This window comes from Pteropus vampyrus, unplaced genomic scaffold (assembly GCF_000151845.1).
Source record: "Pteropus vampyrus isolate Shadow unplaced genomic scaffold, Pvam_2.0 Scaffold432, whole genome shotgun sequence".
NCBI lineage: Eukaryota > Metazoa > Chordata > Mammalia > Chiroptera > Pteropodidae > Pteropus > Pteropus vampyrus.
Window position 1 is genome coordinate 962,005 of NW_011889213.1, and position 61,434 is coordinate 1,023,438.

General features: G+C 53.9%; 3 protein-coding genes and 1 pseudogene across 6 annotated transcripts in view; 3 read left to right on the forward strand and 1 right to left on the reverse strand.

Moving 5' to 3' along the window:
• P3H4 (prolyl 3-hydroxylase family member 4 (non-enzymatic)) overlaps positions 1-6,310 on the forward strand; it is a 6,409-nt gene extending 99 nt beyond the window's left edge. Inside the window, exons 1-8 of the mRNA XM_011381254.2 lie at positions 1-853; positions 1,039-1,191; positions 1,315-1,486; positions 2,172-2,300; positions 3,214-3,359; positions 4,006-4,089; positions 5,406-5,550; positions 5,873-6,310. The exon at positions 1-853 is cut by the window's left edge and continues 99 nt beyond it. Coding sequence (XP_011379556.1) covers positions 380-853; positions 1,039-1,191; positions 1,315-1,486; positions 2,172-2,300; positions 3,214-3,359; positions 4,006-4,089; positions 5,406-5,550; positions 5,873-5,895 — 1,326 coding nt within the window. The 5' untranslated portion in view covers positions 1-379 and the 3' untranslated portion in view covers positions 5,896-6,310. The remainder of the gene's footprint in view (positions 854-1,038; positions 1,192-1,314; positions 1,487-2,171; positions 2,301-3,213; positions 3,360-4,005; positions 4,090-5,405; positions 5,551-5,872) is intronic.
• A 9,678-nt stretch (positions 6,311-15,988) lies between these two features.
• JUP (junction plakoglobin) lies at positions 15,989-37,269 on the forward strand. 4 transcript variants are annotated; one of them, XM_023523911.1, is made up of 14 exons: positions 15,989-16,178; positions 26,018-26,233; positions 27,746-27,996; positions 28,220-28,458; positions 29,161-29,362; positions 30,160-30,304; positions 30,431-30,534; positions 31,752-32,090; positions 33,597-33,752; positions 33,966-34,085; positions 34,565-34,715; positions 34,825-34,946; positions 35,665-35,704; positions 35,995-37,269. In XM_023523911.1, exons 1-14 carry the CDS (start codon positions 16,172-16,174, stop codon positions 36,144-36,146), a joined length of 2,244 nt encoding a protein of 747 aa, XP_023379679.1. In that variant the 5' UTR covers positions 15,989-16,171; the 3' UTR covers positions 36,147-37,269. The 4 variants fall into 4 exon arrangements, with proteins under 4 accessions (XP_023379679.1, XP_011379557.1, XP_011379558.1 ...); XM_011381255.2 differs by having other exon boundaries at positions 15,989-16,159; XM_011381256.2 differs by having other exon boundaries at positions 15,989-16,159; positions 26,021-26,233.
• A 4,102-nt stretch (positions 37,270-41,371) lies between these two features.
• Positions 41,372-41,490, reverse strand: LOC111732192 (annotated as a pseudogene).
• A 3,207-nt stretch (positions 41,491-44,697) lies between these two features.
• HAP1 (huntingtin associated protein 1) lies at positions 44,698-58,134 on the forward strand. The gene is given in 15 exon segments (XM_023523931.1): positions 44,698-44,810; positions 49,009-49,372; positions 49,374-49,527; positions 50,308-50,578; positions 50,645-50,705; positions 51,045-51,194; positions 51,304-51,471; positions 51,688-51,768; positions 51,843-51,909; positions 53,243-53,373; positions 53,763-53,776; positions 53,778-53,835; positions 54,093-54,293; positions 55,573-55,687; positions 55,690-58,134. Coding segments are annotated over 15 exon segments (2,319 nt in total). The 3' UTR covers positions 56,061-58,134.
• Positions 58,135-61,434: the final 3,300 nt, after the last annotated feature.

Genomic DNA, 61,434 nt, shown 5'->3' on the forward strand with positions numbered 1-61,434 from the left:
TTCCAGGGCTTGGACAGAGCAGAGGGAGGTGGCATTTCCCTTTATTTCTGAATCTTAAGGTTTGGGGAGGGGCTTTCTGGCCTCCCCATCCTTGAAGGAAGCGTCTCCCCTGTCACCATTTGTCGAGGGGAAGGCACCTGAGAACCGGGCCAGGACAACGTAGGGGATTCAAGACACCATTGTGCCCTCGGAAAACAGGGGAGACTCAGCCCTCTGGCCCTCCGGGGACCTGACCCCAGGCAACTACGCCCCCGGCTGGGCGCGGCGCTAAGACCCAGCGGGCACGCCGGCCCGGCCCCTGCCCCTGCCCCGCCCGCCCGCTAGCCAACCCGGCCCCGACGCTTGCTCCGCCGCGAGAGCCGGCCGGCGCCGTGGGGGTATGGGGCGGGAGGCTTGGGCGCTGTTGTGGCTGCTGCTGGGCAGCGCCGGGGCGCAGTACGAGAAGTACAGCTTCCGGGGCTTCCCGCCCGAGGACCTGATGCCGCTGGCGGCGGCCTACGGGCACGCGCTGGAGCAGTACGAGGGCGAGGGCTGGCGCGAGAGCGCGCGCTACCTGGAGGCGGCGCTGCGGCTGCACCGGCTGCTGCGGGACAGCGAGGCCTTCTGCCACGCCAACTGCAGCGGGCAGGCGCCGCCCGCCGCCGCTGCCCCGGGGCCTGTGCCCGGCCCCGACGGCGGCGACGAGTGGGCCCGCGAGCTGCGGCTCTTTGGCCACGTCCTGGAGCGTGCCGCCTGCCTGCGGCGATGCAAGCGGACGCTGCCAGCCTTCCAGGTGCCCTACCCGCCGCGCCAGCTGCTGCGCGACTTCCAGAACCGCCTGCCCTACCAGTACCTGCACTACGCGCAGTTCAAGGTGGGCGCCCTCCCTCGCGTCCTCCACCCGCCCCGGGGCCCCGCTCGGCCTCTTCGCTCCCAGCCGGCGTCGGGTTTCAGTCGCGTCCAGGGGAGCGCTGTTGTCATAGAGCCTCAAGCCCGCTTGTGTGCTCAGGGCCGCGAGTCAGTCTGGCCCTACTGACCCGCTCTGTCCCCACCCTATAGGCTAACCGGCTGGAGAAGGCGTTGGCTGCGGCCTACACCTTCCTCCAGAAGAACCCGAAGCACGAGCTAACCGCCAAGTATCTCAACTACTACCGGGGGATGCTGGACGCGGCCGAGGAGCCTCTCACGGACTTGGAGGCGCAGCCCTACGAGGTGTGTTGCAGGGGGAGGGCTGACCCTGACGCTCCTCTCTGACGCCCCCATAGGGCTTGAAGAGCGGGGGAGTGGAGGGGAGTATGTCGAGGGTCCGCTCCAGGCGGTGTTCCTCCCCTCCAGGCGGTGTTCCTCCGGGCAGTGAAGCTCTACAACAGCGGGGATTTCCGTAGCAGCACGGAAGACATGGAGCGGGCCCTGGCCGAGTACCTGGCCATCTTTGCCCGGTGTCTGGCTGGCTGCGAGGGGGCCCATGAACAGGTGGACTTCAAAGACTTCTACCCCTCCATAGCAGGTACCCCACCCAAACCCATGGGACATCCCTCCCAACTACCACCGCTCCCTGCTCCCCAGAACTCTTTCAGGCCCCTTAACACATTTATAGAGCACCTACTAAGTGGTTGGGGAGCGTGCAGTCCGCTAAGAGAGACAAACAGGGAAATAGATCCCCTGCCACTGAGAGTGTCCAAGGTGCTGGGTATCAGTGGAGAGGTGGCGACATCCCAAAAGGGTCTCGGGAGGTTTGAATTCACAGGCTTTCCAGGCAGAGGTCAATGCAGTTGCAAAGGTGCCCAGCTGAGGTGGGAAACAGCCCTACAGGTGTGTGCCCAAAGCAGTGTGTGGCCAGAAATCACATCTAGTCTGGGGCAGGCGGGGAGAGTCTGTAACTCCAGGGGTTCCTTAGTGGGGGGCAGAAAGGGCTGTCCTGAGCTTTTCTATCTGGGCATCAGTTCCACCTCCAAACTTCACCTGCCGCTCTCCCAGAGAGCCCTGGCTCCCTCTGGCTTTGGGGTGGGGAATGAGCTGTGGGTGATAAATTAGCCTCATCCACAGTGGTCTTCCTCAGCATTACTTACCCTACCCACATTATCTCCTGCGATCGCAAGAGGCTCTGCAGGCAGAGTTGGGACTGGAAGTCATTTTTTTTTGTCACCACCAGTTCCTCACCCACCCATCTGGGGGTGCTTCCCACCCCACAGATCTCTTTGCAGAATCCCTGCAGTGCAAGGTGGACTGTGAAGCCAACTTGACCCCCAACGTGGGAGGCTACTTTGTGGAGAAGTTCGTGGCCACCATGTATCACTACCTGCAGTTTGCCTACTACAAGTGTGAGCTTCCTGGTGGGCTTGGTGGTGGTGGTGGGGGGGGGGGCACAGAGAGCACTGCACTGGGAGCATCACAGTCTTGGGAAGTATCCCGCAGAATTGAAGCCCCTGGGTGATGGGAGGGAAAGCCAAAGGTGGTAGGGCAGGTGAGAGGCTTGTGGGAGGGAACAGAGAGCAGCCTCAGGGGAGGATTCAAGGGCCTCTTGGGTAAATGACTAGATTGCCAACAAGTGCACAGCATTTGACAGTTTACAAAGCCCTGCCACATCTATTTATCGCATTTGATCCTCTCACCAGCTGACATTACTGGACCTATTTTTTTAGATGAGGAAACTGAGGCTCAGAGGGCAAGGGGCTATTAGTCACATGGCTAATAAAAAGTAGTACCAGGAATGAAGTCTTTCTTCACTTGAAGGAGATCCTAGTGTCAGCTGGGGCTGGAATGGACAATTTCCAGGGTTCTTGCAATGCAGAGATGCCAAGATTCAGACAGGCTGAAGTTAGAGTGGAGGGGCTGAGGACCAAAGGGCCAGGAGACCCTTTCTGGGTCCCGTTGGCAAAGAGGCTGAGGTCTGGGCCACCAGCCTCTCATCCCCCCGTGCCAGTGTTCTCCAGCTGTGCGAGCTTGAACAGCTTACCTAATGTCTCTGTGCCTCGAATTTCTTGTCTGTAAAATGGGGATAGCAATAACAGTGAGCCTTAAATGAGTTACACAGGGCCTGGCACACAATAAGTGCCCAATATATCCTAGCTTTCATCATTAGTGGGTGAGTCGAAATACCTAACAGGTATTTTGGGAAGTGCCTGGGGAGACAGAGGCACTGGACTGAATGGGGAGATAGGGGTGAGTGAGGTGGGAGTCATCCCTGAAGGTGGGAAAGTGCCAGGGCTGTTCCTCACTCCTGTCTGTCTGCAGTGAATGATGTACGCCAGGCCGCCCGAAGTGCTGCCAGCTACATGCTCTTCGACCCTGAGGACAGTGTCATGCAGCAGAACCTGGTGTATTACCGCTTCCACCGGGCTCGCTGGGGCTTGGAGGAGGAGGACTTCCAGCCCCGGGAGGTGGGCATTGCCTTCTGAGGCATTCTCAAGACTACGTGGTTTGATAAAAAATCTTGGCTTCCTCGGAAGGGAGGATGGGAAGGGAAAAGAAAGCCTATGGGTTGTGGTTAGAATCTTGGGTTCAAACCCAGCCCCACCTGCTGTGTAGTCCTGGGAACACTGCTGACTCTGAATCTGTTGCCTCATCTGCAAAATGGGGGTGGTACTACCAACCTTGCCAGCACAGTGCCTGGGATGTGGGAGGTTCAAAAATACCTGTCCATGCCTGCCTGCTGCCCTCCCCACCCTTACCATCTTCACTACTGGCCTTTGTCCTTCTCCCCAGGGATCCCCAACCTGAACCAACTGAGAAACCCCTCGGTAGTCTAGGGCAAGACTGACAAATATGGGGCACATGGTAGCCCAATTCCCTTGTCAGTGGCAGACATTGCTAACCAACTGAGGCATTCTTTCTCTCTGAGCCCTCGGAATCCTTCTTAACCTAGCACTGCAAGCAGCTAGATTTTTCCATCAGCATGTGAGATGATACCTGCTCTAGGCTCCTTGAACTGGAAATGGCTCAGAGGACCCAGATCCTAGGAGCTCTGGCTTCTCCACCATCTGGCAGCAGGGTCCAGCTCACCTCACTTTCCTTCTTTCCTCCCAGGAGGCCTTGCTCTACCACAATCAGACAGCTGAGCTGCGGGAGCTGCTGGAGTTCACGCACATGTACCTGCAGTCAGATGATGAGGTAAGTGGCCCTTGCCCTCCAAGGCTGGGTGGTGATGGAGACCCCTTGGTCCTCTTCCTAGGGCCACTATGCCAAAATTCAGCCCAGCTTCTAGCAGTCAGCTCTTGTGAAGCAGGAGAGATTCGCCTGTCCCTTATCCATACCTGCCTTCTTTCCCTAATCAGCGCCCCGCTTCTCTCTCTCATGCCCCCTTCTCTATAAGTCTGAGTCTTGCTTCTCCCAGGCCCAGCTCAGGTGGTGCCTCCTCCAGGAAGCCCTTGCTGCATGCCCTGGCTCTGTCTTCTGGGCTTGCAGTGCCAACTCTGACCCTTTGTCCTCCCTGGACCTGGTCTTATTTACAGTCCTGGTCCATCTCATCCCTAGTCCCCTTCTCCAGCCAGTCTCCTAGAGGATTGTGCTCCAGGAAGGGAGACCAGGTTATTCCTAGCTCTCTCACAGTGCCCGGTTCAGCTCTGGTGCTCAGAAACTGAGTTAGAATGAATCCATCAATGAATGAATGAATGCAGGACACCGGGAAGGAAGGACCACAGTGTGTTACATTGATTCTGGATGAGGGTTTGACAGCCTGAATTCTCTGAGGTGTCACTGCCCTGTGCTCATTTACCCACTCCCTCCTTTGTTCGAGCTCATCGAACCTGGGAGCCAGGTCTTCACTCTTAGCACCCAGGTTGGTGCTAGCCAGACTTGGCTCTACAACTTCCTAATTGGGCAGCCTCCAGGAAGGTCTTAAGTAACCCTCAAACTTCCATCTCTTCATCCATTGATTGGGGAGAATAATGCTCATCTCATACCATGTGGTGAGAATTGTTTGCCAGACACCGTGTTTGGGGCTGGGGCAAATTGATGAGAGGCATAGTCCCTTTCCCAAGCAGCTCACGGGTAGCAGGGGAGGCACAAACCCCCTCTCTGTGGGAGAGGTCAGCACAGGGCATTAGAGGAGGACTCCAGACCCAGCCAGGGTTGTCAGCAAGGGCTGCATCCTGGAGGAATAAACAAGAGCTATCCAGGCGCGAGGGAATAAAGGCATTCAGGGCTGGGAATAGCATGAGCAGACAGCATGCATGGACTAGGAGTATTCTTGCAGGGTGGGCTGTGGAGAGGGTGATGCTTATGCTAACACTGAATCTCTGCTGGTGGAGCCCCATGCACTGGTTCGGGGAGTCCTACTGGGAATAGGACTTTGTGAGAGAAACCCTCACATCATTCCTGTGTGAGATCTTGAGACTGAGATGGCGTAGGAGGGCCCCTTGGCCAGGAAGGGAGTTGATTTTGGGTTTGTGCCTTCTGTGATGTGGTTTTTCCTGGGGTTGCTCTAGATGGAGCTGGAGGAGACAGAACCTCGCCTGGAGCCTGAGGACCGCCCATCAGATGCTGAGTTTGAGGGGGAGGGTGACTACGAGGAAGGCATCTATTCTGACTGGTGGCAGGAGCCAGACGCCAAGGGTGATGAGGCTGAGGCTGGTCAGTGACTTGAGTCCTGGAGGAGGGATGGGGATGCAGCCTGGGATGGAGGTTGTTGACAGAAAGAGCCAGGCACTGAGCTACAGAGACAGAGAGATATGCATGCTGGGTGCTAGGATTCCTCCTCTGGGGACTTCCAACCTGTTGGCAACCCCTGTCTCACTTGATGGAGGTGGCATCCTTTCTGGAAGCAGGGGCCAGCTGAGACCTGTTCCTGGAGAGTCTCACTCCAGCCTGCCCCACCTCCCTGCAGGACACCACCCAGACACCTGTTGAGAGTGGGTGAGGGGCTAACCCCAGTGCTCTCTCCTTCGCTTTGCAGAGCCAGAGCCTGAACTAGCATGAGAAAAGGCCTACCCCTGCACCTTTCAAGAGCTTGGGAAGCCTGGGTCCTATGGCACCAGCCTGGACATCAGCAAGAACTATTTATTAAAAATGTAAAATGGACATAGCTGACCAGGCCCCATCTCATCCTACCTGTGAGTGCTGCTCTCCAGACCTCTCCTGCCTCCTCGCTGGATCTCCGGACCAAAGGATGGTGGTGCTGCAGCTGCTGACAGCCTGTCCTTCTCCTAGTGCTCGCCCCACTAGGACAGTCTCCTGGAAGAGAAGATTCCAGCTCCTCGTAGTTGGGGTCTCAGCCTGAATTGCAGAGACAGAAGAGGGGCAGCTGGCGTTGTGAAGAGCCCTGGACCAGAAGTCCAGTGGTTCCTGGCACACTAGCCCTGGGTGCTCAATAAATGTTTCTCGTTGAATGAATCATAATGCCTGGGGTCTAGGCTGGAGTCCAGGCTGAGTGGTGAGGGTGCAGGTCCTTTTCTCCCTCCCTCTCTCTGTGCCCATCTCCCCTCATCTGTAAATTCAGGAGTGGTGGAAGGGGCACAGTCTGGCCTCTGAGCGAGGAGCAGCAGCATGTAATTGCAATCTGCCACCAGGGGGCGGAGGGATGCACTTCTTGACCGGAGTTCTGGAAATATGGTGGTTTCAGGTTTCCAAAATGAGATGTCCTGTATTTCCCTAGTTCAGCATCACTTCCCTTGGGGAATGTGGTGAGTGAGGGGAGAGGACCAAAGAAATTTACTTCCAGTTTTTCCTTTTCAGGCATTGACTGACCCAGGTTCCTTAGAGTCAGAGCAAACCTGTCTTGTCCTCCCTGCTCTGCACATTCTCCATCCCACAGCCAAGATTGGGGGCCCCATTTCAGTGGCCAGAGGAGCCCTAGGGAATACGGTTTGGTAGTGCGAGACTTCATAGTGGCAGTGGAACTGCCAGATCATCTTGCCCAAGCTTGCACTGGCTCCAGGTGCCAGAGAGTCCGGAGATGTGGGGGTGAATGGTGCCAGGCAGCTACCAGCCAGCCCTGTGACTCACCAGTGTCCCCCATGTGTTCCACAGCTGGGAGATGGGGACAGAGGGTCTCTCTGGGGAGGGACTCCAGGGTAGGGCCTGCCAGGTGGCAGTTCTGCCCCACTCCCCACCTTTGTGACCTCCCAGGGAGCAGGGTAGTGGAGGAGCCTTCTCTCCCATTGAAGGGTGGAGCTGAAGCTGGGAAGCCTAGTTCTCACCTTCCCCACACCTACCTACTCCCAGGTGTGCATGGTGATCTGGCCTAGGCCCCGCCCATCTCTGTGCCCAGAAGGACTCCCTGCCTGGCCCCAAAACTCTCCTGGGCCTTTGGTGATGAAGAGGGTTTGAAAGCCAGAGTCAGAGCTCAGATGGGCTGGGTTAAGGCTGGGGGTGCAGGTGACCTCACTCCTACTTCCTTCCCTCCCTCTCTCCCATAGGTGGGTCTGCAGTGGTAGCTTCTCCTGGGAGCTCCCAGGTGCCAGGGTGGCCCTGCCCCACCCTACCCCTTTCAAGCTGCTGTGTTGTCAGCTTCACTGAAGTCCTGCCCCCTGTTGCTGGGAGGGACTGCCCTCTGGGGCTGGCACTTCATAGGGTGGAGAGCAGGGATGTGCTCAAGCTTGCCTGTGTGAGTAGGAGTGTTGGAATCTGGATGGCTGGGTATGAGTCTGAAAGTGCCTGTGCCTGCGGGAGCGAGAAGGTCTGTGTGCTTGTCTGTTGTGTGGATGTGCGAGGCTGTGTGCATGTGTCAGAATGCCTGTCCGTGGTCGCATCATGGGTGACTGATCGTGTCTCTGCACATGGTCTCTGTGCACTCATGAATGCTGTACTAGAGGGATTCATTCACTCACTCAGAACATATTTATTGAGCACCTACTACATACCAGGCACATCGTAGGCGCTGGTTACACACCAGTGGGCCAAACAGGCCAACTACCGTGCCTTGGCGGAGCTTGCATTCCAGCAGGAAGACAGGCAGTGAACGATAAGTGTTATAATGCAGAAATTATCTGGTGGTGTTAAATAAGTGAGATGGAAAATAGAGCTGGGTAAGAGGACGAGGAGGGGTTGCAGTTTAGGAAACGTGTTGATATGTGATGTCTTGGAGTGTGTTGTGGTGAGTCGGGGTATGTGTGTGAGGAGGGCATCCCTGGGAGCAGAAGGCAGGCACCTCTCTAGGCACCAAACTCTCAAATAGGCCTTAGCCCCGGCCCTCCCAGCCAGAGTGCCTTACTCAGCTCCTCTTTCCCAGGCAGCGCCAGCCCCTCCTGCCTCTCCCTGATGCTGGCCTCTCCCCGCTGCTGGGCTAGCTCCCCAAACCAGTGAGACGGAATCCCAGCGAGTTCCAGCGTGGGCCCCAACCCCACCCAGCCCAGACGCCCTTGCCTCCTCCACATCTCTGTGTCACCTAGCCCCCTCCTTACCCCACCCCTAGCACCCCACCCAGCATCTCAGCAGTCATAGCATCTATAGTAAAATGGGTATAGAAGGTTAGGGAAGGTCAAAAGGGCACTGGGAATAGTGACCTCATATAATACGGCCAGACTCAGATGCCACAGAGGTGTCCTGGACCTAGAAAGACCCCATCCTAAGGAGAGCATCACTACTACAATGTATTGGGTAGCTACTATGTGCTGGGCACTTGGCAGGTTCTTTATAAGGCTCAAAACAGCCTTGCAGGGGAGATAGCGATTCCCTCTGCCACAGGTGAGGCTGAGGAATGAGAAGCAGCTTGTCCAAGGCTCCTCAAGGTGGGTGGTAGCTGAGCTGCATTTGAACTTTTTCTCCCTAAATCAATGCTGCTCGGAGAAGGGAGAGAAAGGTGACAAAGCCCTGGTCTCTGGTGTTGGCTTTGTCCCCTTAAGCTGTCAGCCGAGGCCAAAGGGGGGAAGGTGAGGGCCGGATGTGGAGACAAAACACCCACATTGCCACAGCTCATGATAGGGGCAAGGAGTTCTAGAAGGGAGGGACAGAGAGAGGTGGGGAGGGAGGAAGGGGAGGAAAAGCAGGGAGTCAATCCCCCTCTTTCAGGCCTGACCCCCTAACATTCAACCCCTATTGTCAGCTCCACGGGATTGGGCTGAGGACCGACTTGCTGGGGCCTCTTAGAGCAGCCTCTTCTTGAATCCTGAGAAGTGATGGCCAAGAGAGGTCGGGGGAGTCCCATGGGCTTTCCCAAAATTCCAGTAACTTTCAACGGAAGAAATTCCTCCCTTCGGTTTCAGAAATAGTTCTTGAAGTCTTAGCCCTGTATTCTTATCTCCTTCGGGAGAGTAGGGTCTCTCCTGGGGACAAAGAATAATGCCTTCCTGTGTCAGAAGGCTGTCCAGTTGGTACTGGGGCCAACTGCATGACCTGACTGGGGAAGTCCTGGCAGCTGAAGGGCCCAACCCTCCCCCGCCCCCACCCCCAGCTTTCCTACCTGAGGCCTTCATTCAGGCCTTCTCTTGCAACCTTTCTCCAAGGACAGTTTTGGCAGATGCCCCCAATTTCATAGATGGGGAAACTGAGCCCAGCGAGGCTGGATTGGGTGTCCAGGGTCGGAGCTCACTTTAAGTTAGGCTTGAGCAGCCCTGCTGAGCGGCCTTCCTATGATCAAGCTCCAAGATGTCTAGGGATTAGATGGGAGCATGCTGGGAGCTGGGGCCACCCACCCCATTCAGCCTCAGCCCAAAACTCAAGCCAACCTGTCAACACATCACCCCATAATCACCGCCTGTCTTATACTCACCTGGCGCCGGAGTGCCTGGATAGCATCTCTTCTGTCCCCCAAACAGCCCTTGGTGTGGGAGCACCTCTCATGCCCATGACTCAGGTGGGGAAACTGAGGTAAGGAGGAGGACATGCCCACTGGTTTACCCTCTGCCCCACACACATATATACTTGATCCTCTGAATCTGTGAAAGAACTCACTAAATTGCAAAGAAAAGGCCAAGAGAACTTGACGTTTTTCCATTTTGGGTCACCTTTTCCATCTTTCCTTTTAGAAAAACAGCACAATATTGTTTCCAGAGCAAAGTAAGAGGTGCCTCTTGCGAGTCCTTCCTTTTCCCTTTACTACTTGGCTAAATCTTCATGGCCTTCCTGGGGGAGGAGGCTGGGAAGGCAGTCAGCCAATCTAAGTGGGAGTCTGGCTTCTCTCCCTGGCCTGGGTAGGTGTGGGGAGCCTCATAGCCATGAAGGACTTCTCGTTAATATTTTTTGTTATCTCCAAATGAGGTTATGCACACAGTTACAGAGACACAGAGACAGGAATGAAGTCAGAAAATGCTTGTCATATGACTTTAACCTTTAGCACAATTATTTTGATAACCTTGTTTTGTTTTGTTTTGTTTTTTTGATAATACATTGGTATCCTCAAAAATGGAAATATCTCTGGCCTTCCTCTCAACCCCTTCACTTTGGATGGAGCTGACTTCTCTAGGCACCCTCATGAGAGTGGGGCCCAATCTTCACCCGCCCCCATACTCCACACCCCTCCCCCTCACTACTTCTAGGTTCTCTGCTGGGGCCATAAATTATCCATGAGCTGTAAGTTGGCTGCTTCTGGAACTGATGAAATATTCAAGGATCTCAACTCTCAAATTCCCTGGTGGCCATGGCATGAGACTGGGGAAGACGGAATTAATGTACAAAGCCGGGACCTCTAAGTCCTGATGCCAGTTCCTACAAAGGTGGGGATGGAGCTGGGAGACCAGGGAGGTGGAGAGGGTGGGTGAACTGGGGGAAGGGTCTCTTTGCATAATTGTTGGCTGTGGCTCTGGGAGGTCCCCTCTCTAGCTTCAAGGGCTTAGAAGAAGTGAGAGGAGGTTATAGATTTAAACCCTTGAGGAGAGCCAGCCAGCCCGGTTCACCCCACTCCTCCCCCAGCCCTGGCTCTCTAATCCAAGGTTTTCCTGAAGTCACACCTTAGGCTGACATCCCACAAGATTGGTTCTCATCTCCACCCCCTCCACCTTTGTTGGGATGGAAAGGTGGGAGTGGCGAGCTGGTAGGCAGAAGAAAAAGGTTCAAGTCCTAAGTCCTGCCAGGAATTTGCCTGTGTGATTTTAACGAAGTTCATCTCCTGGCTCCAGTCTTAGTTTTGCTATATATACTAGGAAGGAGGCTCTGACTGGACAATTCCTTCTTTTTCTTCCCAAGGACTCTGGGCAGGTGGAAGTGAAAAAAATTCCTGCTCTGTGTGTGTGTGTGTGTGTGTGTGTGTGTGTGTGTGTGTGTGTGTGTACTCGCACAGAAAGGGTGACTTCTCTGTGGGAAGGGCACCTGTTAGGGCAGGCATCTCTCCTGGCTTGTCAGGGGAGGGAGGGGCAGGCAGACTGGTCAGGTGGGTGGGGCCCTAGCTGTGTCAGCCTGTGTGTGAAGTCACCCAAGCCAGGGAAAAGGAAGGGGGGTAACTCTGGTGGCAAGGCCTCACCCCCTCCCTCTCTCCACCCAATTGCTCAGGACGGGGAGGGGGTGCTCAGAGAGCCAGGGAGACCCAGGAACGGAATACAAAGTCTGTTTGCAGCCCACCCTACTGGGCTCCTGAAATCCTGGAGTTGCACCTTGGGTGGCAGGGACGGGGTAAGGGGTGTGGGAGAGTTTGGGGTGGGCAAGGGAGGGCAACTCCAGGATAGACATTCTCTGGAGAGGTCCTGACCTTCCTCCAGCAGCTCCCTCCACTACCATCACTGGCCCCTGGTATCTCGCCCTGGCCTGTGCTATTTCTGGCCTATCCTATCTCTGTTTTCTTGTCTCTCTGTTTTCCCTTTGACATTCCATCCCCACCCACGCACCTTGCAGGGAAGTGTCGCTGGAAGCTACCTCTATAATTAAGAGCCTTCCCCAGTGTCTGGGCACACACCCAAAGGACCAGGACCAGGCCCAGGCCCTGGGCAGCTCTGGCCTCCAGGCTCCTCCCCTGGACAAAGGGCAGCAAAAAAGTCAGGAGCACCCCCACCCCTACTCCCAGGGCCTTGCACCATCCTATCCTGCTCCTGTTCCCCCTCAGGGGATGCTTGAGCCCCCCACCAGAAAAGGTTGGGAGTCCAGAGGCTCCTCTGCAGCAGCCAAAGTCCTCTCCCCAGCTCGGAGGTCACCCTGAGCAAGTCCCCCCATCCTAACACCTGCAGGCAGGGGTAGGAGTGCAAATGGAGGCCCATATCCATAGATCTAAATAACTTACGAATCAACCTAACAAACTGCTAAATAAGATATACTTTGACAAGTATATCTCTGAGATGACCTGAAGGGCCAGGATGGAATTGAGAATTCTGATTCCTCAGAACATGGCAGTTCCGGGATAATGTCCCCTGGGCCACCTCCCCTTTCTTTCAAGCCCTGGCTCCCCTGACATGGCAGAGGGCCTCTAGCACATGTGTGTAGATACCCTAGCTTGCATGTCTGGGCTGCGTCCACCCCTCCTCCATAACTGTCCGTGGTTACCCTTTGCCTAAGCATTCAGATACCACACGTGGTGCTACAATCTATTCATTCTCAGAAGGAAGGGCCAGAGTACAGGACCTGCAGGCCCTACAAGCAAGGGTCAGTGCTGGGCAAGGAATTCCAGAGTGTCTGGTACCCAGAGAGTGATCTTGAAGGAGAGAGGTATGAACTCCGTGTAGGCTGGTCCCCCTGGCCCTGTGTGGAGGGGCACAACCCCAGTGCAGGGGCCTCCCAAAGGGCAGGCCCCAGGGCAGAGGCCTCTTCCGCAGTTGATGAATGACTCTCCCAGGGCTGAGAGAAGGCCTGTGCTCAAGATGCCTCCTGATGTTTGCATTGCCTTTGATTCCAGCCTGCCGCCAGGACAAGCTTTCAGTGGATCGCTCTCACTGGACTTCCCTGTTGCTGTAACACATTGCAGTGTGATGAAGAGGGACCATTATTCCCCTGAAGTTCAGCAACCCATCTGATCACCTGCTCTTTCTTGATAGAGGTGGCCATTTCTGAGGCCCAAGAGGAAGAAAGAAGGGCATATGTGTGTGTGTGTGGGGAGGGGAATGTTTGCTTGTGTTGGGGAGAGAGCTGACAGGGCTGGTGTTTGTGTATCTGAATCTGTGCCCGTGAGGGTATATCCCTGAGGCATGTACACAGAGGCTATGTGTGAACATATGTGTGGCTTGTGCAGACCTACATCTCTGCCTGCCTCTACCTGGGAAAGGGGCCCCCACAGAGAAAGGGCCGAGTTTGAACAGAACACGGAATCTCTTCCACCTCCTTATGTGGCCCAGAAGCTCCTGGAGGACCAGGAGAAGTGAGATGAGGGAGGAGGTGCTTGACTGCTCTTCACCTTCCCCAGGGAAGCGCCTCTCCATCCCTCACTAGGTCCCCTCCCTCCCACCAGCTCCTCATTGGACCAGACTCCTCTTTGCCAGTAACTTCTGTCTCTGGGGCAGATTGGGATGGGCTACTTGGTGCCCTTTATTTATTTCTTCTTTATTCTGAGGTCTCGGAAAGCTGCAAGGTTGAATGAACCACATATGTTCTTGGTGGCCCAAGGACCCTGCTTCCATTGAGCTCTGGGCAAGAGAAATGGGTTTAAACTGCAGGAATAGGAATTGAGGCGAGACAGCAGAAGGAATTAACCAGTGTTAGAATAAGGAGACAAGAGTATTCATATAAGGGAGGCTGGACAATCTCCTTTTCTGGTGATCTGTCAAACAGCAATCCCTGCTTTTAAAAGCTTAGAGGCAGGGGGCTGGATAAAATGGTCTCGTGGCCTTTCCTTCAAGTTCAAGCTACGGAGGAGATTGGCCACAGCAACTCTCATCCAATCCCTATCCTAGGTACCACCTCATCCCATGAAACCACATCCATATAGAGATAGCTGATTCTAGTGAATATCATTTTCTGATCCTACAGATGAATCTTCAGTGACTGGCAGGCACATAATGGGTGTGTAATAAATGTGTAGAAAATTTCTTGATCTGGAGGAGAGACAAAGCTCTTATCCTAGTCTTTCCTGCTGCTGCAGTGGTGCCTCCACCCAGTCCCAGCCCTAAGCTCTGGGGCCAGCGTGTTGCAGCATGCTCCAGGCTGACAGGGAGGGAGAATTCTGAAGCCTTATTTCTGCCCCTCTACCCCACCCAGACTCCTCCACCCCTCTTCAGTCAAGCAGCCCACCTCCCCCTGCAAGCTGGAGTTGGGAGAAAGGAAGGAGTTAAACTAGGCTTTGGCCTGAGAAGTGTGTGTGTGTGTGTGTGTGTGTGTGTGTGTGTGTGTGTGTGTGTGTGTGTGTGTGTGTTTGCTGGGTGGGGGTGGGGAGGTGGGCAGGAGAAGGTGGGAGGTGGGAGAGGGAAGAAGAGAAACGCTGGTGCTGGCAGGAGCCAATGATTGTGAACTCTTTTTCTCCCAAGCTGGGGGCTGACCATTGTACTGGTGTACAGGGTGGCAAGCAGGTGGGTGGGCCAGGGGTAAGGAGGAGAGAAAGATACCGAGATCAACTGGAGGAAGGGAAATAAGAGAAATAAAGCAAAGGGCAGTGGCCCTGGCATGTGGGGTGGTAACTGATTATAGATGTTGATCTCTCTCTGGCCCCCTCTAGGAAGACTTTGTGAATGGCATAAGCCTCAGAAGTGAGACTGTCTAGCCACTATTCCTTTCTCTGGTGGGGAAAGGGGTCAAGGATGCTGCTGTGTGTGCTAGCTTCGGTCATTCCTCATTTCGGAGGAATGACCCTTTCCTGAACAACCACTCCCCCAACACCCCCATGCACAGAGTGGCTAGGTGACCTGTTTACACTTAGCCCTTTGGGAGTCCTTTGAGGGTTGGGATCATTTTGATTTTTCATGTCACCAGGGTCTAACCCAGTGCCTTGCATACAGCTGGTGTTCAGTACTTAAGTGTTGATGAATGAATGTCTGTAGGACCCTTGGCACGCTGTATATCCAACAGCAGGCATTCATTCCATCATACACACAAAGGAAAGACCCCTGTCTTCTTAACCCATTGGGAAGTTCTTTCTGATAACTAACCCAGACTCTTCCTCTAACCAGGGGCCTACTGCCTCATTTCTTTTACACCAGTTTTGATTTACTTTAGATCCGCTGCCTGATTTTTTTGCAGACACACCAAATGCTTTCTCTTTATCTCAAATCATTGCTCTTCTGTCTCTCCCCAGAATATTTGTTTTTGCCTTTCCCCTGACCCTCCCCACCGCTTTGACATTTTAAGTCCAAGAGAACATGTGGTTTAGTGGGCCTTGAAACTAGAAGAAAGTGTTCTGTTTTAGGATGTGCCACTTTCGAGTTTTGTGATCTCTCTGAACCTCAGTTTCCTTATCTTCGAAATGATCATTTTGTGGTCCTAACAATTTTTTCAGAATTGTTATGAGAATTAAAAAGCTCATATTATTTATTTAAATTCTAACATTTAGCAGCTGTCCAAGAGATTTCACAAACCTTACTTCATTTTGTCCTCATACACGCCCTGGTAAGAGAGATATAGCTAATGTACCCATTTTACAGATGAGGAGAAAAGGGGCAAAAGGAAGTAACTTGCTTAAGCTCATACGACTATTAAGTGGCAGGACCCGAACCATGGCCTTCTAATTTAAAATTTCATGAGCATGCCATCTTTTGGGGAAAAAACCCCAACCCAGTAAAAAGCCAATGAAATGCTATACAAATATGTTGTTATGCCTTTGTGGCAAAGGTGAATAAACCCAAAGAAGCATCAAGCCTGACGCCGAGTTGGCTGGCTGGTGAAGGCATCAGTCTTTTCCCATGGCTCCCCCTGACTCACCTGTAGGACAGGTAAGGGGAAGGGGAGAGAGTAATGAGTCTTACCTGCTTAGGGTAGGGTGGGGCAAGACACACCCCTTCCTTCCCATTAGTTCTTTCCTTGGTCTTGCTGACAGAGTCTTGCCCAATCAAGAGGAAGTAACTTTATATTTGCCAATAGGTGCAGAGTTAGGATGGAATCTCAAGTTGGAGGCCGTTCCCAGAGCCGACTGGCAGTCCCTAGGGCCAATGGCCAGCGGATAAACGAAGGCGGCGGTGGAAGAGGACTGGGGATGAGGCTCCTCCCCTCGATGGGACAGTCAGGCGAGGCAGCCAGTGAGTCCGCTTCAGTGGGTGGGCGTCTCCTTTAGGGGCGGAGCTTCAAGGGGCGAGAGGCGTGGCTTGGCTGTCAGGTCCCTTCGTCTTTTGTTCAGTTACTGAGTTGCTGCCTTGGCCAGAGTCCGGAGCAGCCGCCGCCCGAACGCGCAGAGCTCTGTTCGCTGCCCGCGCCGGCTCCCATCCCGGCCCTGCCCCTACTCAGTCCGACCAGGCTCCACACGCAGGTGAGGACGATCATGGCAGGTATCTCTGGGGTAAGGGAAGGGCAGCGAGCAGCCGAGAGGCAGATTTCCGGCCGTCTCAGGGCAGGTGAAGGAGGAAGCCAGGGAGCGCCAACCTGCACCAGCGGCAGGGGGCGCGCTGGGGTCCTGGGCGCGGCGACTAAGGGGGCGCGGAGTGCGTTTGGGGCTCCTTCGCGAGGACGAGGAGGGGTCAAAGCAGGTGCCTCAGAGGTCGCGCCTCCCCCGGAGCCCGCGGAGCTCGGCCGACGCCGCGTCCCTGACTCTCACCTGACTCTTGCAGGGTAGACTTTGACCTGCTCCGTCTGCATCGCAGGGGCTCACTTTGGTCGGGAATTTACTGTTTGGGAAACTTGCTGCCGCTGGTCTCTTTGGGGCCACCTTCATCCCACCTCACGCGTCATCCTTGCTTTCCCTCCCTCTCTACTCCCCCAGGCCTGGGTGGGGCCCATTGTCTGCGCCCGGCTTGCCCAACTGTGGGGGCTGAGCGCACATTTTCCCAGCAACGCGGGCCCTACCTGCTAAGCAGGTGAGCACACGAGTCCAGAGGCCCTGTCCTCCAGCTCCCGGAACCTCGTCGGTACTGTACCCGCGGCGCCCCCCTCCGCTCCAGTGGGTGCCGGGCTAGGGCTCACCAGGGGAAGCGGGATTGGATGACAGTGGGACTGTGCAGGGCCGGCTCCGCGCCCAGCCGGTGTCTGGGACCGGTGGCTCGGACTGGGGTCTGGATAGGTGGAGAATTCACTGGTCCAGCTTCCAGGAGCTGCAGCTTCCAGAGTGTCGATTATGGGAACAAGATTACCCTCTCTCTCATCCCTTAATATTGGAAAAAATCACCCCAAACAAACTTTCCAGGAGGAAGTATTCACGGCAGCTTTCTCTGGAGGTTTTCTTGCCTCCCGGCCCAGGGCTTACCCCAGGTTTACGGGGTCCTTCTTGAAGTAAAGCCCCCTCCCCCAGCTGGTCAGGCTGATCCAGGGCCACTGCTTGAGCTCTGGCCCTGTCCTCCCTGCCCCCACCTCCATCCTGTTTGCTGGGTCCCTGGGGCCTGAGGTGGGGACCGGGGTGGGGGGCGGGGTGGGCCGAAGGGGAAGCAGCTTCTTCCTTCTCTTCCTGCCTCCGGGGACCACCACACCCCCCCTCGCCTGAGGCCTGCGCTAGTGGCTCTCTCCCAAGTTCTGCCCCCTCCCTAGGAATGGGGGTGGGGCAGGGCTGGGCCTGATGACGAAGGTGGGGGAAGCAATTGTTCGGGTCTTTTTTTTTTTTTTTCCTACTCTGTCCCCCACGTTATTTAGCTGGCTGGTAATTGAGGCCGAAAAGCGAGGAGCCATGGGGCTTGATTTCCTTGATTTTTGGGTTTCGAAGGTGCATTCCTTCTAGAGGCTTTTGCTGTCCTTTCCCTACCCGCCCCCTTTCCTGAGAAAGTTTGATGGGAAAAGTGGGACGGAAGGAAGACTTTTGGGGGGGAAGGTCTCAGGCAGAGCTGAATTTTTCCGAGATCCCCTCGCCTGGCTAAAGTTGGGGATCTCCACCAGGCTTCCAGCACTGATTTTTAAAAATCTGAAGCGTGGTCTTTGCAGGGACTTGGCGGTCAGCGTCTTTGGAGAATAGAGGAGGAATGTAGAGCCAGGTTCTCCTTCAGACCTGTAGTGAAGGGAAGATTGGGGGCAAGCTGCTTGCCCTGACTCACTTGGGAAGACCTTACCATATGGTTTTGTGTTTGTAGATGGGAGAGTAGGGTTGGGGGGTCAGAACCCCATGAGTGCCTCTCACCTCCAGGGATCAGGCTCCCTCTCCATCCCTCTTCAGCTCTTGTGGGCAGTGTACCTCTGGGTAGCCATAAGGGAATGGAGTTTGGGCCAAAATAACCTGTTTTCCCTCTTCTCTGTGCCAGAGTGGAGGAGGGGAAGGCATTGTAATTACGTTGGTTAAATGATTATTTTAGCTAATCTGGTTTGTGGCTGTGATAAAAAGATAATACTGAGGAAGGATTTCTAGGAGGTGCCTGGTGAAAACTGGCTGCTTACTGGATGTGGGGGGTAGTACACAGTTAGTCATTTCTTGCTAGATCAAGCCCCAGCTTGGGTGACATGAGCCTTCTCCAGTCTGCCCCACCCCCCACCACCATCCCCAGCTTCACCCCATTCTCTTTGGTACCTGTTTGAGTTGCCAAGGCTGCTTCCTGCTTCCCTCTTGGAGGCCCATGGGGGAGGTACCAACGAGGGGGTCACTCCCTGGCCTGGGAGGGATCCAGGAGAGGAGCCACCTTAGAATGAGATGGAGCAATAGACTGGTCAACAGAAGGGCTGTTTATTGGGAGAGGTTATAGTGGGGCAGTTGTCAGCACAGGGATTTGGATTTGATTCCCAGCTCTGTCACTGTGTGGCTTGGCCAAATCATTTCACCTCACTGAGCCTCAGTGACTTCCTCTGCAAAATGGGAATAATAATACCTACCTCCCAATAAGTACTTGATAAATGGTATCTTAAGTAAGGGAGGACTCTACAGATAGCACTTTCGATAACTGTTCTCACTTAATCCTTATGACTGTCCCTGAAGGCAGCTGTCATTCCATTCAACAGGTGAGGCAGTCGAAACTCAGGGAGGTTAGGTAACTTGCCCAAGGTTGCACAGTGAGACCCAAGCAGGGCCAGGACTGGCATTCGGGTCCTCTGGCTCCAAGCCCCAGAGCCCATTCTGCTGTATCACCCCACTGTGGCTTTGGGAAGAGTTTTTCTGCCACTCCTTTTTGAGAGCTTCTGCTCTGGAGTTTGGGGAGAAGAGAATTCAGAAGGGCCCAGGAAGGCATGTGTGGGTGATGAAGGTGGGGGCAGGTTTGTCTGGTGGGGGTGACTCATGTCCTAGTCTCTAGTCCTCTGAAACCTCCCCTATGGCTTGGTTTTTAGCTCCTGGTGGAGGAGGCTCTCCAGGGGCTGTGGTGGATGTGTGTGGAGGAGGTTGGGAAGGGGGGAGAGGAGGGCAGGCGTCAAAGCTGCTGCTGCCTCCCCGCTTGAGCTGGCCAGAACCATGGGCTGTTCTGGGCCTGTCTCTGTATAGGAAGTGGGAGTTGCCTGCTTTGCTGGGGGCTGGACCTCTGCCAAGATAAGGCGGGGGTGGGGGTGGGGTGGGGGTGGGTGCTGCTCCCTGGAGAGATTTAGGACAGGGCCAGTGTCCTGCTGGATTTCACCTGACAGTGCTGCCAGACTGCTCTTGGGTGGGGAGCAGGCTCTCCCCTCTGTGGGAGCCCTGGAGACTGGGGGCTGGCAGTAGGGGTTTTCTGCAGCTGGGAAGGCCTTTCTGGTGATGAGGGTGGGGTCAGCCAGAGCTTTGGTCTTTGCAGGAGGGGCTGGTGTCTCTGTCCTTTAAGACCTGTCTGGTTCTGGCACTCTGCCAACTGAGCATCTGATACCAGAATGGTCCTGGGAAATAGGGTCTCTATCTGAGCCTCTCAGCACTGGGCTTTCAGATCTCAGCAGGAGGGGGACTCTAGGCATGGGGGGATGGATTATTGATCCTGGAAAAGAAAAGGCTGAAGAGACTTGATGTGACAGAGGAAAGAGAATGAATTCAGCCCTGGCTGTTATTTATAAAGAGGGTGAGGGGTGCGCTGTTTTATGTCACTTCTGAGGACACAAGAATGCTTGAGACTGATGCTCTTATGGAGGGAGTGGAGGTTAGACGGGAGGAAAGACTTCCTGTATGTTAGAGACTAAGAATAAGAGGGAGAGATGGAAGCTTAGAGTTGACTCTTCTCTAAAGAGGAAGAAGCAGGGCCCCATCCGTGTGAGCTGGGCGAGGGCCATCCTGCAACAGTAGTCCCAATACCCTTTGGGGTGAGTCTGAGGTCTGTTGGGGTCCCTGGGGAAATGCTCAGCATTGTGTCTTTCAGGAGAAGAGAGACCTGGCCATGAGAGGAGCAGGTATCCATGTGCTGCCAACGGGGCTAGTCACTCCTGTGAAGAGAAAGAGTGACGAGGCTAGGTAGGGCAGGTCACTGGGGTTTGCATCCCTGCAAGTGACACCCTGAGGCCTCTCTCCTGGGACACGGTTGAATCTAGTGGAGGTCTGGAGGGCATAGACTGACCCAGTTTCCAGCAACCTCCTTGGCCAGGCTTGAAGAGAAAGCTCACTGGCTACTCCCCTTTGCTCAGCCTCCTGGCTCCTCAGCCTTTGGGGGCCCTCGGGGCAGGAAGCTAAGCTTTCTGTGCCCTGCAAAGTGTGTGTTAACAGGTCCGCTTTCTTTTCTCAGTGTGGGGACTGTGGAGTCTTGTAGATTCTTATCTCTGAGGCGTGGCAGCCAGTGGGGAGAGTTGGGACCTGGTCCGGGCAGTCAGTACCCTGCTTGTCTGGGGGTGAGAAAGAGGTTGGGCTCCCTCCCTGTTGACTGAAACGGTAATCTCCGATCATTGTGAAAAACAATTGGACAGTTTACTAGGGAAGGAAAAAAGTCACCCTTACTCTTACTCCTTATCCCGGTGGAGGCAACTACCACGAATATTTCCTTCCCTTCTCTTTTCTAAGCATCCTCTTCTTTCTTAACCTCGATCTTGATGATCTCATACTCTATATACAATACCATATTTGAACCAAATCTTTATCCAAATCCTCATTTTCTCCAGCAAATGCTAGACAGGGAATGAACCTTGCTCCTCCAGGAGAGGACCAGGCAGCTATTTCTGTAGCACGAAACCACTGAAACCCTGGGGAATCACCCCTGAGAAGTGGACACCAGCTGGGGTCAGAGCTGCCCAGGCCCTCTGGAGTGGGGGGCAGGGGCAGGGGTGCAGTAGGCACTTGTGTATCGAGATATGTCACCGACATGTCAGCCCTTTGCTCTTGTTTCCTGAGGCTGAGTGAAGTGTTTTTCCATTCCCAGGAGTCTCGGTTTGGGGTCATTTGCTAGTCTGGGATTTTGCCCACACAGGGTCACTGGCAGGGAACAGAGCTCCAGCTGGAGCTCTCTCCGGAGGTTCCGGGGTTGAGCCACCTGGCTTGGCATTTCCCTCTCCTCCAAGTCTCCTTCATTTTCCCACCCTACTTTGTTTGCTTTGGGAAGGAGCCGAGAAGGAAGAAAACAAACAGCTGGGGCATCCTGACCCGAGCCTTCCCCACTCCCGGCCAGTCCTTGGGCCACTGCTTGGTTATCCTCCAGACCGGAAGTGAGGGTTTTCCTCCAGAAGCTCAGGATGGGTTTCTGTCTTCTCTCATTCCAAGGGCCCTGGCCATACCTAATGCCCATTCAGTTGTTGCCCACTCGGAATGACCAGTGTGATGGAGACAGGGCTCTCAAGTAAAGCAGTCATGTCCGTCTCTGTACTTTTCTGGAGTCTGTTTCCACTGGTGCTGCTGGCCAAATCTCAGTTGGAGACAGAGACAGACTGGGAAAGGGTGGCGGCTGGTGACCCTGCTGAGCCCAGCCTCTCCCTTGGGGCTGCTATGTGGGGAATGTCCATGCCTGACTGGGCCTGACCGCCCTGGCTGCAGAAGGCAGCACATGTGACTGGGGAGGGGGAGCTGCACAATGTCACTGCTTGGCCTCCCCTCAGGATCCAGACAGACATAGCCCCTCTTCCCCAGCCATGCCCTACCCCGCCCCCGCAGCGCCCCTCTCAGCCCTCATCTAAGGGCTTTGAGAAAAGAAGCCTGGGGCCTGGGTCCCAAAGAGCAGGCTGGCTGCTGGCTACCTTGCCAGCCCCATCTGTGCTGGCCTCTTCTGCCATTTCTTTGCATCTTTAATAGAAGGATGCTTGCCTGGGCCTTTACTGTCCACAGCAGGCTTCCATAGTCAGGGTTGTATTCGATCCACACTACGGGCTGAAGAAAGAAGTGGCATATCACTTCCACTTTATAGGAGTATGAGGCTTAAGGAAAAGGAGTGACATGCCCAAGGACACACAGCCAGTGAGTGGTGAGGCTGGAGCCCCTCCCTTGACTCCCCTGCTCTCCCCGCCCTGCCCACAGCTCCCTTCTCTGTCACTGTTTGAGCCATTGATCTGAGTCTGCATGAGTCTCTGGCTTCTGGCCCAAGGAACCTCTGGGGGCCCTGCCCAGCCTGCTCTTGAAGTCCTCAAAAGCAATGTTTCTAAGCCTGGTCCCAGCACCCCTCTGGGCAACCCATTCCTGTCTTTGTTTCCAGGTATGTCATTGATGCTTGGTGTCCGGTAGCCCAGCCCAGCTATGCCCGTCACTGACTGTGGGTGCTGGCGGGGGCAGGAGGCTGATGTAGCTTTGATGGGAGTTATTTTTAATGGGGATAGGCTGCACTCTGCCGGGTCAGGCTTGGATTTTAGGATGTCCAGGGCCAGCCTGCTGGGTTGGCCAGGCCAATGAGGAAGAGGAATTAAGGGCAGAGTACACCAGAGTAGCCTCATTCCTTGCTCAAAGACTCCTCCACAGAGTGGGCCAGTGGGGGAAGGGTCCTTGGCACACCCTCTCCTGGGCCCTGTCTTCTCTTCCTGTCCCTTGCACTGTCCCCCACCCTGTCCTATGTTCTCTGAGCTGGCTTCTTCCTCCCGTGTTGCCAAGAATAGAGCATGCTGCTGTTAAACAAAGGCCCCCCATTCAATTCAGAAAACCGCCCTGTGTCTGGCTCTGCCCGTCTCTGTCCAGGGTGCATGGGCAGGGCCCGCGTCTGTCTCGCCCACGTCCACCCTGGCTGTGTCCAGGGGCATTGTGGCAGGTCTCGCTCCAGGTCTAGGGTGGAGAGGGAAGAGACCAAACTGGGTGCGGCCCCCTCCACCCTGGGAACTGCAAAAGCAGCACTTTTGCTTCTTGTGGGAGAATTTCTCTGCTCCTCTTGGGGAGTAGGTGGGGAGAAAGGTGGGGCTGGTTGTCCGTCCTGCCTGAAGTCTGACTTCATTCTAGCCTTTCTGTTGCAGGAAGAGCTCTCCCCATGATCCTTTCCTTAGGAAGAGTTCTGCTGTGTGTCCTCTCTGAACTGCTTTCTAGTTCTGCTCATCCTCAGCTTTCTCTTGTCTGTCTTGGAAACGCTGGTTCTTGATTCTCAGAATCTTAGACATCAGCATTTCTCTCTGAGATCACCTGGGCCACCCTTTCTGTAGGTGAAGCACAGAGAGGGAAACTAATTGCCCAAAGACACTCAGCAAGTTCGTGGCGGAATTGGGACTAGAACCTGAGATGCCTGACTTCCCAGCAGGTGCTGTGCCTCCAACTGTGAGCACCCTTGGCCTCACCTGTCCACTTCTGCCCTCGGTGAGAGGGCTCAGCTCCACCCACATCCACCTCCCCCTCCACTCCTCTGCAGCTGGGCGTCTGGCCCTCTTTTTGACCCCAGGGGTTCCGGTCCCTCTTTCCCTGGATCCCCTGTTAAGAAACAGGCAAGAAGCCCCACTTAGTGGCTGGAAGCTGGTCTGCAGTGAGGCAGACCTGGCTTTGAGCAGAGTGCCTCCATTTCTTCACTGTGAAGCCTCAGTTTCCTCACTGAGAAATTAGGAATAACGAATGCCTGCCAGGGGTTCTGTGAAGGAAGCCTGAGATTCATTTGGTAGTAAAGGCAGCTGGATGTCTCCTCCCGCAGGGAGCCTCTGACCTCCGAGAGGCCTCTCTCTCCCCCGGGCAGCTGTCCAGCCCTCAGCTTTTCTTGGCTCCAGGCCTGGGATGGTGGGGGTGCTGAGGGGCTCGCTGAGGAAATGTACCTCCGGTGGCCATCCTTGACCTTGGTGGTCCCTTTGGACATGGGCTGGGCAAGAGGATGGTCCTTATGGTTTTGGGTGAGGCTTGTGCCCCTCTGGCTTGGAGCACCAGGGGTAGGCAGCGGTCTCTGCTGGGGAGAGGCTTTTCCCGGCTCCAATGATGGAGTGTTTTTACCAGTCAGGGCTGGAGATATCCAGTTCTTTCTGAGTATATCTGACTGAGTCTTGGCATTCAGATGTCAAATGCCGGCTCAGTCCTCTGCCTGGTTAAGTGGCATTTAGAGGGTTAATGCAACTGTATTTCCTGATGCAGTTTCGCCTTCCTTCTCCAGTGCTTGCTCCTCCCCTGGGTGGCTCCCTGACGGGCTTGCTTCTCCCCTATTTTCTCTTGTCTCAGGGGAAGGCAGGAGTGCTGGGCAGTGTGTGGTTAGGGTGGGGGGGCAGGGCCTCCTCTTGAAACAGCCACGCTTGTGCCTGGGAAGCAGCTGGCACATCTGACGGCACCGAGCTGGCTCTCTGTTCTGGGCCTGCTTCTGTTTATCAGTCCGAAACTCTGAGTCACTCAGCGTGACGGGAGGAGGGGAACAGGGAGAAGGGAAACAAGGCCCTGGGAGCTGGTGTGGCTCCTGCCTCTGCCTGTTCCAGGTGTGCTCAGGGGCAGGGGAGGAGCAGGTGTTGCCATAAAAGGCAGCAAGAGCTGAAGGACCATTTGTCATCGCCTTGAGTGTGGCACTGGGCGTCACTAGGAAGACATATCCCTGGCAATCTTTGTTCCTGGGGTGGGGCCTGGCTGTACCAGCCACCCCACCCTCTTCCTTACCCAGTCCCCCAACACAGTGGGTTTGAGGCTCTGGGTGCTACCCAGCCTCATGGGTGGACCAGCCAGGGTGCGCTCGCTGTCTGAGGCCACACCGGGTGTGCAAAGTCACGCCTGCACCTGGTCCTGGCTCTGCCTTTTCTCCACGGTGCCACCTCACCTGGTGGAGTCTCTGTTTCCACATCTGTGAGTGGGGGCACAGAGCATGTGCTTTGAAACCCGCTTGTGAGGATGGCGACATTAGCGAAAGGTCTGGCGCTAGGTCAGCCCTGACTGGAACACAGCTTCCCTTGCCAAGCTCCAGAGGTCAGCTTCCAAGACAGGGAGACAGACAGAACAGGGTGGGGCTTTATCCTCCCTGGCACAGAGTGGGGCCCAGCTCTTCACTAACCCCAAGTGGCCCAAGTCTCTGCAGAGAGAGGAAGGGTACCTGACTGGCAGTGATCACGCTGAGTTCCGCCTCACCCCTTATCCCTAGCCTGCGTCTGAGGAGGCCAGGAAGTGAGTAGACCCCTGTAGGTGCTGATACCCGGCCGTGGCCACCAACATCGGCACCTATCATGAGCCAGGCATCATGCTGGGTCCTTTACAAATATGGTCCTCATGACAACCTATGAGGAAGGTGATGCTACCCCATTTTACAGATGGGGACACTGAGACTCAGCAGACTGGCAAATTACCCCAGTAGTATATGGCTGAAATTTGAAACTGTTAGTGGGGCTCAGAATTCTGGAAAAGGCTTCCAGGAGTCAGGGTGCTAGAGAGACAGAAGTCTTAGGGCCTGGGCCTCTTGGGGCCACTTGTGATTCTGTCCCATCTGCAGGAAAGTGAGATCCTGGAGTCTGAGGGATCCTGGGGCATCACTGACTGCTCCGAGCAGCCTCCTAGGCTCCCCAGAAAAACCTGTCTAACCACTTCCCTGTCTGACCACCACGTTTCTGGTGCAGCTACATCATCTCTGCAGCCTTTCCCAGGGAGCCCCAGTAGATGGGGATAGGTCTGCAGGACCCCAGAAGCTGCTGAAGGCCCTGAGTGCCTTCTGCTCTAGGAGCGTTGGGTAGGGTCGGCAAGGTGAGGGAGCTCAGGGCTGGGTTGGGGTATCTGACTCTTTACTGCCCTACTTACTCTCCATGGGGTTCACCCCACCCTAGCTGGAGGTCAGAGGTGCAAGCCCAAGAGCCACACATGGATATCCCTCTCTGGACCTGATACCCTTCTGACCCCCATTCCCTCTACCACAGCCCAGTGGGGCTCTTGGGGCTGAGGTGGGGGCAAGCGGCGATGGGCAAGACCTGGGAAAACTGAGGGCTGGGCCAGGCTGTGGCATGCCCCACTGGGGCCAGCTGATTTCCTGCTCCTTTTTTGTGTCCCCAGCAGCCACCATGGAGGTGATGAACTTGATTGAACAGCCCATCAAAGTGACCGAGTGGCAACAGACATATACCTACGACTCAGGCATCCACTCGGGTGCCAACACCTGCGTGCCCTCGGTCAGCAGCAAGGGCATCATGGAGGAGGACGAGGCCTGTGGGCGCCAGTACACACTCAAGAAGACCACCACCTACACCCAGGGGGTGCCCCAGAGCCAAGGTTGGGAACCCTGGGGACTATTTCATGGGAATATTCCAGCAGAAAATAAAGCTTGGCCCTGGAGGGAGATAAAAGGAGGCCCCCACTCTGATGGGGGAGGCACGGCTCCTGCTCATAGTGACCCACCCTGTCTGAGGGAAGAGGCACAGCTACTTCAGGGTGCCCCCATCTGGAAAAGAGGCAGGTTCCTCTTCCGTGAACCTCTAGTATGGAGAGGAGGCCTAGACCCTGCCCACCAGTCTGAAAGAAGAGGCACAGCCCTTGCCTTTCATGAACTTACAGTATGAGGAGGCATTACTATTGCCCTCGAGGAACCCATGGGCTACGGGAAAGACACCATCCTTTGGTTCCAGGACCCTCAAGTTTGATGGAGAGGCAGAGCTCCAGCCCTCAGGAAGCCCCTAGTCTGGTAGAGGAGGTACAGTTCTCAAGCCTGAGGGCTCCTAGTGTGGACTGGGGAGGAGCCGAGGCCTGCATGTGGAACATGCTGACATGGAAATGGACTGAGGCTAGGTGGTGGAGTGACCCACCCAGTTCTGGGACTTTGGGGTGGGGACGCCCTGCCAGCTTACCCAGCTTACCCGGTGGGATGTCTCCTCCTCTCGACTAATTGGAGGGTGGAAACTTTGCCTCCTTCTCCCTGGGGCATCAGGACACTGGCCAAGACAGGGCTGCCTGGGAAGCCTGGACACCTCTTTATGGGACTTCCAGGTCCACCTGGGGTCGGGGATGGTGGAACCTGGAGTGTGAGCTTAGAACCCAGCTCCTGCTTTCTGACTTTCCCCCTGATCTGACGTATGATCTTGCATGTCTGATGCCTCTGGGCCTTGATTTGCCTGCCCATATAATGGGAGAGTTGCCTCCTCTGCGGGTGATGAGGGTATAATTAGAATTATGAGCTTTCAGGCTTGAAGAGACTCAGGTTGTCTCATCCTACCTCCAGTGCGTTGTTAAGGAAGGAACACAGAGTCAGGGTTTGGGCTCTGGAGTCAGGTTGTCTGAGTTCAGATTCCAGCTTGGGTTCTTATAACCTCTGCCTCTGTTTGTCCATCTGTAAAGTGGAGATAATAATAGTACTTACCTTGTAGGATTGTTGTAAATGAAAATATATAAGAAAAACACCTAATTCACAGCCAGGCACATAATAAATACTCAAAAAATATTAGCTATTCCTACTAATAATAATAATTGCTAACATTTTTGTAATGAGATGTGCCAGGTACGAGAATCCTTCCTTTTCAGAGTAATTCACAACTATTATCCTATTTAATTCTCCTAAGAATTCTCTGTGGTGGGCAAAACAAGTGGTGCCTCATTTTACAGATGACATAACTGAGGTGATGGTGACCTCCCCAAGGTCACTGGTTAGAGTAAGAACTGCAGGTGGTGTGCTGGGCCTTTGGTCGGGTTGGGAGGCCGCCAGGAGTATCTAGTCGGGCTGTTTGCACAGTCTGCCCTCCAGGTTCGCCTTTCCTGCCTTCTGCAGCTCACTCCCTGTCCGTTGGCCTCCAGGTGACCTGGAGTACCAGATGTCCACAACGGCCAGAGCCAAGCGGGTGCGGGAGGCCATGTGTCCTGGTGAGGACAGCTCGCTGCTGCTGGCTACCCAGGTGGAGGGGCAAACCACCAACCTGCAGCGGCTGGCAGAGCCATCCCAGCTGCTCAAGTCGGCCATTGTACATCTCATCAACTACCAGGACGATGCTGAGCTGGCAACCCGGGCCCTGCCTGAGCTCACCAAACTGCTCAACGACGAGGACCCGGTCTGTGAGGGGCCTAGCTGGGGTGGGGGGAGGCAGGGAGAGGAGAGGTCAGGTGTCCACAAGGAGGGCCCTATCTGGGATGGAGGGAGGTCGTTGACCCTGAGCCTCATCAGCGGAAAAAGTCCGACCCAGGTCCCTCTGAGCTTTGAGAAGGGGTCTCCTGGTCCCTCCTCACAGTGGCAGCTGGACCTGGCTGATCTGCTCCTTTGTTCCACCCCGCCAGGTGGTGGTGACCAAGGCAGCCATGATAGTGAACCAGCTATCGAAGAAGGAGGCGTCACGGCGGGCGCTAATGGGCTCGCCCCAGCTGGTAGCTGCCGTAGTGCGCACCATGCAGAACACCAGCGACTTGGACACCGCCCGCTGCACAACCAGCATCTTGCACAACCTCTCCCACCACCGCGAGGGGCTGCTCGCCATCTTCAAGTCAGGCGGCATCCCAGCCCTGGTCCGCATGCTCAGGTACTCAGTGCGGGGGCCTGGGGCTTCCCTCACTTGGGCTTCCATACAACATTTATCGAGCACCTACTATGTGCCAAGTGCAGAACCGTGTCCAGTCTTGGTGCTTAGCTGCTCAGGTAACTAACAGGAAGCTATAGTATAGGCTAGGGCAGAGATACGTCTGAGACTGTTCAGACCTCTGAGAAGGTTGACTCTAATGGCAAGGGTTGATGGATGAGTAGCATCTATCCATTGTAGATGAAGGGAAGAGTTTTCCAGGCATAAGGAACAGCATGTGCAAAGTCCCTTGCCATCTTCATCTTTCCAGCCTTGCAATGTCGATTGGCCTTTTTCCTCATCCTCATATCAGGCTGCGGGGTTGCCCGAGTGGAGATATTGATCTTACTCCCTTGCAGGGCCTCTCTAGCAAAGCCTTCCACATGGTAGTAACTCAGTAGGGACTCGTGTTGAGGGGACCTACTGTGTGCCGGTACCAGTCTGGGAGCCCAGGAGCAGGAGTTGTCATGGTCCCAGTGGGGAGAGGGGAGGTGCTGTGTGCTCCACGTATAAGAATGGGGCTGGGCTCAAGGAATGAGGCGATTTTAACAAAGGGCTATTCCCGTGTGGGCGTCGGTATTGGAGAAGGCTTCCTGGGGGAAGTGGCCCACGTTTATGCCAGGCCCTGGACCCAACTCACACTAACCCCCCTGCCTGCTGTCCTAGCTCCCCTGTGGAGTCGGTCCTGTTCTACGCTATTACTACTCTGCACAACCTGCTGCTCTACCAGGAAGGCGCCAAGATGGCGGTGCGCCTGGCAGACGGGCTGCAGAAGATGGTGCCCCTGCTCAACAAGAACAACCCCAAGTTCTTGGCCATCACCACCGACTGCCTGCAGCTCCTGGCCTATGGCAACCAGGAGAGCAAGGTAGGCCCCTCCCCACCCCCAGCGGAGACCTGCAGCTCACCATTACGTCACCTTCCGTCCAGCTGCAGCCTCAGGCTGCTGCCTCCTGACCTTTTTTAGGTTAAATATATATGTATGTACAGTTGTACGTGTTTCATCATATAACTGTTTTCAGGATAAGGAAAAGAGAAAAAATTTCCTTGGCCTCCCACAGCCATTGTTATTTCAATGTGCATCCTCCAGTGCTATCCTGTGGGCATATTTGTATTAGCTGTAGTAATAACACATGTGTAACTTTGCATCTGTTTTCTAAATGATATTTTAAAAATGTTTGTTTGCTGTGTTGTTCTTAAAATCATCCTGCTTAGTGGCAAATAGCATTTCATTAAGTGGGGCCTCAGACTTTATTCTGAGGGAGGGCATCTGGATTGCGTCCCATTTTCCACATTTATAAACAGTTCTGTAATGAACATCTTTGGGCACATAGCTTTTCCCAAAGAGTGGAAAAAATGTTATCAGTAGAGCTAAGGGGTTTTAACATTTCTAGGCTTTTACCCCAGTTGCCAGATTACTTTCCAAAAGAACTGTATTATTTACAATGCCATCACTGGAGATGTCTTTTAGTATAGTTTCACCTCATCCTTGCTAGCATTTTATATTATCATTTTTTCAAGATTTTGCCTTATTTAATAGTCACGAAATTTATTCGGGTTTTAGCTGAAGCTCAGTTATGGCAGCTCTGTCAGCCCCCTCTCCCTTCCCTGTTCCTTGTCATATTCCCTGTCTGTCTCACACTCATCCTCCCCCTCTCCCCACAGCTCATCATCTTGGCCAACGGAGGACCCCAGGCCCTCGTGCAGATCATGCGCAACTACAGTTATGAGAAGCTGCTGTGGACCACCAGCCGCGTGCTCAAAGTGTTGTCCGTGTGTCCCAGCAATAAGCCCGCCATTGTAGAGGCTGGTGCGTGTTACAACCTGTGAGGGTGACCCACGTGGCCAGGAGGGCTGGAATGGGGGCTTGGTTAGCGGCCAGGCTTGGTTAGCTGTGTTCCCCTGCGGCTGACGTGACCCCTGTCCCCCGTCCCAGGTGGGATGCAGGCTCTGGGCAAACACCTGACGAGCAACAGCCCCCGCCTCGTGCAGAACTGCCTCTGGACCCTGCGCAACCTCTCGGACGTGGCCACCAAGCAGGTGAGCGAGACATCCAGGTCGGTGTCCACCTCTTCAGCCATCCGTCCTTCCATCTTACCACATCCAACCTACCTGGGAGTCTGACATTAGGAGCCATGGGAGGCCGAAGGCTTGGCTTCTAAATCCTGCCCTGTCATGGCTGCGGCTGGATGGTCTCTGAATACCCTCATCCCTTTAGCTTAAGGCTCTAATCCCTATTAGGGACTTTGGAAGGGGAATTAATGAAGGGGGCTGATTTTCTAAGCTGCGGTTCAGGTGGTACCAGGAGAATAGTTTTGACCTAGACCCTGGGGTGGGGAGCAGCATTCAGAGGGACAGCTTGGGGACCCTTGTGGTTAAAAACACAATTTAAGGAAAAATACAGTTTTAGGGCAAGTCTCCTGGTCCGTCCTTCCAACCTGACTGTTATTCCTAAGAGCCTCCATCCATAGGCTCTTTACTGAGCACCTGCCACATGCTGGACTCCCGGGCATTTGTGGACATTGGCTCATTTACCCCTTTCAACACCCGGAGGTAGAATGTGGGACCCTGCTGGTTTGATGAAGAAATGGGTTCAGGTTGGTCAGTAAGGTCCTTGGTCACAGCCAGGAAATGGCAGAGCTGGGATGTGAAGTCAGGGCTGCCTGTCTCCAGAGCCTGGGGTCTTTCTGTTCTACCACAAGGCCACGCATGGCTCCTCTGGGAGAAGTAAGGCTTCTGGGTTAGGGATGTTTCCAAAAAGGGGATTTGGCCTGGGACCTACTGAGGGGGCAGCTGTGAAGGTGCAGAAGAGTGAGAAGCATATAAAAATGGGTCGGCTAGGCCGCTGAAGCACGTGGCCTCCTCCTCAATTTCCTCTTGGCCTGGGAGCCTCCCTCGACCTGAGCGGGGCTCTCCCTGGGTCCGAGGATGCAGAAGAGGGGCAGGAAGGGCTGGAGGAAAGAGCATGGAGCTTAGAGACAGGCTTGGGTTCAGATCTCGCCTACTGGCTGTGGGTCTGTGGGCAAGCCCTGCAACCTTTCTGAGCTTTGGTGGCCCCACAGGAGAGCACTGGTCTCTCGTGAGAGTCAGCAGGATCACGGAAATGAAGGTTGCCAGGCACACGGGCAAGGTCCCTCGAGTGTCAGAGGAGTGGGCTTCCAACCCCGTTGGGCCATCTCTCTCCCCTAACACATGTAGGAGACTTTCTATAGTTAGGGAGTCTCCCTCACTCTCCATTACCTTCCCCTCAACCCCAGGAGGGCCTGGAGAGCGTGCTGAAGATTCTGGTGAATCAGTTGAGTGTGGATGACGTCAATGTCCTCACCTGTGCCACGGGCACTCTGTCCAACTTGACGTGTAACAACAGCAAGAACAAGACGCTGGTGACACAGAACAGTGGCGTGGAGGCTCTCATCCACGCCATCCTGCGTGCCGGCGACAAGGACGACATTACAGAGCCTGCCGTCTGCGCCCTGCGTCACCTCACCAGCCGCCATCCTGAGGCCGAGATGGCCCAGAACTCCGTGCGCCTCAACTACGGCATCCCAGCCATTGTCAAGCTACTCAACCAGCCCAACCAGTGGCCACTGGTCAAGGTGCGAGCGCTGCCACGGTGGGGTTGGGCGAGGGGCAGGAGCGCTCAGCGGTCAGGTTCAGGTGCTATGTGTTGGTCCAGGCAAAGCTGCTATAACAGAGAGGCCCTGAAATACAGTGGCTCCAATAAGACAGAAGTTTCTTCTTTTCTCGTGGAATGGTTTGGACTGCCATAGAGGCTCTGCTCCTGAGACTAGAATCTTTCTCTGGTAGCTAGGCCATCCCTGAGGGCAGAGCTTCAAAGTTTAATATGCACATGACCACCCTGCGTGGTCTCATTAAACTGCATGCAGGTTCTGGTTTGGTAGGCCTGGGGATGAGGGTGAGAGTCTGCATTTCTAACAAGCACCCAGGTGATGCTGCTGGTCCATGGAACCCACGTCTCACACAAGAGGGTCTGGACAAAAGAGTTGTCCTCACACAGTGGTTGGGCTGTATCATCTCCACAGATGCGTTCTAGTCCCAGAGAAGTGGGAAGGCTAGCAGAAAGTGAGACATATCACTTTAGCCCACACCCTGGAAGTGGGTTATCTGGCCACATCTGGATGCAAGGAGACTAGCAATGTTTCATGTGTCAGAAAGCCATGTGTCCTGCTAAAACTCAGAAAGGATGCCAAAAAGGCAGGGTAGAGAGGATTCTGGGGAATACTTGGTGTCTGACATAGAGAGAGTCTGGGGTGTGAAGAGGTCGAGCCTTCCTCTCAGAAAGCTACCTGGGAGAGCCAGCTGGCATTGGCTAAGTTTTAGACAATTTAACAGTACAGATAAGAATGACTCTAAGTCATTACGCACACTGAATTTAAAAAAAATGTGTAGTGAGAGAAAAAGGGCAGCTTAGGGCCCCTCCTTGGGCTTGGTACCTGCTGCAAGCCCAGGGTTGGGGAGGAGTTTGCATACTGACCCAGCAGCTAAATGACAAGCGACCTTGGCACTTCATCCACCTTGCACTCACGCCCTCATCTCTCCCATGATTTTCATCCCTGCCCCCCTAGCTTCTTGTTTTGAGGATCAAATGAGATGATAAATTTCTTTGCAAGACCCTAGGTGATCCTGGGAGGCCAGAGTGGCTCCTGGGAGTCAGAGACCCCTGGACAGGAGACCTCAGCCCTGCTGGGGATTGATTATGATATGAGCATCACCAGAGCAGGAGGCTTTGGGGTCAACCATAGCAAAGACTCCCTGCTAATCAGGGTTTGGGGACTAGAAAAGTTAGTATGGCTCTGTTGTCTTTAGGGAGTTGGTAAGAGAGAGGGCATAAGGGTGAGGGCTGGCGGAATGTTCTGGAATGGGACACCATTTTAGCAGGGGCCGTTAGAGTTAGACATGAGAACCCACAGGTCCCGTGGAATAAGGGACATGGGCTGGGGTGGTCTCATTCTCTGGAGATCTTCCAGTATGTCCGTGTCTGGCCTTGGGGACAGAGAGGTGATAGGGGAGGAGGAGACAATGCTGGGAACCCAGGGATTCTCCAGACACCCAAGAAATTCCCCTGATTGTTGTCTTGCCAGGCAACCATCGGCCTCATCAGGAATCTGGCTCTGTGCCCAGCCAACCATGCCCCACTGCAGGAGGCAGCAGTCATTCCCCGCCTCGTCCAGCTGCTGGTCAAGGCCCACCAGGATGCCCAGCGCCACGTGGCGGCAGGCACACAGCAGCCCTACACGGTCAGTGAGCTGGTAGTGCCTGTGACCGCCCTCCCTGGGGTCAGGGTGTCCTCTGTGTGAATGTGTATGCACACAAGAGCATATATGGGGAGGCAAGAAGCAGATCCACTTCTGGGACCAGCGAGGTTGTCAGAGTGTTGTGGGGAGTGTGTATGTGTGTGGCCATGTCCAACGGCCACCTGTCACCATGCTCCAATGCCTCTTCTGGTGCAGGATGGTGTGAGGATGGAGGAGATTGTAGAGGGCTGCACTGGAGCCCTGCACATCCTGGCCCGGGATCCCATGAACCGCATGGAGATCTTCCGGCTCAACACCATCCCACTGTTTGTGCAGGTGAGTCTGGGGCATGTGGGCAGGAGAGGTCCCCGCCCCCAACTTCTGCTTATCCCCACTGCTGAAGGGATGAAGTCGGCAGCCATGGGTCTGGTGATCGATGTGGTGCGGTTATTGTTTCGCTTTGCATCATTCTCTTTCTTATTAATATGAACTTATAGATTTTTAGGAATAGTTTTTTAATGATATAGAAAAATGCTTTATGTTATAACGTCAGATGAAAAAAGTGGGAATCGAACACATATATGGCTATGACAAAAATCAGTGGAAATACACCACCAGTGTGTTAACAGAGCTGTGTCTGTCTGGGTGGGCACTGTGGCCGGCTTTCTTTTCCATGTCTTCATACTTCTCTTAGACTTTCCACACTTTGTGGTATGAGCTTGGATTAAGTCCAGAAGGGGGAGGTGGAGACGGCTGGGCTCTGTGGTGTGCTGCCTCCCCCACGCCTTACCCCGACACGCGCCCCTTCTCCCCAGCTTCTGTACTCGTCAGTGGAGAACATCCAGCGTGTGGCCGCCGGGGTGCTGTGTGAGCTGGCCCAGGACAAGGAGGCAGCCGACGCCATCGATGCCGAAGGGGCCTCAGCCCCACTCATGGACCTTCTGCACTCTCCCAACGAGGGCACGGGTGAGGGGCCGCGCTGGGCGTGAGGAGCGAGGGCGGGGACCGGGCCTGGCGCCCCCAACCGGGACGGAGGCGGGGGCCTGACTGGGCCTTTCCTCTCCTCTCTGCTCAGCCACCTACGCCGCGGCCGTTTTGTTCCGCATCTCCGAGGACAAGAACCCGGATTACCGTAAGCGCGTGTCTGTGGAGCTCACCAACTCCCTCTTCAAGCACGACCCGGCTGCCTGGGAGGCTGTGAGTACCCGGTGGGCTGCGACATAAGATTGTGCAAGTTGCACACTGCACAAGGGCAGCACGTTTATGAGGGTTCCTGCCATCCTGTTAACTTCATAGATCTTTATTTTATAATTGGATCATTTATGATAATTCTCTGGAGATAGAAGTGGCAGGTTGAACCAATTATCTTTTTTTTCTCTTATTCACAATTTCTTATTATTTTTTGTCTGTATTGAAATATAATAGACAATTAGCTGCTTATACTTACATTGTACAATTCAATGAGGGGTGTTTTTTTTTTGTTTTTTTTTTGCCACTTATAGTTGGCCAATTATCTGTTTTTGACTTACCAAAAAGGCAATTTTATCTTGTCCAAACTAATGTAAAGCATTGAGGCAGGGCGCCTTTTTCTGACTTGCATAAAGGTGCTGTACAGGCTGTTGGCTGCCCTGATCCCAGGCAGAGCAGTTCCTGGCGCCCATTCCCTTCCCCTCCCCAGGGCTGCTCTAGTCCTGTGGGTGTCCCTAAGCGTGAATGGTGGGACCCTCCACCCCGGGGAGGTGCCTGAGGAGAGGAGTCCATCAGGGTACTGGGGGACCATGTCATCCTCTTTCCTCCAGGGTCTTCGTTTTCCCCCGGACCCCCCTTTGTAGAAGCATCTCTAGCTGCTCACCTGCACCCCCTGCTTTCCACCCTTCCCCCTGCCCCAATGTTTCTCTCTGTCTTCCTTTCTCAGGCCCAGAGCATGATCCCTATCAATGAACCCTATGCGGATGGTAAGTGTGTGCAGAGTTCTCAGGACCCTGGAAAGTGGGGGTGGGGGAGCATGTGGGTGTGAGTAAGGAGGTGGGGGAGCATGTGGGTGTATCTCCAGGGCCAAGGGCCAGTCGTGGCCACTGTGTGGCATCTGCATGCACTGTTGTCTGGGTCTCCTGATGAGCAAGTTTAGGGAGAGGTTCAGGCCCACTGGGGGTGTGCAGAGGTAGAGGAGGGGGCTGAAGCCTCTCCAGACCCCTAAACAGGGTGACCCGCAGACCCTGGACAGAGTCCCCCTTCTGCTCCCCAGACATGGATGCCACTTACCGCCCCATGTACTCGAGCGATGTGCCTCTGGACCCCCTGGACATGCACATGGACATGGACGGGGACTATCCCATCGACACCTACAGCGACGGCCTCCGGCCCCCCTACCCCACTGCAGACCACATGCTCGCCTAGCTGGCTCGACCCCAGTATGACACCTCTCGCTTTGCAGCCTCCCTCACGCCCGTCGGCTGCTGAGACACGCTTTCCCTTCCCTCTGGAATCTTCTTCTCATGGAGGCCTTCTCATGTTTCTGTTGAGACCCTGGCTCCTTTTTGTGGGGAACAAGTGTGGGGCCTTTTGCAGTTGAGCTCCCGCAAGGAAGGCGTGCCTTGGCCTGCCTTATTTTGTTATTTTTGCTGGGGATGGGGAGTCCTGACTCTTCTATGAGTGGTGGGCGGGTAGTGCAGGAAGGGCACGAGTTTCTAGGGGACACAGGCCTGCCCTGACTCCTCTGTGTCTGCCCCACCCCCCAGGTGCAGCTCCTCATCTGGGGGGCTCTCTGCGCAAATGATGGGGCAAGACAGACAAGTGCCTGAGCCTGGGGGACCAGGGCCATGACTTCCTGCCCAGCCTCGTGCCTCCATAAGGTCTTTCTTGGGATGGTGATCTGCTCTTGCTTTTCTGTTCTGGGTCATGGGTCCAGGGACTGATTCCCCCTCCCCAACCCTGTGGCCCTGGCAGTAAAGCTTTAGACTCTGTTCCCTTATCAGTACCCCCTTCCCTGCCTTGGCTTTCTATTTTCAGCCACCTGGGTCCCATGGGACTTTGGTTCCTTTTCCAGGTCTGATTTTCTCACTGAACACCTGACCAACTGTCTTGAGCACCTGGGGTCTCCAGGACCCAGGTTCAAGACCCAAAGCCCCAGAATCCAAAGCTCCTCTTGAAAAGTTCAGGAACCATCTGGGGAGATGGGACAGAGATATGGAGAGTGAGTCCCTCACTCCAAGACCCTGCCTGCTTCCCTCCGTGGGATGCTCCGCTGGCTTTGGTCCCCTCCCCAGGGAGCTCTCTCTCCCCCTCCCCCCCACAATGACTGCCCTATTGCCCCCGAGAAGTGCTCTTGGCTGACCCCTCTGGTGTGGTGAGGGGCTTTCTCTTCCCCTTCCTGTTTCAACAGCCTCCCCCAACTTCTGCACATGGGTGTGGGGGCTGGGGGAGGTCCCTGCGGAGAGTTTTATTATTATCGCTTTATGTTTTTGGTTATTGGTTTTTGTATAGACCAAAGCAATGGAAATAAAACTAACACAGAGATCCAGTGGAGGCTGTTTGGGGTGTGGGATGGGAAGACGGGGGTTCTCTTTGGCAGCCTCATGAGGACACTTGGGATCAGCTGGATCCCAAGTGTCCTCATGACCACCTTGTGTGTGGGAAAGATGTGGAGAGAAAGAGGTCGGGGAGAAAAGCGTGTTTGTGGAGGCGGAGTGCACTTAATTCAGGACACACTTGTAGGGCTCCAACTTGGACCCTTAGGAGAATAGGAGGGGCGAAGAGATGACTTTCAGGGACACCAGGCCTTACTCATCTTTCCAGTGGGCCACCTCCTTGCTAGCCTCTCAGCCTCCAGCCCTGCCCTGCCCTGCCCCTGTGTGGCCTGAATGTATATTTGTTGGATTTCTCCTGTGGTCTATGGCTTGGGGTCCAGGCCCCTCTGTGGTCTGCGGTGGGCCCACCCCAGCCCCTGACTGCCTCCCTTTGTCTCCTCGGCCAGCATCCTCCATGCTGTCTCTTGCCTCATGATCTTTGTCCATGCTGTTCCTTCTGCCTGGAATGCCCTCACCTGCTCACCCATTGGGATCCAGCTCAGCCCTCACTCCAGGAACACCCCCTCCATAACCTTCCTCCCTGCTCCCAACCAGGCTGAGATACTGCCCGTTCTCTGCTCCATGATGCCCTGTGCATACCTGTCATTTCTCATCACATTGGCGTTACTGTTGGCTTATGTGATGGTCCCCCACCCACATCAACAAATTCTCCTTCCTGAGGATGGCTAGTTATAACACACTTGCCAAGGCTAGTTTTAACACACTTGCCAAGGCTAGTTTTAACACACTTGCCACACTTGCCATGTTCTTTGTATGGGTGGCTGGGCCCATTGCCTCATTCCTACACCTGCCTGGAGCTCAGGCAGTGGAGGGAGGCCAAGCCTTGTCAACAAGGCCATTTCCCTTGTTAGGGAGGCCTCATGGCGCTGCACGGATGCCCTGCTGGGGGCGGGGCTGGGAACCCATTTAGGAGGCAGCTGTAAGGTACAGGCAGGAGGTGATGAGATGCTGAACTGAGCTCCGCTGAGGGGAAGGAATGATGGAAGGGAGGGGACAGAACAGTTTTCAGAGATCTTCCTCTATATTCTGTATTCAGGGCCTGTCTTAGTCTACTCAGGCTGCTATAACGAATTATGATAGACTGGTGGCTTAAATGACAGACATTTCTCACAGTTCCAGAGGCTGGAAGTTCAAGATCAAGGTGCCAGCAGATTCGGTGGTGAGAGCCCACTTCTTGGCTTGTAGACGGCCACTTTCTGGCTGTGCTCTGAGAGTGAGGTCTCACTCCCTTTTATAAGGCACTAATCCCATCGTGAGGGTCTCACCCTCATGACCTCATCTAAACCTAACTACATCCCAAAGGCCCCCCACCTCCAAATACCATCACATTGGAGGCTAGGACTTCAACATATGAATTTAGTGGGGACATAGATATTCAGCCCATGACAGGATCCTGACAGGAAATACTCAACTCGGGTAATTTGAGAATTTAGTAGAAACAGCAGGTATAGGAAACAGTAAAGGAGAGGGCCGTCCCCTGGGCTAATTGGGGGCCTTGGGCAGGAAGGGAGAGAGTGCTTCCTGGGGACAGGAGCCTGATGGGGGTGGGGGTTGGTCACTTCCTCCCTCAGGAAGGCTGTGACCTCACTCCCACCAGAGCTCCCTGTTGGCCAAACGCAAGAAGAAACCAGAGAACCCATCGATATGGTCCATTCATGTCTCCTGCTACCCAGAGCAGAGGGAAGATCTGGAGAGGCCAGTGAGAGATGCTCAGCTCCCAGCCCCCACAGCTAATCTTTTCTGAAAGAGGACTCAAGGCAGCTGACAAAAAAGGATCGCTCTCTCAAATCTCATAACAAGCAATGAGGATACGAGAAAAGAAGGCAGCAAAGCACCCATGTTAAGGGTTAATACTAGACATAACAGCTTCATATATTAAGTACTGAGCTTCCTAGCAGCCTGGCCCAAAGGAAAACTTGAAGCAAATTTATCTCAATGGATTGAGTTGGATGCTTCTTCAGTTTTCATGTAGGAGTTGTCTGAGTCCCATAACCTTGAGAAAGTCAATTCACTTATCTGAACCTCAGTTTCCTCATCTGTAAAATGGGGATAATACCTGTTCCGTCTACTGAACATGAGGATGAAAGGAGAAAGCACAGGGATTCCAGGCAGGAAGAAGGGGAAAGGGTGAGAGGCTTTTTCCCAGAGAGGCTTTGCCTTTCTGTTTTCTATAAGGGACACCCACCCCGGGGACATATCTGGACATTGGCTGGAAACTGTCACATGACCCGCTGTATGGGAAGCTGAGAAACAGAATGTTTTAGCTGCACACGTTGCTCCCTTGATAAAAATCGGGGTCTTATAGTAAAGCAAAAGGAGATGTAGGAGACATGGATAAGACACAGGTATTGTCTGTGGCAGCTGGGAATGAGGCCTGATGGACCTTGTCCTTTTAGGAAGGCTCTGTGTGGGAGGCAGCAGAGGAGCTGAGTACCTGGGTTTCAGCACAAGAGCTGGTGGAGTAGCAGGCCCGAAGGGGAAACGCGGGCTCAGAGGAGGTGGGCTGCCTGACTGAGCAGCCACGTCCAGAAAACCTGGCCCTGTGCATCCAGGGGCAGGTCTCTGCCTTCCACCTGCACAGCCACCCTCTCTACCCTGGAATCGACAATATCGACGGAGACAGACACTGACCTATCATAATGGCAGGGGCCATGCTGATGGCAAGGGAGGGATAGTCTCTCGATGGCAGAACCAAGGCCCCCAGAAATGCCGACAAACCAGGATGAGGGGCAGAATCCAATACGGTGGGATTTCAATAACAAGTTATTAAAATAAGTCTTAAAAATAAGTTATCATCTGTGAACCTAAAACCACTCTTAAAAAGTCAGTCGATTAAAAAAAATAAGTTATTAAAAATAATAAGTTTTTAAAGGCTTACACTAAAAAATTTAAAAACACATCCCTGCTCTTTATTCTCCACCCCCTGAGGGAAGCGGGTGAGAATCTTTTTCCTTTGGGCTCCCCCAGAGCTATCTGGTTCTGGTCTTGAAGGGTGACCCTTGTGGCCACTTGCTGAGCCCCTGCTGCATAATGAACTAAAGGCTTCCCTTTCCTCACTTCCTGGCCACAGAGTCTCCACTAAGCAGGACCTGGATTCATTCCTTCCATTTTACAGATGAGGAGCACTGAGGTTCAGAAAGATCTTATTCTCTGCAAAGGTTCCCCACGACATCCCTTGCTGAGGGGGCACTGAGGGCTCAGGGCAGGAGTGGACACTGCCTCCCCCTTTGAAGGAAATCTGCAGAGGTCCATCTTGCCCCCATGTGCACCATGACAGCCCGCCAACAGGACTAAGGAGTCCACGCACCTTTCTGGAGCCCCCTCCACATGCAAGGCACTCAGATGGTGTGACCACAAGCACACGTAGAGCCTGCGTGTGACCTCTTTGCGCAGGAAAAGTTAAATAACTCCCCAAGAGTTAGACACCCAGCCCTGCTGTAGTCCAATGGTTGCGATGTGGTTGGAGAAGACAGAATGCTCTGGGATTCCTGGACAAGGCTTTCCGGGAGAGCTGGGTCTTGAGAAATAGCCTGGGGTCAGTGTGGAGCAGGGCCTGTCCACTGGCCGGCTCTACCCATTGGCTAAGTTATTTATCAAGGATTTATTGAGCACTCAAGAGTGGCCACCTGTGCCAGGGTCTGGGATGTGGAAATGGAGACCCTCAGCCCCTGCCCAGGGCTGGCATGTCCCGTGGGGCTCACAGGAGGGGAAATCAGTGTTCATGGCCCAAGTCAAAGGAAGACCCAAGACTCTCAGAGCATAGGGGAAAGGAAGAAAAAAAGTCTACCAATGAAGAGTGTAAGAAGGACCAGCTGGCCAAACGTGGCACAGCAAGGGCTGAGAGGAAACCGTGATAGGACCCCATCTGCACTGGGACTCAGCCACTATTTCACACAGGACATGACTTAGCTTCAGGAATAGACTTATTTTTTGTCAGGGAGTCCAGATATATGGGAAAAACTCAGGATTTATTATTATCATTATCATTATCATTATCATTATCATTATCATTATTATCATTCTTATTATTTTTAATGATGACAGCACCTAGTATTCCTAGGTGGTCTCTCATCCAAGTACTATCCAGGCCCGACCCTGCTTAGCTTCCGAGATCAGATGAGATCGAGCACGTTCAGGGTGGCATGGCCGTAGACAGGCTCTACTATTTTGAAGACCAGAACCAGTCAGGGTGTCCCTGTTATTTTTGGTTTATGTTAGGGTACACAGAGTTTCACTCTGACTGCCAGTCATGACAGGCTCAGAGATATTGGCAGCAGGCCCTGGGGCTACTCTTGTTCCTGCTCCAGTGTGTTGAGGGCTGGGAGAGAGGGAAGCACAGTGGGGAGCAGGGGTCCGGATCCAGCCAGGTTACATCAGGGAAGGCTCCCCAGAGGAGGTGGCGCCTGAGCTGAAGCTTGAAGAAGGAAGAGTGGGCATAGTGTCTGCAAAGTCACAGGCATTTGTCCCTCCTTCACTTCCAGCTTCTCCAGAGGCATTGGGGTGAAAGGCTGCAGGTGAGGTGGGCCTGTTCCTGAGAGGGCTGATGGGGGTGTCTGGCCCAGGTTTTCAAGCTGTCAGGGTACAGGGGCGTGTGTGCCGGGGAGAGCTGAGGCTCTGCCTGACCTTATACAGTCAGTGTGGACACCCAGTGTGGACACTTGGTCCCACCCACACCCAGTGGCTCCCCTGAACCTCCTTCTTCTGCCTGAGTTGCAGGGCTCAGTGGGGTGGGCATCATAGGGGCTATTTGGGATTCTGGCTTCCTGAGGGGTGGACGCCTCTGCTGCTAAAAGAGAGAAGAGGAAGTAGACAAGTGAAACCCCAGACAAGAATCCAAGGCTATCCGGAGGAAGGTGTCTTTGGGACCCAGCCCCCTTTCATGGTCTCTAAGTCAAGATCAGCAAAAGCATTGTTTATTTATTTACTTATTTACATACTTACTGGGAGGCATTAAAATGAGAAGAGAAATCCATTTATCAACACGGAAAGACTGACACACAAAAAAACAAAACAAAACAAAATTTAACATATATGTTAGTGGTTATTCTGTGTGGCCACAGAATTACAGGTGATTTATAACCTTTTGTTTACCTACATTTAAAGAATATTGTCACGTGCAAATGTTTAAACACATCTATAAGGACTCTCTACTGGAAAGTGTGCGAACATACAAAAAAGCAGTGAGGAGATCAAAGACATTCCTCTGCACCTATCGCCCGGTTCGATGCTCATTAAGATACTCATTAACCGTCTGCCCTCCTTGTTCTGTCTGCCACCTTCCTTTTGTTAAGTCGTGTTAAGAAAAATCAGACCTCTTGCCATGTCACCCATAAATGCTTGAGTACATTTGTTTCTCTAACCCAGAGGTCTTTAACCATTTTTGTGCTATAGGCACCTTTGGAAGTCTGGGGAGGTCTATGGGCCCCTTTTTAAAATAATGTTTTTAAATGCCTGAGATAAAACATATACGACAGTAAAAAAACCAAACAAACCCTATCATATATATAATATAAACCTATTACGTCACTGAAATATAGTGATCGAGGCATTTTAAAATGTGTGATATGGTAATATATGAGTGTCCTTGTTAATACATTACGTTATAAAGTCTAGCAGCGGGCCTATAACTACTGTTATACGGAAGGAAGTCCGATGAGCATAGCCAGCCCCAGGGTCGGGGAGGGTGCAGATTCCCAAGCCCCCTCCCTGATCTGGGAGGAAGGAGTGTGGGGCAGTGGACAGCACATGGGCTCTTGGTAAGACAAACTCTGCGATTCTATCTCCCTGATACTTCCTGGCTGTGTGGCCTTGAAAAAGTCACTCGACCTCTCTGGGTCTGTTTCTCATCTGTAAAATCCTTGCAGTGATAATAAAACAAAACATATACAAAGCCCTAGTCAGGGCTCAGTGAATGTGTGTTTCTCCCTCCCTCCCTGCACTCCAACTTCATAAATTACCCCGGGATGGTCTCAGAGCCTGGATAAAGGAACTACTGACTCTGGGGACTGAAGCCAGGGAGTCAGTCCTCTTCCTGAGCCTGGAGGTAGCTCAGAATGCCCAAGGGCCAAAGAATATCATCCCAGGCTCACTATCATTTCCTGTCCCACAGGCTGGGCAGAGCTGATTGCCCTGCCCTCCCTCACAGTGGATGCCGTGGGTCCCCTTGCTCCACACCCAGCAGCTTCCCATGGAGCTGGGAGAAAGAGGAGGGCTCCCCCGAAGCCTGCAGGAGAAAAGCAGGAGTGGGGGTGGGGACGGGGAGTCTCACCTGGCTCCCGTCCAGGGTACCCCTCTTCTGTCCTACTTTGCATTTTGATGCAGAAAATAGTACTGGTGCTTGGCCCTGCCCGGATCGCTGGCACTGACCCTCAGGGGCTCTTGCCGTGGGGTATCCTGTCCCAGGTAACTTTTCCCAAGATCAGACTTGTGGGAGTTTGGGTCTGTGTGTGTGTGTGTGTGTGACCTGAGCCCAGTGTGTACTCCCCAAGGCTGGGCATCAGAGTGACTGTCCCCCAAGTGTTTGGCTCTGATGGGGGGTGTGCCTGGCTTCACAGACGAGTGAATCCTGTGCTTCCTCCTGTCTTCTCTTTGGTCCAGCAGAGATCAGAGGGTATGCATTGGGAAGGAGAGCAGGAGGCCTAGGGTCTCTACGCTGCTGACCTCTTGGGTCAGAGCAGTAGCAGCAAGACCCAGAGGGGAATAAGACTGAAGGACACCACTGGAGAGGTGCCAGCTGGGTCTTCTGGGCAGCCCTGGGCTGTCAGAGATCCATCAGCTGGGCCAGAATGCTTACTCAAGGAGTGATCGGGAGTCTAAGCCTTTGTTTCTCCATCTGTGAAATAGGTCACTATGCTCACTCTGTCTCTTCTGTGAAGTGACCAACCCAGCGGATGAGGGAGCTGGGAGGTGGTGGTATGTGGGCTGGCACTGCCCTCTGGTGGCTATAGCTGGAGTTGTTGGGCACCGGTGCCTGGACCTAGATGGTGCCATTAAGTGGGAGCAAGGAGGATCCCCCTCATCTCTGTCTTTTCCATCCTATTTTCTTATTGTTTACCCCAAACTTCCCAGGGGTCTCAAGACTGCTTTCTCATGAGCAAGCAAAATTCAATTCAGCAAATATATATTCAGCAGGAATTGAATGGCCCCCTGCTGTTTGTCCCATTCTGTGCTTGGTGTTGGAACTGCAGAGCTGGCCAAGACACAGTGAAACTGTCCTGGAAGCTAGAAGCTAGTGGGGAGCCACTCAGCAGAACTGCTGCTTTATGAATGAATGAAAGCATGACATGTTCCAAGAGTGGAGAGTAGTCCTGTGTGGCTGGAGTGGAGGGGATGGCAGAGGGGCAGAGGGGCAGAGGGGCGAGATGGGAGCCCCAAACGAGAAGACTTCAAATGTGGTGCCAAAAAGATGGACTCTTGTTGGCCACGATGACAGTAAGACTGAGGAGATGCTGATGACCGATTTTCAGCCCTTCTTGTAAAGGATGGGGAGTCATCTGGAAGTAATGTGTGTCTCTGTGATATTACTTTAAAAATAACTTTTTATTATGGAAAACTTGAAAAAAACACAAGAGAAATAGAACAGTATTATGATGCCTCTGTATCTGCCCTACACTTTCAACAGTTACGAACTCATGGCCAACTTTGTTTCATCTATATCCCCACTTGCTTCCCTCTCCTGCGTTATTTTGAAGCGAATCCCAGACATCACTTCACATACAAAAAGTTCAATATCTATTTCTAATAAATAAGGGCTGTTTTCAAGAACGTAAGGACATCAGTAGGTGAATAGATTAATAAAGCATGGTCCATCCAGATGATGGACTATTATTCAGTGCCAGAAGGAAATGAACTATCAAGCAAAGACATGGAGGAATCTTAAGTGCACATTACCAAGTGAAAGAAGACAACCTGAAAAGGCTACATATTATATGATTCGAACTATATGACACTCTGAAAATGGCAAAACTATGAGACAGTAAACAGATCAGTGGTTGTGAGGGGTTGGGAAGAGGGAGGGATGAATAGGCGGAACACTGAATCTTTAGGGCAGTGAAGCTGTTTTGCATGATACGATAATGCTGGACACATGTCACTATACATTTGTGAAAACTCATGGGATGTAACTATGGATTTAGGGTGAAAATGGAGTGTCAGTGTAGGTTCACATGCACCACTCTGGCATGGGATATATTGATAGTGGGGTAGGTTGTGGTGGGGGGAAGTGGGGAGTGTATGGGAACTCGCCACTTTCTGCCAAATTTTACTATGAACCTAAACTGCTCTAAAACATAAACTCTATTTTAAAAAAGAATAACATATGGGAGTGATGACAATGCTCATTATCTTGATTGTGATGACGATTTCATGGGTACATATGTACATCAAAATTTATCAAATTATATACTTTCAACATTAAAATTACAGTTACATATTATAAATGCCAACTGTACCTCAATAAGGCTGTTTAAAAAAGAAAAAAAAAGGAATAAAGTACTGATACACGCTACAACATGGCTGAACCTTGGAAAATGCTAAGTTATACTAAATGAAAGAAGCCAGATGCGGAAGGCCACATGTTGTACAATTCCATTTATGTGAAATATCTGGAATAGGCAAATCCAGAGAATAGAAAGTAGAAGCGTGGTTACCAGAGGCTGGGGGAGAAAGGACTGGGGCTTGACTACTAACGGGTAGGGCGTTTCATGAAAACATTTTGAAATCGGCGGTGATGGCCGCACAACTCTATGAACTGAACGCTTTTAAATGGTGAATTTTAGAGTATGCAGATTAAAGCTCAATAAATCTGTTTTTTTTTTTTAAGGTGATAGGGTTATTATGGGCTAAATGTTTGTGTCTCCCCCCACCCCAAATTCATATGCTGAAATCCTAACCCCCCTCCCCACATGTGATGGTATTAGGAGGTGGGGCCTTTGGGAGGTGATTAGGTCATAAGCCCTCCTGAATGGGTAAGACACTCCCTATTGTCTCTGTTCTCAGCGGAGCAGCCAGAGTCTTCCTGTTGCAGCTTAAGTCAGACCCCGTCACCCCTCTGATGGAAAGCCCTCCACTGACTCAAGTAAGATCTGGCCCACCCAGCTCTGTGGCCACCTTTCTGACCCCACCATCTACAATCCCTGTTGCTCATTCTGTTTTAGCCACTCTGACCTTCTCCTGCCTCGAATCTGCATTCGTGGCTGCTTCTCACCCTCTTTTAGTGAATATCCTCCCCTGCTCCCACCCTCACCTCTGGACTTCGGTGATTCTTCAGTGAGCTCTTTCCTGACCACCTTAGTATTTAAACCTGCAAACTACAGCTAACCCACCACCTCAGTCTCTCTTCTTTGCTTTCTCTTAAGCCACTCACTTGTCATGTCTAATATAGTACGCAATTTCCTTCTTTATTATTTGTAGCTTCCCATTGCGTGTGGGCCCTGCGAGGGCAAAGATCTTTGTCTGTTTTCTTCAATGATGTGTCCTCAACACCTGTCACAATGCCTGGCACCAGGTGCTTAATAAATGTTTGTTGAATGAATAAATAATGATTGGAAGATAGTTTAGGGGGACAAGAAGAGCTGAGATGAAAGAGAAATAAAGCCAACAAATATTCAGATTGCTAAAGATCATCACCATAAAAAAAAAAAAAGGCAACACGTGAAAAGCATGGGGTGGCCATAGATCTTAGATGTCCCACTTCTTTGTCCAGAGCCTCTGGCCTGAACTGTCCTTAATAACTTGGCAGAAGTGCCCTGGGGTCTGGATGAGAGAGGAAAGGAGAGTCCAAGAGGGTGCAGGGGGCAGGTGGGCAAGAGTTGGGAGGGGTCTGAGTTTTGAGGGAGGGACATTTCTTATTTCCCCGTCAACGAGGGGGCTGGATTTGAAGCCCATATTTTGAAAACAACATAGCTAGTAAGGAGTGCCCCTTTGATAAATGGGCAGATGAATCCCCATGGGGCTGATGGGGGTATGAGGGACTTGGGGGTGGGGAGGTAAATTCATTCCAGGGTTACCCACCAATCAGAAATGAGAAACTGGCTCCTGAGGAGAGAGGCCGCCATTTGAGAAAGGTGGGTATGAGTGGGCTATGAAGAAGGGGCGTGGGGGGAGTTTTTGGGGGGTGGGGACTGAGGTGCAAAATACTATGCAATTAATGATTTCTGCCGTCCCGCTCACATAGACCACCCCGTTAGATAGGCACTTTCCATTTTTCTCAATCATAGCTCCCTGTCTGTTTCTTTCTGAGAACTCAACACACTTTGTAATTATCTTTCTTGCTTTCTTGTTTATCTTCCCCCCTTTCTAGATTCTAAACTTCAGAGAGTAGGCATCTAGTTTCTCTTGTTCCCTGCTCTAGCCTGGAGTCTAGCACAGTACCTGGTATATACATAGTAGGTAATCAATGTTTCTCAGATGAATGAATGAACCCAGATAGAAGGAAACATTCTTATCACAATGCTTCTCCACGGGAGAGCTGGTGGACAGGGTACTCTGATCCAACTTCTTGGGTTGTGCTTCTCGTTCCATGCTCTTTCATGGACACTTGGCCCCCGCCAAAGCACACTGTCAGCATTAGAAGCCTCTGTCCCAGAAGCACATCTTGGGCCCCTGTCCTGGGCTCAGGTTTGGAGTGGTGGCTGTGGAGAAGGGGCTCCTGGAATTTCTTACACTAGATAGGAGTATGAGTGAGAGGGATGGAGGGTGCGGGATGAGAGTATCACAATAGGAGAGGATGAGGCCTCAACATCAAAAGGGCAGGAGGCTGCACGTTGGGGAAAATATTTGGGAGGTGAATTAAGCAGGACTTGGTGACTGATTGGATATTGAAGAGAAGGGAATTGGGGCATCAAGAATGATCTCAAGGCTTTAAAAGAATCAGTGCCACAGCCATCTCTTTTGGCTTGTGGTTTGCTCCAGTCCAAAGGCGCAGAAATGGCCACTGGCACCCACAGTTCATTCAGGAGTTACGGCGACGCTCAGAGGTATCTGGCCCAGGCTGCACCACTGCCCTGGGGCCGTGGGGGATGGAGTCTTCATGGAGAGACGTCTAAGCGGGGTCTCTGGGAAGAACAGGCGTTTGCCAGGGTGGAAGGAGGTGGGCAAAGTGAAAGCAGGTTGGAGGGAAAGCTCGAGGAAAGGCGATATGACAAATTAACTAAGAAAGAGAGCTGTCGAGTGATTGGAGCAATGGGTGTGAGCTCAGCGTGTGACGCGCCAGACTGGGCAGCGCGTGGAGACTGTTTTGGAGTTTAGGTTGATCTCTCAGCCACCAGGGAAAGCCGTAATGCTGCCCTAACTCCCAGGCCAACTCCAGGGAAGGCAGCGGAAACCCGGGCGGGAGCGGGGCGGCGGCGCGGGGGAAGGGTGCCCCCAGTTAGGGACCTCCAAGTCCCAGAGAAGCAGCGGCTTTGGGCAGAACCATTCTTTGGAGGTGGAGAGTATGTGTGTGTGTGGGCGGGGGGCCGGGGGGGAGAGCTCTACATTCGGAACCAAGCCGACGGAACCAGCTAGAACCTCCACTCGACTCTTCTTGCTGTTCTCTTATTTTTGCACTCTGTTCCTCCATTAACTCGCCCCTGCGCAGTCCTCGGTTCCTGTCACCACTAGTTGCTCCTCCGCTGCCCATTCTCGCGCGTGGTCCGGCCTGGCGGGCGACCCGCCAGGCGCAGGTTATAAAGTCTGGGCTACCTCGGCGGACTGAGGACTCAAGATGCGCCCGAAGGGGGTCCGGGGCAGGGATGCGCCGGGGACCAGGAGGGGCCCGGGGAACCCCCAGCAGTCATCTGTGCACCCCCGCCCGCGGCCAGTCCCGCTCCAGAGTCCTCCACCGAGCCTGAACCCTCCCCTGCGCAGGCACCCACGGCTGGACAGGGAGCAGGTTCTGGATCCCGATCCAGATCCCCACCCGTCTTGAGACCCCCAGCCGGAGTTCGCCCGGCCTCCCAGGCTGGATCTGGGCCGCGAGCCCAGCGCGCGTCCTCATTCTCGGCCGTCCAGAGAAATGTCCAGTCTGCGCCCAGGAGCTCGGATGCGCCGTGGACCCCGTTTCATATTTCAAGGACTTTTTGGTCTTCGGGCCACTGGCCTGGGGACTGGAGAGGCAGAGGACATGTGGACAACGCCGGCTGCCTACATCGGCCCCCGGTCAGGAGTGTCAGGCCTCGAGCACGCCGCCTTTATTCGGGAGTCGGAGGAAGGTAAACGGGGTCCCGAGACCCCATAGCGGGTGGAGCTAGGGCAGCTGCAGGAAGGAGGGGGCCCCGTCGGGTCCAGGCACCCCGCCCCATCTGGCATTCGGTCCCACCCCTCTACCCACCCACGCGACATCACTGACTGCAGTGCCTCTCTGGTCGCCTCTTCCCCTCCTGCTCTTCTCTCGGTCCCTGATTTTCGTCGGTGGTTCGGGTCCTGGGGCGCGCGCGCAACTCCGCCCAACTTTGTGAGCCTGTTGCTGCAGGAGATCTGCGCACTCTCAGTGCCCACCTCCCTGGTCCAACGCAGTCCCCGGAGAGGGGCGGGGGCTGTGAAGGGCGCAGCCTCGCACGCTCTGAGCCTGCGCCGGGCGCGAGCGCCAGCGACCGGAAGGTGGTGGGCCAAAGGCGTGGGGAGTTTGCCGACCTCTTGGCTGAGGGAGTCAAAGTCCAGCTCCCACCCCCGCCCCGCAGCCTGGGGGTGGGCGGGGCCTCAGGCAGAATCTGCCCCTTCTCTTCTCTTGCATCCTCGTCTGGGTTGTGAGAGATCTTTGCATTGGGTCTAGATACTCAGGTGCTCCTACCCCAATGCGGGAGAAGTCTCTTTCCCTTTCTGCTCCATGCGCAACAGGTTGCGGGGGCGGGGGCGGGGGGTAGGGGCGCGGGGGGTGACTGCGTCTGTTTTTATGACCCATGAGGCTCTAATGAGCAGCCAAGGCTCCCCTCTGGGTAGGGGGTGAGGAGTCAGTCTACGACTGTACTTCCTTTAGCTTGCCTCCATTCTAGGTGCCAGGGACCCAGGCGTCCTGAGAGCCCATTTCCACCTGAGCCTGGAGGACTGCGATCTCCTTACCTCACTCAGGACCCTCCATGAAAAAAAAAAAAGAAGAAGAAAGAAAAAGAAAAAAAGAGTCCAGTGTGCCTTTGGAGTGGGGACGGGAGTGCTGAGTACTGGGGGGTATGAAAAGGATATCGCGGGCAGGAAGGGAGCTCAGTCTTTTTCTCTTTCGTTGCTGACCCTTGTTGAGGAAGAACTGGGGATGGGGCAGGAAACAAGGTAGCACATGCCCCCTTTTTTCCCACCTGGTTGACCCACTTTCTCTTGCAGGGGTCCTGAGTGACCCCTGTCAGTCAAGAAGATCACCCAAGAAAATGTCAAAGTGATGTTAAACTTGCTAGAGGAGGTGTGCTGCCTTCTCTACCGCAGCCGCCAGGGCCTTAGCCAGGCCTCTGTTTTAATTCTGTCCTGGAGGGCAGCGGTCCCCAATCTTCTTGGCACCAGGGACCGGTGCTCCTTTGAGAATCTAATGCCTGATGATCTGAGGTGAAGCTGAGGCAGTGATGCTAGCGCTGGGGAGCGGCTGCAAATACAGATGAAGCTTCACTGGCTCACCTGCTGCTCACCTCCTGCTGTGCAGTCCAGTTACTAACAGGCAGACCCTTGTCTAGTTCACTGGAGAACGAGGGGATGGGGAGGGTTTCCCCTAGTGGCCGAGCTTCTCTCTGATCCGTGTCCTCCCTAGCTTCTCCCACCTGTCTGGGAGGTCCCCAAAAACCAAGAATATATTTCCCATGGATGGGGGTCCCTTGGCTAGTCCCTAGTGAAACAGAATGATGTTCTGATAGAGGAGAACAGCAAGCTGGAGGCCATGCTGGGCTCAGCCAGGGAGGAGGTAACGGGGCAGGGAGGAGGGGTAAGCGGTGTGCCATCTGAGGCCACCCACATCCCCTGGTGCCAGGACCCTCGCCTGCCCTGACCCAGGGCTCCTCTCCCCCTGCCAGATTTTACACCTTAGACACCAGGTGAGCTTGGAGGATGACCTCCTTCAGCTCTACTCAGACTCTGATGAGGAGGAGGAGGAGGAGGGGGAGGAATATGAGGAGGAAGAAGAACAGGAAGTACAGGAGGAGCGGCATCGTGATCATCCCTGTGAAGCCCCCGAGCTGTAAGTGTCCTGCCTTTGTACCTGGGTAGCCTCTTCACGGAGCCTCAGCTTCCTTGTTTGCAAACTGGTGCATGGAGGGATGGTTAGTGTACCTGCCAGCAGGGTTGCTGGGCTAATTGAGACCACCACACAACCTGGGTGGGCTGGGAGCTGGGTGCCCCCCCCCGACCTGCGCAACACTGACTCCCATTACTCCCTCCCTAGGACCCTTCTACCAGAGTCGGAGCCGCTTCACCACTGCCCTCAGCTGCAGGAGCAGCTGAGGCTGCTGGAGGAGGAGAAGGAGCAGCTGAGAGAGGAGGTGAGGATGGGGGAGGGGAGGCCTGCGCGCAGTGGGTGTTGACGCTCCTGCTCCTTCCTCTCACCCTCCTCCAGGCCCCTCTCCTTGATGCACTTGAGGAAGAGGAGCAGATGCTCATTGTACATGAAGTTGTAGCTTAGGGTTGGGGAACTGTCCCAAGGAGCAGAAGAAAGAACTCGGGACTGAGTTTGGAGGTCTGAGTTCAAGCCCCAGCTCTGGTACTCTCTAGCTCTGTGAGCTCAGACAAGTTCCTTGACCTCTTTGAACCTTCATCTTTAGAATGAGGATTAATAATCTCAGCCCTGCTGACCTCTCCAGGGGTTACAGCTGAGGAAATGCCTTGTACAAACTGTAAAGAGCTATACAGAGGCTGTGGGTTTCCTCTAAGTCAGTCTCCTTTTGTTATTTGGGGCAAGGGGAGGGAGGAGCCTAAAAGTGAGGAAGAGAGGGAGCTGTAAGCTTCTGGAGACTAGGCTCCCCAAGGTACTGAGGCTGGGGCAGTTCAGAGTTGCACATTAGGCAGTGGCTTTGCCTGGTACTGCACGTTTATGAAGATGAGTGGGGGACGGTGTTCGTCCCTGAAGAACTCAAGTCTGGCTGGTGAGATGCAGACTCAAGAAGGCAACAGCTGTTCTCATCTCGAACCTGGCCTTTCTTCCCCCTGGCTTCCCCAGCTCCCTGAATGGCCCCACCGGTCCCCAGACCCTGGAGTAGGAGCCACTTGTCACATTCTGTTGCTTCTCCCTCCTAGGAAAGGCTTAAGTCTCTTTCTTCCTCCCTACCCTGGCTGCCTCTAGCCCAGGCCACCTCTTAACTGGTCTCCCTGCCTCCAATCCAGGCCCTTCTGCATACAGCCCAAATGAGTTTTCTAAAACCAAATTTGACCGTGACTCCTTTGCCTAAAACCCCCCAAATACCTTACCATTGGGCAAAGAATACAGCCCAGACTCCTAACCCATTTTGTGACCTGGGCCCTGCTCACTGCCTCAGCCACTCCCTGCCCCAGTGTCATATGTTGGTCCCTGAGTCTCTCCACACCTTGCCTGGGCCTTGTCTTCCCTACTGCCTGGCTGAGCCCCATTTGCCCCAGGGGGGTCTTTGCCTCGCAGACCTCGCAAGGCTGGGCTGGGTGCCACAGCTGCGACCCCCTCCTGCGTTCTTTACACCTGCTTCATCACAGCCTGCGATACCTGCCATTGTGATTTCTTTTCCCGTCAGCCTCCCCGCTAGACCTGAGCTCAGTATGGGCCGGGATCGGATTTCGTTGACTGTCCACCCAGTGCCCTGCTCCATGTCAGTCAATAAAGGTGTATTGAAAAGAAGACTTGAGTTAGGAATGCTATCCCAGAGGACCCTCGGGTACCCTGCGGGATCCGGGGGTAGGGATGGACAGAGGCCTCCGGGAGGGCCGGAACTGGTGGTCCCCGAAGGCCAGGGGAGCCAGGGCGGACCTTCTCTTCCCACTCCTCCTTAGCGGAGGCCAGCCAGCAGATGGCTGAGCTGTTGGAGGTGCCAGTGCTCAGAATGGAGAACTCTGAGCAGCAGCAGAAGGAGGTCTCCCAGCTGCGGACCCAGGTCACGAAGCTGCAGCGGTGCTGCCAGTTGGTGCGTTGGGGGGCGGGGGGTATGTGGGGCTCACTCCTCCTGTCATGGCCCCGTGGGACCCAAGGCATCTTTTTCCTGCCCCTACCTCCTGTAGCTCTCAGCTCAGCCAGGCCCAAAGATCCTGTCCAAGTCAGAGTCGGAGTTGGAGGAGACCTCAGAGAGCTCCCCACATCTTGTCCCTTCATCCCAAGAAAGGGACCAAGGTGTTCTAGGAACCAGGTCATATGACCCCGCCACACACACACCCCTATTTGGCCTATTCAATGTGACTTCCTATTTAAACGGCTGCCAGAGACTCACTGATGGGCCTGGGAACACTTGCCAGAAGCAGGGGGTGTGTGGGAGTGGAGAGGCTTTGCCTGGGGCTCACCCATCTTGGGTCCTTTCAGTATGGGGCTGAGACAGAAGTCGCAGCAGCAGCTGGCTTCAGAGAAGGAAATCCAGATGCAGCTCCAGGATGAAGTGAGGCTCCCCCTGGGCTCCTGCCCCTGTCTTTGAGAGCCCCTGTCCCTGACTCTCCCTTGAGGACAAGCTCCTTGTAGCAGGGATGGGTCTGTCCCTCCCTGTGCTCTCAGTGTCTGGCGCAGGGCCTGCAGATGGCAGTTCAGTTGGGGTCTGAGTGGAGTCCAAGGACCTACCTGGGGTCACCCTGCATGTCATGTGGGTCTAGAGTCTGGGCCTCTTGCCTCTTAGCCCGGCTTCCTGGCCCCCTGGGGGAGAGAGTGGGCAAGGCATGCTCGGCCCGGTACACCTGGATCCCCACAGAACCTGTGGGGAGTTCTGAGCTGCAGGACCTGTGGAAGAAGTACATGAAGTGTGGAGACATGCTGAGCGAGGCCCAGGAGGATGCGAAGACCCTCCACCAGCAAGCCCCAGTGTCCACAGGCTGTGTCTGCCACTATACACACATCGTACCTCTGGTGAGGACCCCCTGCCCGCAGCCTTTCTTACCCGTGTCCCCTGTGTCTCCGCCCTGCTGGCCGATTTCCATTCTCAGTCCCTTTCTGTGCCTGGAAAGGGGGAAGGGTTCAGTGGGGATCCTGTGGTAATGTCCCACCTCCTGCCCTAAGAGGCTCATCCGGTTTCCAGGAGTCCCTGGCTGAGGAGCTCAGAACGTCTATGAGGAGGATTATCTCAGACGCTGTGTTTTTTATGGGAAGGTGCGCTGCCGGCCCCCAGGCCCTTGCCACCCACGCTCTTGCCTTTCCTGTAGTGGGAGAGGTTCGCCCTCTTGCTTCAACCTTCCTTCACGGCAGTTCCCCTCCTCCTGCCTCCCCGCTCCCACCTTCTTAACTGCTCCCACCTTCTTAACCGTGCGGCCCCTCCCACTCACTCCCCTTTTCTCTATCCACCTGGGTCTGGGTCCCTCATTTCTCCCTGGAATTTTTTTTGCAAGATGGGTTCCCAGGGACTTTGCAGTTTCAGCTTCCATTGCCTTGGCATAGTGATAGCCCTTCTCTCTGTTGAAGGAATTATGAAATTAATTCCTTCCCTGAGGTAAGCCGGCCATCACCTTCCCACACCTTTCCGCAGCCAGGCAGCCACCTGAAGCTGGTTCTGTGACCCTACAGCTGTGGAGAAGGCCACACTCTCTGTTGGGCAGAAGTTGTTATGGGAAGGAGCTGCCTCTTTTTCCTTCAAATCTAGCTGATAGGCGGCCATCTGATTTAAGGCAGCTCCAAAGTGGAGACTGGAGCCTTCCCTTCACCTGACCAGGAGCTGAGAGGCAAATGGGCAGTGGCCTGAGAGCTGAGAACACCTGGGACTGAGTCCTAGCGTGCTCCCTTTATTGGCTATGCGTTCTTGGGCAAGTCATTTGACCTGTCTGAGCCTTAACTAAAATGGGTTTGTTTCTATGGCAAGCAGCTGTGGGCTCGGTTGGGAGGGTTAAATAATGGAGGGGGCAGAGGCAATATTATTCCTTTTGGTCTATGCTGAGTAGCAGGAGGGGTGCTAGGGGAAGGCGGAGCCTACGCAGTGCTGGGCACCATTCTTCCTCCTTCCTACCAGAGGCACGAGCCAGGTGTTTGAAGCCTTGAGGCTGATACCCAGCTCTGCCCACCTTGCCCCACTCCCATTGGCTGGGACAGAACTGTGTTGTAGTTCTGTGTCCGTGTGTAGACTGGGCAGAAGATAGGATTGCTCCTCAGCCCCCGGGGCTGGAGATGAGGGGGTGGGGGGGGGCGGGTGAGTGGGGAGGTTGGGGACTCTGGCTCGGGCTGGTTGCAGAGTCAGGGAAAGACTTCCCTGCCTCTCTTGCACTATAGTGAAGAGCCAGAGGAGGAGCAGGGGTTCGAGGCTGAGGAGAAGTCGATGCCAGCGAGGATTTCATGCCTGCGGAGGAGTTAGTGCCTGAGGAGGAGCTGGGGTCCACAGAAGAGGTGGTGCCAGCTGAGGAGGGGGAGACGGAAGAGGCAGAGCTGGCGTTGGAGGAGGCTGAGGCCTGGGAGGAGGCGGAGGCAGAACTGGATGAGGCAACGCGGAGGAATGTGGTGGCCTCAGCCCTGGAGGCCCGCGGCTTGGGCCCCTCGCGCCTGGACATGAAATATGTCCTCCAGCAGCTGGCCAACTGGCAGGACACCCATTGCAGGTAGCAGCTGAGGCAGAAGATGCTCCAGAAAGGTGAGTGCTCCCATGTGGGCCTCCCTCTGGCCAGCGGGAGAAGCTACAGATCATCAAACCAATGAAAAGTGAGGGTCCATGAGCTCCCCTCTGCTCCCTCCCTTACCCGGGCCTGGCTCCGACCCAGTGTGGGCCAATTTGTATGGACTTTGCATCAACAAGTCAGGTTGGCTCAGCAGAAACTGCTCATTTACATGGAATTTGCATAGGATCCCAGATCTCCACCACCTTTTCTGGGCTGGGAGTCAGGGCGGGGAATGCAGCCCCCACTGCACCTCAGCTTCCTGTCTCTGCCCACCCCCTTCCCCTGTCCCTCACCCCTGTCTCCCCATCCCCAAGGCTCCCCAACCCTGCAGCAATGGCAGCAACAGGTCGAAACAAACATGGGGGAGCAGGATCATGGAGCAGCTGCCCAGGGTGCTGACCCAGGACTTTCGAAGGAGGAAGACAGGGCCAACTACCCTCCCATGGCTGGAAGGAAGAAGGGCTTTCTGGGGCCACTAGGCTGCTGGGACAAAGGCCTCTGCCAGCAAGGGCCATAGTTGGACCAGTCCCCCTGTGTGAATCTGAAGGTGGGCTAGGGTCTCCTGCAGGGTAGGGGTGGATAGATCAGGGTCTCCTCTCCCCAGTTAGAAATCCCAAAAGTTGGTGACCTGCACTTGCCAAGTGCAGGCTATGTGCTAGGCCTTGTGAGCCCTGCCTTCAGGGAACTCACAGAGGTATCGAAGATGATTTACTTATGCGTGTTATCTCCTTTAATCCTCTCACCCCTGTGGGTAGATATTATCGTCATTTATTTGGTGAAGGAACTGAGGTTCAGAGAGAGAAAGTAACTCCTTCAGAGTCTCACAGCTAGAGTGGATCTGAGCCTGGTCTCGTCACCATTATGCCATAAATAATGACTTCCCTGGCCCATCCCTCTCTTCTGACCATGTCCTGGGCCCTGCCTGGCCTGCTAGGTCAGCCATGAAGTTTATAACCTGTTGGCAGCCTCACCATTATATCTGGCCTGTCCTCACTCAGATGGCCCTTTCGGCATCACTGGGTGGCCTCATCAGGGTCACCTTGGAAGGCTATGTAGATTGTAAACTGAATGGTGACCTCTATGGCCAAGCAGTGGGCAACCTTCATAGCTATCAATGGCAGCCGTCTCTTCCTGATAAGGCTGACCAGGCCCCCGCCGATGCCTGCTGCCTAGGCCAAGCCTGTGGCCCTTAGGCCCCCCAGTTCACATCTACCCACTTCTCTTCCAGGCTTTGCTGATTCCCAGCAGCCTGCAGAGGCCCCACAGAAAGCCTGAGGCCCCTCTTTTTGCTGCCTGGCCAAGTCCCACTCCCCTGCCCCAGGACCCCCCTTTCCATCCTCAGAAGTGGGACCCCCTGTCTGTCACCAGCCCATCCTCTGTCCTGATGAACCTGGGCTGGTGTTTGAGGGCCCAAGCCTTGACCCTCTTCTGGGACAGGCTGAAGGAAGCCTGGCCCTCCTCCTGCAGCTAGAGCAAAAGCTGTGGCTGCTGGGCCTGCATCCCATAGTGGCCCCAGGGACTGAAGAAGCCCAGAGTGAGGCCTGTCAGCTACCAGACCCAGCTCTGAGCTGGGGGAGGGGCATTGGCCCTTGGAGCAGGAAGTTGTTCTGAGTACCCTTCTAAAACCATACCCTTACCCCTTGACCTCCAAATTAAAGGTGGCTCCTGAGTCCTTGTGATTTTTGGGGACCCCCATTCTTGGCCCTTTCTTCTCAGTCCCTAATTACTGTTTATAACTGGAAGCGTTTCTATGTGAGGAGTCTCTCTGCCCTGTGGTGGGCGGTGTGCCTCCCCCTCCCCTTCCTTGGCCTGTGAGGGTCCAGGCTCCCGCCTCAGGCCCAGTCACTCCCTCCCACTGTCCTCTCCTTAGTGCTCCTTGTTTCCTTCTTCCCGATCTCTCATTCTTCACTCATAAACATCTGGAACCAGGGGCCTGTGACCCCCACTGCTACTGCTCTGCTCCCACCATGCTTCTCACTGTCCTGTTGCTTGTCATCCTGTGCACTTGTCATTGCAGGAAATAAACAACCTGTGCTCTACTTGGCCATCCTCCAGCCATCTTTCTCAGGGAGTGTGTGTACATGCATATGTGTGTGTGCGCGTGTGTGCGCGCCCACGTGTGCGTGCGCATGTGCTTTGGTAGATGAAGTTGTGGGGGGAAGAAGGGCTCCAGTATTGAATGATGTGCCAAGGACTTTGATTAAATACATTATTTAATCATATCAACAATCCTCGTGGGGTGGTGGGTGATCTGATAAATGGTTGTCAGATGATGAAACAGGTCCAGGCAGGTTAAGTGTCCCTCCCACGGATCTAACAGCAGGTCACGGAGCTGGGATTTGAACCCAAGACCTCGGGCACTCATGCTTGCACGGGCTCCCTCCCTGATCCTTTCTGCTCCAGGGTCTCTCATGCAGTGCTTGGTACGAAGAGCGAAGCCGGAGTGAGAGTCACCCATTGTCTTAAGTAGAAGTCCCCTAAAAGGAGACCCGGAAGAGGGTTTGAAAACAAGTGGAGACTTGAGAACAGAAAGAAGCTAATGAAAGGGAGTTTTAGGCAACTAAGGCACAGTCTTACTGTGGAACTCTGGGAGGAAGTATAGCCCTTTGCAATTCAAAGTATGGTCCATGGACCAGCGTCATTGACATCTGCTGGGAGTTTATCAGAAATGTAGACTCTCAGGTCCCACCCTAGACCTACAGAGTCAAAGTCTGCAGGTTAACAAGGCCCCCAGGCAATGGACATGCATATTAAAGTTGGAAACACACAGATATAGAACCCATCTCAGTGATCCCACCCAAATGGTGAGGAAGCTGGAGCAAGCATCCTCCAGCTTTCATTCATCGTTGGCTGAGGGCTGTTCCGGGGGCATTAACTCATTGGTGCCCTGGTCTCCCCATGCTCGGAGCTGAGGGAAAGTCCCCAGGCAGAGAGTAACTGCTTGTAGTGGAACACAATCGGCATTTACGAGAATGGTGAGTGCCAGGGACACCAGCAGGACACCACGGTGTCTGCTACAGTCCATACCTCATACCACTCAGAAACACTTAAGCTCCGTGTGGAGTTCACTCTGGCCTGGCATTGCTTCTTTAAGATGGTGGCTGGTCACAGTATCTTAAAAAAAAAAAGTACACCTGGAGGGCGTGTGGTATAAGCTGTGGTTTCCACTGCTGCAAGTGGTCCTAACACCCTAAGTGCTATTTCTCACCTCCGTTCTCTACCACCCACCCTCTATTCCCCTCATCCTTGGCTAGCTGGTTTGTGTTGCTTTCCTGGTGAAGTAACCCAGACCTTCACTCCTAAAAGGTTTAAAACCTTGGTCACCAATCCCTTTTCAGGCCATTGTTGCTGCAACTTCCTGTTTATGGTTATCACCAGGCAGGAAGTCCCAAGAGGCACCCCAGCAATCCTCCAATCCTGTGTACTCCTTCCTGCGCTATTGTGAGGTGGTGAGCCTAGCCCTCAAGCTAATCAGAGTCAATAACCTCTCATAGTAATTGACCTTTCTTTGACTGCTGGTCTAATGGCACGAAGAGCCAAAAATGGCCGGGCAGCAGCCGTACCTTTAGGATTTAGGGGAATCTTTACAGTATTCTCTGGTGGAGGTGTCCTCCCCCAAGAACGAGGATTTTTAGTCCAGAAATATTTAGAATTAAGAGGACAGGAAACACAGATTCTGAGGTTGGCCCCTGGCAGTGATGGCGATAGGGGCCACTTCCACTCTATGCCTTGGTTCCTGGACCCATGTGTTCCTGCAACTGGGGACACAGCACCGTATAATAACCATTGGTTCAAAGTACATACTGCATTCCAACCCCAGGGCACATCCTCAAGTTAGCCTCACCTTTAATTCCAGCATTCTCTCAGCCTGTAGTGATGTGGTATGTGGTAGGACAAGCGGATCCCAAGGTCATGTGCTCATTGCTGCACCTCCTTCACTATAAAGCAGGTCCCTTGTCTGAGGTCACGTGTTATGGGATCCTGTGATGGCAAGTCATACGCTGTAAGTTCTTAGATGCTCTGTAGTCCTGTAGTGCTGGCAGAGGCATGTGGGCAGGAAAGTAAACTCATACTTAGGATATATATCGGTCCCCACAAGGATGGCTCAACACCTCTTCTAGAGTGTAATCAATTTAGAAACAAGTAGCTTGTTGGTCTCCTGGAGGCACAGTCCATCATCAAGAGCTCAGAGTTAGTCTCTGCTGCCGATGAATCAGCTATTCAGCAGAGGTAGCAGCTAGATTGGCTGTCGGGCCCAGGCATAACGTCTGTCTCTGCCGCCATCGTCGCTGTATTTGTGAGCCCGTAGTGTAAGTGTGCAGTGGCCGAAGACTGCATCTGGCTGACCGCCACTGGATGAACAACTTAGTTGTTCAAGTGGCTGCTCTCAGGTGGGTCTCAAGCCACTCACTTTGTTCCTCCTCCACAGAGCCATCTGCTTGCCTCTTCCCAGAGGTCTCTGTCTCTGATTTTCTCGTTTTGTTCCTGCAAGTCGCCTGACCAACCAGGTGAACCCTCTGTCACTGTCCAGAAATCTGAGCATATAGTTCCCCCAGGCTCCTTCTCCCTCCATGCCAAGTTGATGACCAGGTCTCCTACCTGAAATTCCACCCACCAGAAGGATTGCCCCTCACCACTGCCTTTTGGGGTCACTCCTGAGTGGGCCATAGTGTGGCAGCAGTCCATTTTCAGTTTTTACCGACGTGTTAGGCCTGCACATTTGTGAACCAGGCCTGGGTCCTTCCTTCTCTGTGAGCTGACCATAGAGAACCTGTAATGAGGCCATGGGGGTGAGCAGAGAGGAGGCACTGGTGTAATAGACGTAGGTACCTGGGCGTGTGGGTGACTGAGTAACTTTGTGCCCCCTCACCTTCCTCAGGCCCAATCTTGAATACTCCACGTCCCTCTTAAACTTGGCCCACCTAACTTTGTGACGTGGTGGGTCTGAAAATACCCAGCTCATGATGGGGCACTCTGGTTGCATAGTAACGAAATCCAACGGCCAAGTGCTCGTTACTTTTCAGAGCCCAGGAGCACGCCAGGCGTGGCTTTTTAAACAATACATAATTCTCTTTTGCAGATGGCATGACCTTGCTCTAAAACAGGAGTCAGCAAACTATGACCCATGGGCCAAATCTGGCCCATCACCTGTTTTCATATGGCCTGCAAGCGAAGAATGGTTTTTAAATTTTAAATGGTTACATTTTAAATGGCTATTTGAGTATCTATACAAATAGCCTTGATGTTGCCTCTTGGCCAGCAAAGCCTAAAATATTTTCTATCTGGCCCCTTTAGAGAAAATTTGCCTGCCCTAGGGGTCTGCCCTGCAGTTCTCCTCCAACTGTCATCTGTCATTGACAGAGAGACCTTCTGGAGGCACTAACTCCTCAGCCTTTCCAGACTGCCTGACACTC

Bases quoted from the DNA above. Each gene is read 5' to 3' on its own strand.
- JUP (XM_023523910.1), top strand. From the start codon at position 22,178: ATGAGTCTCTGGCTTCTGGCCCAAGGAACCTCTGGGGGCCCTGCCCAG. The intron at 27,997-28,219 runs GTCTGTGAGGGG...CCACCCCGCCAG, and splicing joins TGCTCAACGACGAGGACCCG to GTGGTGGTGACCAAGGCAGC. The intron at 29,363-30,159 runs GTAGGCCCCTCC...CTCTCCCCACAG, and splicing joins ATGGCAACCAGGAGAGCAAG to CTCATCATCTTGGCCAACGG.